Source organism: Rhipicephalus microplus, chromosome 1 (genome assembly GCF_043290135.1).
Source record: "Rhipicephalus microplus isolate Deutch F79 chromosome 1, USDA_Rmic, whole genome shotgun sequence".
Lineage (NCBI taxonomy): Eukaryota > Metazoa > Arthropoda > Arachnida > Ixodida > Ixodidae > Rhipicephalus > Rhipicephalus microplus.
The window spans coordinates 217277295-217349383 of NC_134700.1; positions in this window are offsets into that span (position 1 = coordinate 217277295).

The window sequence follows — 72089 nt, forward strand, 5'->3', positions numbered from 1 at the left end:
GAGAAACCAGACATAGAAAGAAAAGAAGACGCAAGCGAAAAATAAAAAAAAAAGTTACACAAAGAAAGGAAAGACAGAGAGAGAAAGGAAGAAATAGAAATAAAGAAAGTCAAGATGGACAAAAGTAACTGATAGAATAGAGAACAAAAAAGAGATAAAAAAAGCAACAAAGAAGTCCACTAACCACTTTTTTTCATGCTTGGCGCCACCAGTGTGAAGCTGTCAATCGACTCCGGCGTCTCTTTTGCATTGTGCCTCTATTGGAAATACGCAAACTTTTTTTCTATCCGTGTGTTTCTTTGGACTGATGAAAGAATACAAATTAAGCAAGACTTTTTTTAGGGGCGAAACTTTTTATAACGGCACCCGTTCGTCCATCGTAGTCGTCGTGTGTAGCAATTGTTACATTTTGACCTCCAAGGAGGTACCGGTGGGAAATTTCTTCTGTGCGTTGTTGAACAATAAAAAATAGTGCTCATTGTACATGCCAATGGCTGCTAATGGGGAATGAGAGACATGAGCATTCGGCTTTTACTTAACGCGGACGCCGCAATCACCATTAGCAGCCACTCGCATGTACAGTGAGCACTATCTAACAGGAAAAGGTTGCAACGTTATACTCGCTGGGCGTAACCTCCTTGGTTTTAGAAAGGTTTAGCGAGCATTGGGTCGCAGTGCCATGAATACAGTGAACTAGTATATACCATGAACTCGAGGTGGTTAAAGGTGGGAAGTAGACCCGAAGCGCGAGCCGTAAGAAAGTGTGCGTGTGCCACCTCTCGTTTAGTCCTTGGAATGTCCGCTCGATGGCGGTGTTTCTATATAGGGAATATATGATGAAAAGATGCGAGATGGTGGTACTTGGAGTGTTGAATAGATGGACGAACGGACACACAGGCAGATGCATGGATGGACGCGTGAACGGACGCAGGGGCGGATGCATGAAGGAACGTAGAAACGGACGCACGAACAGACGCAGGCACGGACGGGCGGATGCACGCATGGACGGTCACACAGACGGACGCATGGACGGACGGAAGCAAGAACGAATGGACTGACGAATGCTTCGCCCCACTCTCCATCATTCACTCCGTGGATATGCTGTCAATTTTTCTGTTATTTAGAGCCTAATTAAATGAGCAGACAATGACACCAACGTATTCACAGCGGCATTATTTGTAGTCTTTAACTGCAATTTCGTCTTTATGGTATACATGTAAACAAATGGAAGTGGGCAAAAAGGCACGCATCATTCAATAGTTATGATTTCAGTTCCTATCAGTGGCAAGCTGTCGCTCGGTCCACTTTTATTCGCTTAAAGGTATATCGTAATATGTGCCTCATATATAACGACTGCAAATAAGGTTCACAAACTTGTTTTTGCCGTCAGCGTTGATCAGGTTGTACAACAGCGTTCCTTCGGATAGCATTACACAAAGGCTCTTTCGCGACGCTGTACCTAACTTGAAGGAAGAGCTGAGAAAATGATCCTGAAATGTCAGCAGTAACCATTAAAACTTTCCTTATAAATTACTTCTAAATTCTACTACGTTTAGTACGGAACAAATTTCCCTTACCTTCTATATCTTGCGACACTGGATAAAAAGCTTAAAACATTGTAGTTTATTTCTAATACACTTGGTTTCGCTATTCTGGTGGGTTTCGATAATGACAAAACTGACGCAATGTTATATTTTTAATGTTAAGACACCTCACTAGAATCTTGCTAGGAGCGAAAGTGTCTTTCCGGATTGGGTATTTCAACATAAGTCAATAAAGAAAATGGCACCAACAAACAGCAAATGCTATCCTGTATTTTGGCTTTCTTTACTTTAACTCCTTCCTCCTTTACGACATAGAAAGTAAGAAAGAAAGAGAGAAATAAATAATAAGTAATTGATTAAATAAAGAAAAACGGAAGAAAGAAAGAAGTATTATTTTTAGTAACACATTGAATTGTAACGTGGTTCTTACTTGTTCTGCATAAGAACCAAATTTCAAAAAAAAAACAGGGGCAGTGAACAGAATTTTTATTAGAACGTCGTTGTTGTGAAAATGACTCGGGTAAGCGATATAATAACAAAGAAAGAAATTTACACGATTGAAAGCACGCGTACGTGGTAGCCAACGTCGTGTAATGCAGTGGCGTTTAAATAATGTAATTGAATAAAAAAATGTTTACCTTTAAACAAAAGTGATTGGAAGGCATTTAGATGGACCTTTAAACTCGGTATCCAGAGGCCTTAAAAGCTGAACACCTGCAGCCCTTTTAGTTACGCCTACGTCGTGGTTTAGTGGCTATGAGGAAGTAAAAATAAAAAAAGAGAAATAAGACTGTTTATACTGTAGCTGCTTTGACATGTAAAAGAAGCATCCGTTGTGCAACAGAGACGAGAGGCTCCCTTTATAATGTTTTGCTTTTCATAGCTTGATGACGCATTCACTGTTATTTTGCCAGCTTCATACTCGCGACAGCGTCAAAAAAATTCCGCCATATCCACGAAGTGAATGATGATGAGTGGGCGAAGCTCCGGAGGTAAACCTGGTAAACCATGAATCCTCTGTACATTTTGCCCACTCGATTTTATTACATCGCTCCCCCTAGCGTACGTCGCCGCACTAAATCGAACGATTGCCTTCAACCAATGACACGCGCCATATGTGACATCATTCCTATTTTATAGGATCTCGCGTCTTTCATCAACTACAAGTACCGCTTTCTAGTTTATAACATCTTGCATCTTTTCATCATCAGCTACAAGTACCACCATCTAGTAAACACTACAAGAACTAAACGAGAGGTGGCTATATACAGGAGACAGTACCGCCATCTAGGGAACACTGCAAGAACTAAACTAGAGGTGGCTAGATGGATGGATGGATGGATGCTATGAGCGTCCCCTTTATAACGGGGTGGTGACAAGTATGCCACCAGGCTCGACAAAAAAAAACCCTTTTTTTCTTTTTTGATGTTGGCCTAATGCCTCTACTTCGATAAATTCTATCTTAATGGAAAAAAAGGTAAATTTTCAGCTTAAGTTCTCTGCCATTTACGGCACACTGTCCATATTTTATTTTTCCAATATTTATTTTTGTCCTTTCTCTCTAATTTTCTGCCACCAATACTCTAACCGTCTCTTACTTATTTCAATCGCGGGTGTGTTCAGCTTTCCATTGTTGTCCCTAAAACCCAAGGCTTCCTGTAGGCTCGTGCCCAAACGTACACCTGGGTGGATATCTCCACATTCAATCAGAACATGCTACGCCGTTTCCTTATCTTTCCCGCAGCATGTGCATTGTTCTTCTTCTTTACTGAATCTTGCTTTATAACTACGCGTTCTAAGGCAACCCGATCTCGCTTCAAACAGCAAAGCGCTTCCCCTTGAATTATCGTAAAATGCCTCCCTCCTTATTTCATTTTTGCCCTTTCGGTAGTTACTCAAAGCCGGTTTTTTCTCCATAGCTGCCATCCAGTAAATCCTCTCCGCCTCCCTGACTTTTCCCATAACGCTCTTTGTTGACATATGGCTTACAATACCAGCCGTATATTTACTAGTGAGTCTTCTAGTTCTTTTTCTCCACTGTGTGTCCACGCTCTTCCTATACAAATAACGGAACACCTTCTCTGCCCATCTACTCTCCTTCATATTTCTTAGCCTTTCTTCGAACCTTATTTTGCTCTGCGCTTCCCTCGCCTCAAAACCTGCCCACCCCATATCGCCCTTTACAGCCTCGTTTGTCGTCTTCCCGTGAGCACCCAATGCGAGGCGTCCCACAGTCCTTTGATTTACATCCATTCCCGATTGCACCTCTGCCCTCATGCACACCACTGAGTTCCCAAAAGTAAGCCCTGGCACCATTACACCCTTCCACAGACCTCGAAGCACCTCATACCTATTGTATCCCCACAACGCTCTGTGCTTCATTATTGCCGCATTCCTCTTTCCCTTTGCTGCCGAGGCTTTTTCCTGTACCTCCATGTATCTATCACTCTCATTTACCCATACTCCAAGGTACTTGTATTCGCTTACCCTCGGTATTTCTTGGCCTTGTATTGCCTTGTATTGCTTACCCTCAGTATTTCTTGGTATTTCTTGGCCTTGGATACAGGGGGCGGTACCGCCATCTAGTGAACACTGCAAGAACTAAACTAGAGGTGGCTACATACAGGCTATAGGGGACGCACAGCCCACGCCCTTAGGAGCTTCGCCCCTAAAACTGTAGAAACACCTGCAAGAAAAATGTACCCATGGTTCGTCTTTATGAACATTGTGCGCTGCTCTCCTGAATTTATGAACGTATTCTGCCAGCGTCTCTTCCCGTACGTGGCCTTGTCCTGTGTGAGCGACGAAGTGCAACTCAAAGCATTGACACTCCGTATTAATCCGTCTTTATATCAACAACGCGTACGTCACGCGTGTTTTTGTCGTAATTTGTAAGCTGTACCTTCACTCTGTCCAAAAAATAACAAAACCAGAGTTGCCCCATTGGCTTCCTAAAGCATCCTGGTTGTATACTCCATGCTGCGCAGTAGTATTGAACCATAAATGTCTGTGATTATGAAGAAATGCGCTGCACAAGTTCTGCGTTCCATCTCTGACGTGGATGCGCCTCGACGGTGAAATTTACGGGCGAGATTTGCCAGCGTACATCGTACTCACACACTGGCGCGTTTTTCCGCGAAAGCTGCTTTTACAGACATAGGCCCAGACATTAGAACTTCCAGCAGAGTAGATTGTCGTAAATCTTATTCTGCAAGACACTTCGGTGCTAGTAGGTGTCTAGAGTCGCGACAGCCGTATAGTAACTCAAATTAAGCAGTTCGCCCAGTTTTGAAGCAAAACTGAGTCATCTCAGACGTCACCTTTCTTTGCAGGAGCTCATCATCGCGCGTGGCGCTTTATTTTACGTAATTATATACGCCTACAAACAAACGCGCGCTCATGCTTCTCCGTTAACAGACGCCAATTTCGGCCGCAGTGCTCAGATGCTCACGGAGAAGTTTATTCTCGGAGGTGATGCAAGAATATATGCTCGGGTAGCATTAGAAGCACTCTTAATCGTATGCATTACCGATCGTTCCATGCCTTTGGTGCCGACGAAATTCTCTCTTCAAACAAAGATTTGAACTGTTACTTTCCTGTTTATATTGCCACATTTTTTGTCCCAATTGTGGTCACTGTCGGTTGCCAGAAACACTCGAACATATATTTTGCAACTGTCCAGCATATGCAAGCGAACGTCAGCAACTGATATCTTTGATTGGCCGATATATTAGTCGACCATTACCGATGAGGTTGTGTTAGGTCCTTGGCCTGACGCCAGCAGCACACATGTGGTTATACGAGCCGTCATCGCTTTCTTAGAAGCCACTGGACTGGATGCACGTCTGTAGAGTTACCCAGCCTAATAGGAACATATCATCTTTCTACCTTACCATCGTCATTCATGACTCTTTTACTCCCCAGTCACCCTTCCCCAGTGTAGAGTAGCAGGCCAGAGCAAACTATAGCTCAGGCCAACCTCTCTACCTTTCTGTAAATAAAATCTCTCTCTCTCTCTCCCTTCTTCAAATTTCGTTGTCGCCCTGTTACAATGCAAGTAATTCCCATCGTAAACCACGTCTGGAGTGCTCCAGAAGCTTCAGAACTGTAGTAGATTGTTTTGTTAAGATTAAGCCCACTTTGATAACATTGCAGATTATTCCAGAATCTACGTTGCTGCTAGCTATAACGCTAGAATATTCGGCGGCACGTGTATAAATGCCGACGCGCTGCGACACTTGTCAGTTGATCGACGGCCGATGCTGTGTTCGCCGCTATCAGTGCTGTGTGTGACGCTGTATCCTGACCTTTTTATTGAGCAACCACAGGTTCGACCGAATAAAGAGTTTCATCTTCGATCTACAGTCTGTTCTCTTCGTCGACGTCACGACCCCGTGACAATATTTTTAGGCTTTTATACGAGCCAAACCAGAGCATTACTAGAGACGCACTGCGAATTAGCTTTACATCCCGTGGCCAGGATTGAAAACCACGCATTGTAAGTGTGCCACTCTTTATAACAAAAATTTGTCCGCAGGGATAATGCAGTGATTACGGCACTCAGCTGCTGACGCAAAGGATTGGATACCAGCTTTGACTTCCTCATTTCCAGCGATTCAAGATGACAAAAGCCCTTGCACAGTGCAATATCAGTGCGCGTTCAAGAGCCACCAATGGTCGAAATTGTCCGTAACCTTCCCTGTTGTGTGCCTCGTAATCATATCAATGTTGACGCTTAAAATTCCCACATATTATACTACCGCTAATGTTTTAACCTGGCAGCTCATTCTGAAGAGCGATCGTTGATGTAGGCGAAAATGCTGTATAGGCCCGTGTGCTCAGATTTGGGTGCGCATTAAAGAACCTCAGGTGGTCCAAATTTCCGTAGCCGTTCACTACGGCGTCTCTCGTAATCATATGGTGGTTTTGGGACGTTGAACTTCTTATATCAATCAAAGAATCAATTAAGAAGATTGGTAGTTCATGCAGAGCAAACAGAAAACTTTTTATTTATAAATAAATACGATGAAACGGCTCACGCTCTTTCTCTTCTCTTCTCTCTCTTTTTCATGTCCCGTTTCGCTCCCAGAACACGTGAGATGATCTGTCCGGCTTGGGTTTCACCGAATCTGATGGGTGAGAGAACGAGGGCGAAAACAGAGATCTATATAATGAAAAAAAAGAGAGACAAATAACATAGAACAATGAGACAGCATAGTAGAAAGAGAAGAAAACAGAGAAAAAGAGAGAATAAAATAACAGAGAAATAGCAATAAAGAAGAAATTAAAATAAAACAACGTAGGCCACCGTGCTCCGCAATTCTTGTTGACTTTCCACCAGTATAGACATCCTAATTGTTTGTTGTTGTTTTTTTTGTTATATGGACGCGTGATATTTATTCAGAAAAACGCAGCCTATTTCACGCACGTTCGGAACAGCGTGGCACGTTTCCTTTTCAGGAAAGACAAAATTGCTTTGCCCGCCGCACGCGCGTGGCATATCAAAGCATTCCGGAAACGTGTTCTTTCAAGCCCTCATAGTCTGCGTTTTGTAAGACGAGAAAATAAAAAAGGCTTAAAATGCTTTTCTTTCAGAGAGAAAAGAAATGACAGTTTTATGTTTCATTTTGTGAATCCTCAGCACGTACCTTTCAGCGTTTAGGTATAATGTTTTCCTGAAGAAGCGCGATGTAACGATGCTTTGATAAGGTACCTAATGGGGAACCTATGCGAAAGAGGTAGCTCGGAATGCATTTTCGTAATGCCACCACGCTGGCCATTTTGTGCTATTTTATAAATATTAATAGGTCACTGCTCCATTTCGCGTGCTGTGTCACCAATGCTCATTCAGGTACCAGTAGCAAGCAACGATGACCACGAAGTCACGCGCAGTTCTTTTTTTTTGTTCTTTAGTCAATGAATAAAAAAATTATTACCCGACAAAAGGAAAGTGATTAGCTTTTGTAGGGTCCCGATTCTGTTAAAAAATATAAAGCACTCAAAAGAAATTTTCATAGTGGGACATTGGCTCTGCTAAACTTTTAACTTCTACTAGCCACAGATCTTTCTTTGAGGATGCAGCTTACTCACTGCATACGTATACTTAACAGCAAAATTTTACAGAATAGAAAACTCTAAAAAGAAACCTGCATTCCCTCTTTTTGTGGTAACACAGCTTCCCATCAAATGTTCTATCCTGCAATTATAGCCTCCTAAATGCTCACCGACGAAATTTGAAGCGTCGTTCACTAAAGGGCAAACATTTCTGTTCGTAGCAGAGATCACGACACGTAAGTTTTCGCTGTCGAGTGTAAATGAGCTATTATATTGAACTGATGAAAAAGGTCAAGCTGTGAATAATGCTTAGTGATGCAGAAGGGTTCATGACAGACTATCGCCAGAGCATTGATAGCACAAGCCCACTGGTCACGATGACTGCTTCTGATTGGGTGGCGGCAAGATTCCCGCACCTAAGAATATTACACGGTGAGCAGAGCTTGTTATTCGCTATGCAGACATTATCATTCTTTGTGCGCTCGTATCCTTCACTTGTTTTTTTTTCTTTGAATTACGAACAAGAACTAAGTCCGAAGCTCGTTTTTCAGCAGATTTGGTTGCAATGTTTACTATTGCAACTGACCTCTCTCGGGTGCTTTTGTCCATAAAATGACAGTGCCGATTTGCGATTTCCCCTTCCCCTTTTCAGTGTGACGGGCAGTCATCAGGAGTTTTTCTTTAGTTACCCTTCCTGTGTTTCACTTATCTTCTTTTTTTCACTTTCAACACACACGAATGATCGAACACTCCCGCGTGCGAAATTTTGCACTACTTGACTTAGCCATTCTAGATTTGTCTTGATGTGAATCGTCACAACATTATTGTTACAAATTGGAAGCATTAAATCAAATAATTGGAATGTTCAAAGACACATGTCATTTATCAGCGCTGCTGAATTCGTTTTTTTCTGCCTCAGTCGCTTCGTTCGGCATGCTAAATGTTTCTGGCCATTGTCTTCAACAGCACTGCGATGAACTTAGTGTAGTCACACGGTTCTGCATTAGTTCGAGACAAGTATATATATATATATATATATATATATATATATATATATATATATATATATATATATATATATATATATATATATATATATATATATATATATATATATATATATATATATATATATATATATATATATATATATATATATATATAATAAGTGATCGCCATAAATTAACATTGTCTAATCTGTCTTAAACAGGTGTCGTCGTTATATATAGCTATAACAGTGGCGTAGCTTAGCTGAGAGAATGACTACACTCAACATGTTGACAATCTTCAGTCTTTCTCTTCGATGCCCGGTGGTTCTGACCGCTAGTGCAGAGCAGGAGTTTCTTCCTCGACCTACTTGCTCCCTCCATCTATTTTTTTGTGCGGAAACTATAGTTTTTGCATTAATGCCGAAAATGTACGCAGCTTTCTCTTTATAGTCAACTCCCCATTATACTGCGAGTGCCCCTATTCGGAAGGCGCGTTATGGCGTGCTTTGCTTTTTTTATTTCTCACGCTTTTTTCTCCACTTGAATGTTCCTGCCGTTCCCATTTCCGCAAATCGGATGCCCCTTTTGTTCAGCTTTCGTGCCGCCTGTCATCTAGGAACTTAGTGCGGCATACTGGGCGGTTCTCTTGACTTCGGTGGTCGTTGCCTTCGTGCACTCTGGCCGTGCATTCCGTGTTCCTCAAGCTTTTGTGGGCTTTTTTAAGGCTTTCGCGACTCAGTGTTATTTTACTTGCTGGCGTGACACACTTGCTACAGCAGCTAGCAGACATCAGTGAGTGTGGCGAGCATGGATTCTTTGCTGGCACTCTCGAACGAAGTGACCCGGAACAAGAAGGATAGAGTGAATAGGCGAGTGACACGGACACTCGAGAAGGATTCCGAATCAAGATGTAAAGAAAAAGAGGGGTGGGGGGCTTTTTTTTTTCGCCCTAGTCTTGTCAGTCCCCGAAGTCTTTTAACCGCCATCCATCTTTTTTGTTCCCCTCTTAGTACTTCTTCGCCGGTCCCCTAATTCAGACTGAAGCCCCGGCAAGCAGTCACGAACACTGCGCCTGAGAAGAGCGTGGATGGAGTCAGCTGTGTTCAACGACTCTGCAGAGAGGGAAGACGATGAATGAAGGCAGTTACATTAGTGGAATCCTTAGAGGGCTCAATTATCTGCACTCTTCAGTAATAGGGGAATAAAAGAAAAGGAACTGTCAGCAAGTGTGAACATACTTGTGGGGTGTCTTTGTCAAACCAACTATTAACAAAATCGTCTTTTTCTTCTTAATCACTGGATTAATTATGTCAGTTACAGCATGAAGGGTGCCCAGTGACATTCCATCCACAGAGTGAACTATATCTATGAAAGAAGAAAAAAAAGTTTGTAGAAATTGTACAATGCGATTGAAGCCCATTATGTGGTCAGAACATCAGAGCGCGTAGAAGGATTTAAAGTACTGCCTGTTAAGTTCTGATTTCAAGCTACTCCATCAGCCAGCCGAACTGCTTCGAAGAAGTTCGCATAGGTGAAAAAAATTTCTTGGTACCAAAACATCAAATGTTGACAAATCTTCGTTCTTGTGTTACCTTGGCGCAATAAGTAACGTGTTGGGCCGACACTGCTGACTTCACGGAGTATTCGCTTACGAAGACTGACAGCACGGTACAGCACCCTTTTAACCATTTCCGCTTCATCATTTCATCTAACCCCTGCAAACATTTCTCGCCCCCTGTTCATTCACATCGCTCTTGAAGTTGCATCTCATCACATACTCTGCAATGTTTCCCCTGGTATCTTGTTCTGCAAGCCAGTGTCGTCCCTAGTAAACACGCGCAATTGATGGCTGTAAAATACAAAAGCTGCAGTTGGTCATGGTGAATGTTTCTGAGTTGGCTCTTTCCATTCAGGTTGTACGTTCACTGAGCATAGGGTATTGGCGTGTAGCCATGAACATGTGCTCCACATATTCGCAAATACAGCAATGGCTCCTGAAGTTGCAATAAAACAAGTTATACATGAAGTTTAACGTTATTGTAAGTATTTCATGACCCCGTATTACAATGGGTACAAGTTTTAAATTTCTTCAAGATCAAACAATAGCAACACATCTAGAAAACAAAGGACGAATGGTTTTATAAAGGCAAAACCGCCACCGTTAAGAAGGTCCACAATGCACGCACGGAACTCCTGCATACCATAGCGCTATCTATCTTCTCTCTATTTAGTGGTGCTCGGCTTCTCATCCGAGATCCATCGGTTCAATACAAGCCTCGACGGTCTCATTTTGACGGAGGCGAAACTTCAGAGGCCAGTGTATTGTGCGATTTAAGGGTACCTTGGAGAACATCGAGTTTTCGTAATTTCCGGAGACCCTACACACTCGGCACCCGCCATAATCGTGTCATGCTTTTATTAAGTAAGACTCAATAAATTACTATGTCCTTCCTCTCTCCTTCGCAGTGGTATAGTCAGGGTGAGCAGTGGAAGTGCCTCGGACAGGCTGACCGACGTTTCGATAGGAGGAACTATCTTCGTCAAAGGCACCTTGTCATCCTTCGACACGCCAAGGATGACAAAGTGCCTTTGGCGGAGATAGGTTCTCCTATCGAAACGTCGGCCAGCCTGTCTGGGCACTTCAACTGGCAACCTTGACTATCCCGCTACGTGGTTCCATCTGTCGGCTCCCATCTAGATTTTGGCTCTCTCTTTCACGTATTGCGAGTGTAGCTCCGCAATACTGGTAAAACTATCGCAGGAGCGAAATTGCGAACGCAAACAAGGGATGGTGAAATTGCGGAAAATAAAGCCATGGTCTGCAAAGCTGGGAAATGCAATCTCATGCATAACCTTTTCTTTTGAATTATGCTCAGCGCGCCGAAACCAAACCGCACTTCTTCACGTTTTCACTCAGTCTCCTATTTTCCACTTTCGTTTAACGCTGCTTTGTTCATTCAGTGTTACCATTTCGGTTCGAGTATAAATGAAATCTCCCCGCCCGACCCGTTCTACCAGCCCCCAAATGGGCTGTACGCATTCCTAGCAAATCGTATGCAGTGGTACTCTCCCTGTACCAGGCGTTACCTGCATACTTTCTTTGTCCTCTGTATGCAGCCACGTACCTCTTTTGATTCATTCTGACAGGCTCTAAACCCGCGCTTCAATGGAGCAACGCAATCTCATTTCCCTGCATTTAGCATCATCGCGTTGTGTCATACGTTGTTAAAGAACAAAGAGGGTCTGCTTCCCGTTCCTGCATCGTGCATATTGTGAGTTGTGATTGTGTCATTGTTGTTTAGCATTGCCTTTTTTTCTCGGAAACGTTTCTTGTTGCTTATAAGTTAACAATGAAAACAATGAAAGTAGTAACCACTGCCTCACAATTCTTTTTTTAATATTAGCTATAGCCTGCTATTTTTATGGTGGTATATATATATATATATATATATATATATATATATATATATATATATATATATATATATATATATATATATAATATATATATATATATATATATTATTGCGTAAAACACAGAAAAACGAGCCTTTAACTATACACTTCTCTCCTTTATTCATTTACGAGGGTCTCGTACTGGCAGACTTGGTGCCTTTAGGTTGTATACAAGGGACTAATGGTCAGCAGCCGGCTCGTAACAAGTTCACGTGCTGCTACGTGATGCCAAACACGTTCATAAAGACTGTGCCACACTCCCCACCATGGCTACTGGTGGCGCTGACTGACACTCCCACTTTTCAATTCACGTATATACCCAAAAAGGGGCTGGGGGAATAGCCGCTGTGGTAGCTCAGTGGCTGAGCATTGAAAGCGTTATTCGAAGGTCGCAGGTTCGGTTCCTGCCCACGGAAAGTTATCTTTTCGCCCACTTTTCTTTTCTATTACATTTCTATTTAAATCTATTTACTTTTCTATTTACACTACATCTTGGTCTAATAACTTCTCCTATACATTCCTTGACAGTATTATCTGTTATATCTCGTTATTATCGTCAAAACACTGAAAACGAGCCCTTAAGTATATACTTCTGTCCTATATATATATATATATATATATATATATATATATATATATATATATATATATATAAAGTCCGCATATCTTGCGGCTGGATTTCATGCTTGTATATGCGTGTGAAAGCCGAGCACGAGCCCTGCGGTGAGGTATCTTGACCGGTTGAAATGAGATACCAGAAACAGAAAGCAAACGATTGCCAAGTGTTGTGCACAACTGATTAGTAGCCGTGAAACGAAATTTCTGAATTTAGTACATGTGAAACATCTACATGCATCACTCAGTCTAAAAAGACAGAGAAGTCACATTCTGTGTGGTAAAGACAGAATTTATTTGATGCGAACGCATTTACTACAGGTAGACTGCAGTCTCTCACATGATCTATTCAACATAGTACAGTCTTGCATGGCTTGTTGTAACATATGGTTGTGCTTCCAAGCACCCGGCCTTCTTTTCGACAGTCTATATAGGCCGTTTTGTTCTTACAGCTGGAACTTCGCGTTCCTCGGCGCAGTTGTTTTTGGCATCTTAAGCGGAATGTATCTCGTAGCCTACAATTGAGCGTCTGGCATGGTAATTTACCGCCCCCAGGATAACTTCCAAACAAAAGCGCAACAAACTTGATTAGGTTTTCAGCAGACACTTTTTCTTTCTCGCAAATTAAGACTGCACATAGTACCTCCCCCCCCCCCAAAAAAAAAAACAAATCATTACCTTTCAGGAGAACTGTGGGGTCATTTTGCCTCGATTTGGTGTTCCCTTACCGCGAATCGTCTCAGTATCCGTTGTTGACACGAGGGCTTTTCAGTGATTATTATTACCGTTCGAACCACTATCGAACTGGTCACCCCACTCTTGCATCAGCAATACCACGCTATAAACCAAAGACATACAATTCTCACGCAATCGATAAGGCATGCCCCATCATCGGATATGTAATGAGGCACTAGAAAACCACTGCATTTTCACTAATTGAACAGCCAATGTAGCCGGCGGACCATCTCGCCACGGTGCCTTATGCTTACAATTGCCCCAGTAGAAAGCACTCACTGCACTTTCGAGGCTTCTCTCACTCGCGTGCTAGCTTACATAATCGAACATGCAAATGTACCGAAGCATGTCTTCGATGAAGCAAACAATTCGCATAATAAACTAGGCATTTCAACTCCGCAGCTGTTTAAGCTTGGCGAACTCCCAATTCACTCAACATATGTCATCATCATGGGCGTGCGTGAGGCAATAACTCGGCCGAGGCACTCTGTTTGTCCTTATCTTCATCATCAGCTTCTCTCCTGGAACACGTCCGCCCCGTGTAGGCTCTCCCGCTGCCTTGAGTGTTGCCTTGTTTATTATATCCCACTGTCTCGGGCAGACTAGGCGCTGCATGAAAATTCGCGTGTGAGAACACTGCAATGCGCTGAAGTCAGCCCCGGGTTTAAATCTGTCCGCCCATTGCACAAAGTGTCGCTGCGTACCTGATATTTAGCGCACGTATATATTATGCAACCATCGTGATACAAAAACTACAGGGATCGCAGAAGCCTTTTTTATAAAGAAAAATTGGTCCTGTATCGGTATGTTTCACTACAAATGTCGTCGAAAGACGATAGACTTGCGTCTGGAGAGAGTGAACAAAACGTTTATTTGATGTTCTGCGCGAGAAAATCGATTAATTGTGTTCTGGAGACGCTGCGTTAGAGTGTCTCGATCCGTGCAACGAAAGCGAACGAGCGCATCGAGGCACGTTAGACGCGAGTGCTATCTGGCAGTTATCTTCGAAAACGACGGGAGGCGTACACGGCCGTCGGAGGCGATAAGGTGTAGAACGCAGACGACGAGCAGATGCCACCACTTTGTCGCCTTAGCAAAGCGTTGGAAACACTTGCTTTTTTTTGTGAATAGCGTTGCATTGTCAGTGCAGCGTGGTAAACGCTACAGTCCTTAGAATTACTTATGTATGCTTTCTCTAGTATAAAGCCACACATACAGAATATTAACGTGCTGTTATGGTGCCTCAGTTATGCGCTATAATTGCTTTTAAAGACGATAGTCTTTCTTGGGGACATTCGACGCAAAAATTTTGGTCTGTCTGTCTGTCTGTCTGTCTGTACTTTTGTCTGTCTGTACACCCTTAACGGGACCCTGAACGGCATTCAAGTGACCAAACGATACTCCAAACAGCCGACCTCCTCCGCAGCGCCCACCAATATTGCTAAAGGTTCAGCGTTCATACTTGTGTGATTGTCAATTAAAAAGCAATTATTGCGTATGACCGAAGCACCATAACAATACGTAAATATTATGTGTGTATTTTTTACTAGAAAAGGCATACACAAGTAATTTTAAGAATCGTAGCCTTTATAACGCTGCGCTGGCCATGCAACGCTTGCACGAAACGGCAAGTGTTTCCAACGCTTTGCTAAGACGACACGGTGGCGGCACCTACACTTCACCTTGCGTTCTACACCTTATCACCTCATAGACGAGCGCGCCCGGCGCGCGCCCCGTTTTCCAGGATAACTGCCAGATAGCGCTCTTGTCTCACGTGTAAAGTGACTTGATGCACTCGTTCGCCTCTCCTGCACGCTCGAGGCACTCAAACGCAGATTCTCCCGAATACCATTGACCGGTTTTCTTGCGCAGAACATCAAATAAACGTTCTGTTCACTCTCTCCAGATGCAAGACTGTCGTCTTTCGACGATATTTGCGGTGTAACATGCAGATACGGGGCCAATTTCAATTGCAAACGCAAAAGTATGAACGCTGAATCTTCAGCAATATTGGTGGGCACTGCGGATTAGGTTGCTCGTTTTGGGTATTGTTTGGGGCTGTTTAGAGTATTGTTACGGCAGACAGACAGACAGACAGACAGACACACAGACAGACACTCAGACAGACAGACAGACAGACAGACAAACAGACATTTTTGCGTCGAAGTACCCCAAGAAAGACTATCATCTTTAAAAAAGGAATATAGACAGTTGTATCAGCTCACTCTCCATATCACTCTTAGATTGTGAAATCTCGTTTCTGGACGACACTTGATCACGGTGGAACCTTCTTCCCTGTATTTCTCTTTCCCTTCTTGTCTCTGGTATACATTATCTTCGTCGAATAAATGAAGTTTCAGTCTGTGCTCGCTTGTCTCCTCCCTTGTGTCCCGTTAGTTGCCACTCCCAATGTTTCCTGATGAACATATGCCAACTGGCCCACCTATTCACCTCTTTACTCTCCCGCTGCACAGATATATATATATATATATATATATATATATATATATATATATATATATATATATATATATATATATATATATATATATATATATATATATATATATATATATATATATTCTGATGAGGGCCAGACTCTAGGCCGAAACGTCGAAATAAACCACGTTGTGACCGCTCACGGAGGATCTACTGGACTATATATATATATATATATATATATATATATATATATATATATATATTACGGAAAGGAAAATTACCGAACGAAGTGCCAGGGTTTCCTAGCAGCTTCATTTATTTTATGGTTTGTGTGACGTGTTGACACCATGGCTGCACACGGGCGACCATTTCGATTCTACTGCCGTGCGTAGAGACAGAGAGATGAGGTGTGGAAAGGTAGGGAGGTTAACCGAAAAACAAATGTCTGGTGCTTCTCTGCACTGGGGAAAGGGTAAAAGGAGACAGAAAAGTAAAGAGAGAAATCAGAGAAGGAGGGATGGAAGTACAAACACTAACACGAAATAGTGGGACAATCCTTCAACGAGGTGGGTCGCTCGCAGGAACTTCCACCGCGCCTTCGTCGCATTCAGCCGTAAGCCGTTCACGTGTGACGCCAGCACAAAAGCATTGTGCGAGTTATTGTTAGCTGCTTTTTGCTCTTTCGTGCATGCCGTATCGCTCACACCTCATGATCGATATTAGGGTATGCATTACGAGGAAACAGATGCGTGTTTTATAGGGTGTGACAACAGTACAGTTCCTGAGCCCGTCAATACTCCAGAGTTCTGCGGATTTTCAGCTGTATTTGTGCAACTGCATTTACATATACAGCCCCCTGTCGGTATTAGTGTTCCCGTCAACTATTCACCGGCGATAAAAAAATGAAAAAAAAACGGCAGAACCCACGTGCCTTCAAAACCACGTTATGCAAAGCCCGCGGAAGAAAGGTGACCGTGTTGCAATTTTCGATTGAGTAACACGTCGTGAAATGATGCTAAATTAATTATTGTTCAACAAAGTGGCACACACAGATGTATGTTGAAGAGTTGCAGATGCTTATATAACCAGTTCTTCGCACTTGCGCAACGGTGCAAACTAGAACATGCTTATTAGCAACACCAGAAGCTGATATGAAGCGTTGATGCTCACAAAGATGCTTGCCGTGGACACTGCTACAAAAATCAACTCCAGGGCATAGCATCTAACACATCTGACGTTAACCCGATGTGAAGGCTGTATGAACTAGTACATATGTAAGGTTTATAAAATTGGGGAGGTAGCACTGAAACCACTACTAACGTTTCACGAAGATTAGCGTCTATTTGAAAAGTAGTTCTGAGACCTGGCCTGGCTCTCTGGTAAAATGCTTCATTGGCACCCAGAATGCTTGAGTTCGATTCCAGCTTGAACTCATCGGGTTGACGCTACAGACATCGGGCATTTCTTAACACTCTCTCGTTAAAATTTCCCATGTGTGTATCTTCGTCTCTCATCTCATACCAAGTGACAATCACCTGTGGCACATACCTGCATATCAACAGCACATACCTACCCAGGCGTATGTGCCACTGTCTGGCAGGAAGTGTTTTTCTTTAATTTTATTTGTTGAATCATACAATACAAAGAATTATCAGACTGCTTGTACCCGTAGCCAATGGCTAGTGCTGGGTCCAAAAAGAAAATGTATGGAGTGATGCAGGCTTTCTGTTTCATAAAAAAGAAACTAACACTCCCAAACACAGGGTGTTGTATAGTACTAGTACACGCATTTTTTAACATGCGATTTTGTGCCCAATGACAATAAAATCTATAATCGCGATAGTGTCACAAGGTGCACCAATGCAGGCAGATCACTTATGTGTACATAATAACACAAACAAGACGACTCGGAGACATATTAAGTAGCCAACAATACCAGTATCCGTATTCCCAAATGCAATACAAATACAACATTCGTTGCTAGGCCACAACAAATTTCACAATCCAGAAAGGCGGCACGCATTTTGAAAAACGCACACACCAAATAACCATACAGCTCGTATGATACTTCTGTGGCTGCAACGCGACATGCCAGGAAACAAAAAAATCGCAAAGTTAGCTCGCATCTTTCAAGCTTACATAAAAAGTTTTTACAGAAGTGTTAAAATTTTTGGCTTTCTTTATTTCACGCGGCAAGCTCTTCCATATTTTTGCTCCTATAAACGACAATTGACGCTCTCCATACACGTTGTTTGTGGGGAGCAGATTGAAATTACCAGACGCAGCATTTCTAGGGGGTCGAGAAGTGGTGTAGAACAAGGATGCATCGAAAGGGTTGTTGTGCCGTATGAAGTTATTTACGCAGCAGGCTGTCTTTGCTTTACGCAATGCATCAAAAGGTAAAATTTGCATATCTTTAAACAGTGGTACACTCGGATAATCATGCTTAGAGTATGTTATTGTTTTTAGAGATCGTTTCTGTAATATTCGAATAGGTTCTAGGTAAGTCAAGTTCATCCCCAAGATTCAATGCAGTGTGTAATGTGAGAGTGAATGAATGTGAAGTATATTGCTCGTAAAATGTCTCTATCGAAGTAGTTACGGGCCTGCAGTAAAGCATAACATCCGACGCCAACCTAGTGCAAACTTCCGCTATGTGATTTTGCCAGTTTAAGTGGTTGTTGAAGTAAATGCCAAGGTACTTGTAAGAGGTTACATGAAGAAGAGAGTGGTTTCCGATAGCTATATTGATGGAGTTAACATTTGCGGCATTGTTACGAGAATAAAAATTGTATATTTAGTTTTTTTGGTATAAATTGTAAATTTGTTGGCACAAAACCAACCGTGTAACAACGTACGCGACAGGATTGTGACATTATTCATGTCTTGACAAGCGCGTCGTATTCGTCAAACCATCTTACCCTCTCAAGCTAATTTGGTTCACACCAAGTAAATGGGGTGGCCACGAGATCACCCAAACTTAAGCGGCTAGATAGATAGATAAATAGATAAATACGCTCAAAGTCACCGAAGCTCGTAAAAAAATGTGTCGCATTTAAAAGAAAGAAAAAACTAATTAATTCCGGCTCTTGTTACCTATATATTATTTCATAATACCTTAGAGCACTTTGTAGTTCGCACGTTTAATGCCTCATTTTTCTAGTTATAGATTTTATAACTACATTAACAACTTGATAAAATAAGCCAAATGAAGAGCCACATTAGGCTGCTGGTCACGGGAACTTACCTTTACAACCTCGTGCTTCTAGGTGGTTGCTAAATTGTTTGATGCACCGAAAATATGTCTGGCGAGTCCTATGAGAGCGTCCAAGGCTATCCATTGTAAAGCAAATATAACCGATCGCCTGCGCACCACCTATTTGAGACACAACTTGGAGGCATCGCTTTATCCAGGTGGCTAACATGTGAACTTGAAGTGTGCATGTCGCAAAGCTAGCGATATATCATGGTCCCATAGTCACCTGCTGATTTTGACAATAGGTCAATGCGAAGATTTAGTATATATGTATAATGTCACGCTCCTTTCTAAAGTTGTGTTATCGCGCCTTTACACGTGTAAGTGCTGCCTTGCGCAATCTCGCTGATTGACTCAAGAACATTCGAGATAATCGTAGAACTTTCCTATGCGATTACGCCCACAACGAGAACATTACAGGTTTGTTCGGAATTTACAAGTCCATTAGCGAAAGCGCAGGAATATTCGATGGCACATGTGTAAATGCCGACGCGCGTCATCACTTGTCAGTTGATTGACGGCCGACGCTCTGTTCGCTTCTATCATGCCCGTGTGTTGTCTATGAGCCGCCCTTCAGTTTTCTGGCGACAAGTTCGGCCAAATCAACAGTTTCCTCTTCAACATACAGTCTGCTACTTCCATGAACGTCACAACCACGTGACGTCTGATGGAGCTACTTCACGGCACATGTACCGAACTCCTCCCTCGAGCTGTTTGTTAGCCAATGCCACACCGTAAAGGGGTGTCTACGCCAACGCTGAGCAGCGAGACAGCCGCAGACAGCAAGGACCAGAGCCAGAGTACGGGCTGCATCCATAAAATACCAAGTACCGACATATACCGACATCTACTGGACAGGCAATGACCGAGATTGCGCAGCCAGCACCGCTTCTTCTCCAGCCGCCCAAAGAGCCTACCACTTTGCAAGGATCGTCATTTGAAGACCCAGAAAGATGTCTGGAGACGTCGACCGAGTCGCTACTTTTAAAAGCTGGGGCTCCAAAAATTTCACCTAAAATACGCCGCTTAGGCGTGGTTCGAGAATTGAAAAACCACGCTGCGAACCTGGATCTTTTTCGAACGACGTTCTTGGGCACCTACATGAGCGTCGTCCACAACGAATTGCCGCTAGTACCTTTGAGACACGTGTACAAGTTCCCAACGAAAACTTGAACAACCTGGCTGAAGATATTACCGGGCTGTTCCGTCACGCAGACTCCATCATGACCGAGGATATGAAAGTGAGCTTCCTTAAGAGGGTTATAAAGCAAGAACTCTTCTCCGGATTGATGAGGAACCCAGCGAAAACGGTCGCCGAATTCACTTCGCAAGCATGTACAATTCAGAAGACGCTCGAAATGTGGACACCGCAACACAACCGCAGCTTCTTGGCTACAAGCTAAGCTGACGTCCAAGCGCTAGGAACCATCGACCTGCGTGAGACCATCAGAGTGATCGCGCAATTGGAGCTACGAAAGTGGCTACCTTCAGCGCAGCCTCAAGTGGATTCCATCGCGGATGTCGTACGCTAAGAGATCCAGCAAACTCTAGGCGTTCCCCAGCTTCCAGAGCCGCAGTTGCAAGCCGTACGTTATGCTGCTGCCACGTGTTCGTGACATCACGAGCATACACACGAGCTCCACGCAATGCTACGACATCTTGAGGGAAATGTGCACACGCAGAAATCTGCAAAGAGTGCGCCTCCTGTGAAAAAAATTCTGAAGAGATTGGCTTTGCTAACTAATGCCCTGCTGAAGTGCGTGCACGACACATCGCTTTTTGGGGCATATATGGCATTGTACGTCTAAATTAAAACAAGCACTTGAGGAAGAAACATAGATAAAAAACTGAATCACCCGAGCAAGCCAGTTTTATTGGCTTTATATGTCTCGTATAACGTTTGGGTAACAAATAGTCGATAAGTGAAGCAATCGATTGTCTCTTATTCGATGTTTTTTTGCTCTCTATTCACTGCGAAATCAAAACATAAATGATAGAACAGCTTAACGTGGTCCTTCTTTTAGGAGAACGCAGTAACCATGTTTTTTGTCATTGTGGTGAGCGTGTCAACTGCCACAGTTCCAGTGTGTAAGAAGACAACAAAGACGCTGATTAATGTGCCAAAGAGGCACGAAGTGTAGAGTGCAAGAGAATAAGCAAAAAAAAACAGACGGTATTAGTCATTTGCCGCAGTCGGGTGGCTTGAACCAATGGTTGAGCCCCAGTGACGCAGTTTACGAGTTGAGACTACGGGCTTCTAGTGGCCGCTAGCTCCCTCCGCCTTGGAACACTTCACATCCTGAAGCTTCAAGCTCCGTCACTACTCTTCAAGAGCCAGTGCCTACCTCTTCAAAGTTTCCCTTTCATCTCGCCCTTCTCGTCACCATGTCTCAGCACTACGCCTCGCTGCACTTGATTGAAACTCTAGTGGGTGAACAGGTGTCAGCTCATGGAGAGCACATAACTTTTTGGGGTTGTAATTGTGGACACGCATGAGATAAATCTCGCTTTTGCTGTAATTTCTATAGTTTATCTTGTTGTGTGTGTTCTCTGTGTGTACAAAGTAAACTTTATGGACCTTCACATAGCCTTGTCTCTTTGGTGAAACCATCCACGTCCCAAAAACTTGATAGAAAAACGTCACTCTTTATATCAGAGTCACCACCTGTCACATCGGCCACGTGTTTTCATGACCGCTAGCTTATTGAGGGGCTCTGCTGGTCCCGTTTGAGGCATTTCGACGTGTCTCTAGCAGATAACCGAGGAACATCTGCACGTTTCTTTCATTCGCCACGTGGAGCGCAAATGGATGCCTCATCTACGACAAACGTGCAGAATTACCGCCATCGTTCTAATCGCTCACACATTGACAAGTGGAATGTTTGACACCCAGACTCCTAACATAATTTCTCCCATTGATCTAGGCAAACAGAACTAAGCTCTATTGAGAGCGCTAACGTCGATGCGATTAATGTACTTGATACTGCAGCTAGTGCGCCAGGTACGGCCTTTGAGCGGTGACCTTTCCAAGCCTTTTTTCGGCCTAGATTTGCATTTTCATTCAAATTTACAACAAAAGGTTGTTGTATAATGACATGCTGGACGGTGGCTTCATGCCTAGCATGTTATGGCTAGGTGGCTGCAACCAGCGACAGTCAAATTTTTCAAGATAAGTTTCAAGATAACTGGCCGTACGTGGCGCTTTTTATTGACATTGGTCATAAGAGCAATTGCGTTATTCATATCATTCAACAGCTTTCCATTCACTCAAATTCCAATCCTGTTACTTTAATTCATTTTCTACAAGAACGACAGAAAAATGGAAAAAAAAACTGGCAGATCCCACGTACAGTGGGAATCGACGATATGCAAAGCACGAATGAGAAAGGGTGATAGGGCACCTTGAAAGCAGCACAATGTTGAGAGGCGGAGGCAAACTATGCCATAGATGGCATACGTGTCATGATTATCATGTTTGGACGTTTCATTCACCTTCGTCTTCTATTAACGTCGCCTGATACCAACTTTGGTATACATGGAGCTAGCGAAACGGCCACGACCATGCTTTGAGTGTAGCATGTAGCCATGTATTACATGACACCCATATCAGATTATCCCATTTGGACGTGTAATTTACATTCATCGTCCATTCACGTCACGTAATACAAAATTTGGTATATGTGGAACTAGTGAAACGGCCAAAAGAACGCTATGAGCGTAGCACGTAGTCATGTTTTTGATAAAATGCATATTATGATAATGAAGTTTGCACGTGTCATTTACCTTCGTCGTCTATTAACTTCCCGTGATACCAAATTTGGTACATGTCAAGCTTGCGCGACGGCGGCGAGCACGTCATGAAAGGCCCAATATACTCCGACGCAACGTTGCCGCACGCGCAGGCTGGGCGCAGCGACGCCACGCTATAGCGAAACGCGAGCACTCTATAGTGTGACGCCAACCGCGATCGGTTCCACCAGCGTCCGTCGGCGCGGCCCGGTGCCAACCAGCGCGAAATGCGACATGCTGCATTTCGCGCCGACGACGTTACGTAGACAGCACCACGTCTGCCTCTCTTCGTGACGGAGGGACACCGTGTGCACTCGAATGCGCATGCGTCAAAGCAAGGCGGCGTCGCTCATGCCTGCGAGCATATGGCATGCAGAACCACAATGAAGGTCAGTGGGCAGACCCACGGGATCTCTACCGGGGGGATATCGACGCATAGCGTGGCATCGCCGGCGTGACGCAATATAACAAATGCCTGCGCGCATGCGCGCCGGCTCACGTTGAAGTGTTCTTACATGACACGCATCTCATGATTATCATGCTTGCACCAGTCACATACCTTCGTCATTCATTCACGTGACGCAATACGAAATTTTGGCATATTTGAAGGTAGCAAAACGGCCGCGAGCGCATCATGAGTGTGGGGCGTAGTCATGTTGTTACACAACACGTATGGCATGATCATCATGTTTGGACGTGTCATTTACCTACGTCGTCTGTTCGCGTCACGTAATACCGAAATTGGTACATGCGAAGCTAGCGAAACGGCCACGAGCGCATAATGAGCGTAGCATGAAATCAAGTTTCTACATGACTCGCATCTCATGATTATCACGTTTGCACCAGTCGCATCCCTTCGTCATCCATTCACGTCCCGTCATACCAAACTCGGTATATGCAAAGCTACGAAGCCTGCAGTGTACACGTCCATTCGCCGCAAAACTTTAGAGCTATTCTTGTTATCATTGCGGTGAATCAACGAAATTAGGATATGTGACCTTGACATTTCGGGACTCTGTAAAAAGTCAGGCTTTACCTTTTGGATCTATAGGCGGACGTTGAAGACAAGGACTACAAAGTGCTCACGAATCTCAAAGCAACACGAAAGCTCTTAGTGTAAACACTGGTACGTGCTATTTCTCAAGTTCACCACAATATGTCGTTCCGAATCGGGCCGTCAAAGTTAATTTGGGCCTTTGTGTAAACGATCAAATTCAAATTACGCCAATATGACACGAGCACGAGACAAGGGAGCGAAAGTTAAGTGCATTGCCTTGCCCTAAGCTGTCGCGTTTAAATTCGGGGGTATTGTACAGCGTAATGTGCCAACGCCTCGCACCCCTATTCACAACGTCTCTTAGGCCGCCGGAGTAACAATCTCGTCACGAGTAAGGTCCCTAGGGACCATAGTGATGACACTGATGAGTGATACAAGGTGCTGCTTAAGCGATAAAAGCATAACTAGAACAAAAATTTGCTCTACTATCTTCCGTCATGGGGCATCTAAAGGCTACTTTACCCCAATGAAGCAAACAGGCGCGAACGCTATGTAACGAGAAAGAATAGCAAAGGGTAATAGGAGAGGGTAGAGAGCAATTGAATAAGCCGCCATCTCAAAATATACCACTGTGCGAGAAATCACCTTATTTTGGTCGGATTATTGAAGCTATACTAAGGTTAAATAGCGAATCGGTAAACGAAAAAGGTTTCAAGCCCCTGAAAGGCTAGACAGACGACGCTGTCTCGTGGGCTAAGGAGGAATCATAGAATTACAAATATAACATTGTGGCGAAATTATGCATTTTATTTATTGTGTAAATGTCATGCAGTGGCATAATTATGAATGGGTTCCTTTTTAATGACTTTTGCCCTCAAAAGATAAGGCGTATCTGTGGCTTTAGTTGCGCGAAGCTTTACAAGATATGAAAAGCATTGTCAGATAGCCCGGTATTCCTTCACTCTTTTGCGTATAGCTTGTATTCACGTGACGCCAAATCGGCGGACGTGATAAAGGAAGGCGCGCCGGCTGCGCTGGCAACCACTTGGCTGCCATTTTTCAGGCCGTCAGTTCCAACCAGTGCAATGTTAGATTTGCATCATAGCCCTTTTGCAGCCAATAGAAGCTATAGCCATTGAAAATTCTCCTTGCATTAGTTTCTTTTGCCTCAAATGTATTATTTACAGTTTGTGAAGTGAAGGCAAGGGTAATTAGTTCTCGGCTCTCTTGAGCATGCACGCTGAGAAATTGTATGCTGATGCGAAAAAACGATACACGGACAAGGTTGCTCTCTGATGTGCCGTTAACTCACTCATTATGGCGAGAAAGCAAGCCGCATATGATATCGCACTCGCATACCGAAGGTGGAACTTTCAGACATGAAGAACTACTTGGTGCGCGCTACAAGCTTCGTGGCGCATGAACAGCTGTATGCCAAGAAATATTTAGAGCTTACAATAACTTGACGAGTGGGTTTGGCTAAGAACGCTTGCTCAAATCACATGGCCACCTCTCCGTTGTGCGCAAAAGGCAAAACAATGCTTAGCGCTGGACAAATTGTTCCATCGTCTGTCTAAGAGGTCTGGCCCAGACCGGTATCTAATCAAATCTCGCAATAAAGTCGTTTTATTGAACTTATATTTATCACTAAACGTTAGTTTACCAATTATTTGATGACAGTGCGATTCTCTATGAACCTGGTTAAAATATCGCTGGTAAAATCACCTGCGAACTAAATGCACATAAAAGCACAGTTACACGTACGAAGCACTTTCGATTGCAGTCGAGTGCAAACGAGACGTAAATTTTAAAGATTGACTCACCCGAAGCTTTGATCGATCGCGATGGCAAGTCACTTATAAGGCAATACATTCTTTCACAAGACGAAGATTACAATCCAACTGTGCCTTTGATGCACATCTACGCAATCTCGGAGTCAGAAGTTCACTATAAAGAGAGAGACAAAAAATATTGGCAGATCCCCCGTACAAAGGGGATCATTGATATGCGAAGCACGAACGAGAAATGTCAATATATCACTTCAATATAAGCACAACATTACGAGGCGGAGGTTAATTCTGCCGTACATGACTTCAATGTTATGTTTATCATGTTTGGACGTGTCATTTACCTTTGTCGTCTATTCACGTCACGTAACACCAAGTTTAGTATATGTTGAGCCAGCGAAACGGCCGCGAGCGCCCAATGAGCGTAGCAGCTAGTCATTTATTACATGACAGGGATATCATGTTTCGACCTATCATTTGCATTCGTCGTCAATTCGCGTCAAGTATATCAAATTTGGTACATGTGGAACCAGTGGAACGGCCGCGAGTACGCTATAAGGGTAGCAGCACATGACACGCATATCATGATTATTATGTTTGTACGTGTCATTTACCTTCGTCGTGTATGCACGTCATGTGATAGCGAATGTTGTATATGTGGAGCTAGCGAAACGGCCGCGAGCTCATCGTGAGTGTGGTATGTGCTCATGTTCTTACATGACACGTGTGTCATGATTATCATGTTTTCACCAGTCATATCTTTTGTCATCAATTGACGTCACGTAACACCAAATTTAGTATATGTGGAGCTAGCGAAATGGCCGCGAACGCATCATGAAGGGCTCGCATACTCCGACGTAACGTTGACGCGCGCGCACGCTGGGTGCCGCGACGCTAAGCTAGCAAAACGCAATGACAGGCGCAATCGGCGCGACCAACGTTCTTCGGTTAGGCCAGGCGGCAACCGGCGGGAAATGCGACATGCTGCATATCGCGCCAATCGCGTTGCCCAGACAGCACCTCGTCTGCCTCTCTTCCTGATGGAAGGACGCCGGGCACGCTCAAACGCGCATGCGTCAAAGCAACGCAGGTGCGGAAGCAGATCGCCAACTCGCGTGACATCGCCCACGTGACGTGACGAAATGAACGCCTGCGCGCACGCGCGCATGGTAACGTCGAAGTGAATTGGCACCTAGAGTGTTTCATGTCGTCGTGTCACATGACACGCATCTCATGATTATCATGTTTGCACTAGTCACATACCTTCGTCATCCAGTCACGTGACGTAATACCAAGTCCGGCATATGTGAAGCTAGCGAAACGGCCGTGAGCGCATCGTGAGTGTGGCATGTAGCCATGTTGTTACATGACACGCATCTCGTGATTATCATGTTTGTATGTGTCATTCACCTATGTCGTCCGTTCGCGTCACGTAATATCAAACTGGGTACATGTGAAGCTAGCGAAACGGCCGCGAGTGCATCATGAGCGTAGTATGTAGTCAGTTTGTTACATGACACCCATCTTATGTTTATCATGTTTGCACCAATATCATACCTTCGTCATCCATTCAAGTGCCGTAATTACATGTTTGGTATATGTGACGCTAGCGAAACGGCCACGAGCCCATCATGAGCGTGGCGTGTAGTTATGTTGTTTCATAAGACGCATGTCATGATTTTCATGTTAGGGTCTGTCGCTTGTGTGGGTCATGCAATCATGCCATACCATACCAGTTTTGACACATGCCATATGACTGAAACTACCGCAATAGTTGCAAGACCTTGAAAACCAACAGTTTCGAAAACGACCGAGCAAACTAAAGCTCAGCCCGTACAGTGATTGGGCAACGAAATAAGACACGGGGAGCGTTAGCTCGTGATAAGCGTCTTATTTAAGGGGTTAAAGATCAATAAGAGACAAGTCCGCATGACCGCAGTGCATTACCTGATGAGGCTACTGTAGTCAGTTGTGATCGAGACCTCACTTAGAGGACAGTAATCATTGTAGTTCTGTGTCATGGCTGTATAATTTATGCCAAACTGTTTGCTTTAGAAAGATCAGCCATTCTTTGATTATATCGTATGAATGAGAACCGTTGGCAAGACAGGCCGCGTAGGGGGTAGGTCTGTGCCACTGACAACCCAATTGGGTTTGCGCACGCACGCTCGCATCGATGTTAAGTTGCACAAGCCCCTTATGGGACGGTTTTCCACAAATCTTTGTGTAGCTGTGGCTTTCTGCTCTGCAGAATCGAGCGGTAAAGAATATAGATCCGAATTCGCTGCGGAAGCACGATATTAAAGGCGGCTGCCGGCCGCTTGTGGTATGGCTGCAAAATCATGTCGCCAATGAACACCATCAATTTGAAGAGTTTATATATGTCAAAAGGACGTCGTGACCATGAGGCTCGCTGTATTGGCATAATCCGAATTAACTTTCACCCTCTGATGTGCTTTCATGGACAGCTAAGCCTATCGGTACACTAATCTAACTGCGTTTCAACCATATTTAAATTCCATCACCGTGACAGGATGTAAAACTGATAACCTGGCGCTTAGCAGCGCAGCACGTTAGGCGTTCAGCCACCTCAGCGAGCAGCGTTGTGAAAATTCTTAACTGTTCCCGCAATTTACTCACTCGAGATTAGACTTATTGAGTGTTGACAAATTATCATCACCTTCAGCCTGCCTGTATTATTATAGGTTTCTTTGAACCTTTTGGAGAGAGCAGACACGTTAATAAGATGAAAGCACGTGTTAGAACAGTGAGAAACTGCGGCTTTCAGGGGTTTTCATCAGTGAAAAAAAAACGTGCTTGATCCCTCTTTTTAAAAATTGGTATAACATGAAAGTGAAACGTGCCCTCGCAGAAGTAGTTGAGCATTCATTGTGCATTGTTTCGCCACAATGGCGAATGAATGAATACTGCAGTAACATATTGCAACTCGCGCATAACATATATATTGCAACTTATGCGCGAGTTGCAACATAACATATTGCAACTCGCGCATAACATAACTGTATGTAGAACATATTTGACTGGTCATAACATGAAAATCATGACATGTGTGTCATGAATGTCATAATTTACATTTCATGGTCCTGCAGCTCTTGCGGTGGTTTCGTTCGCATGGCATGTTGCAAAACTGGTATGGTATGGCATGATTGCATGAAGAACACAAATGACAGACCCTTACATGAAAATCATGACATGCGTGTCATGTAACAACATGACTACATGCCACGCTCATGATGCACTCGTGGCCATTCTGCTTACGTCACATATACGAAATTCGGTATAACAGTACGTGAATCGGTGACGAAGGTATGTGACTGGTGCAAATATGATAATCATGAGATGCGTGTCATCATGAGATGCGTGACACTACTACATGCCACGCTCATGATACGCTGACGGCCGTTCGGCCAGCTTCCCTTGTACCAAATTTGGTATTATGGGACGTGAATGGATGAAGAAGGTATGATGCTGGTGCAAACATGATAAACATGAGATGCGTTTCATGTAACATGACTACATTCTATACTCATGATGCGCTCTCGGCCGTTTCACTATCATCATATATACCAAACTCGGTATTACGCGACGCGAACGAGCGACATAGGTAAATGGCACATCCAAACATGATAATCACGACATGCGTGTCATGTAACATCATGACTACATTCCACACTGATGACGCGCTCGCGGCAGTTTCGCTAGCTTCACACATGCCAAATTTAGTAATATGTGACGCGAATAGATGACGAAGTTATGTGACTAGTGCAAACATGATAATCGTGAGATGCGTCTCATGTAAAAACATGACTACATGTCACGTTTATGATGCGTTCACGGCCGTTTCGCTGGCTTCACATATACCAAAGTTGGTAATACTGGACGTGAATGAATGACGAAGAATAGTACGTTTGGACCAGTTAAAATTGTACGCTTATGCAACCCAATATTACACGTGGTAATGACGTTACCCGCACTAAATAACATTCATGAAGTGTTTGTTTCTTTGAAGAAATTTCAAACGCAGGCGTGGCTCTGTTGTAGAAGGAATGCTTGTCCGGCAGAAGGCCTAGGATAAATTTCAGATCTAATGAAAAATTTCTTATAATTAATATTTGCATATATTTCAAACTTTCGCTCTCCGATAATGCCTCATCTTTGCCAACAATCAGTGGAACGAGGACTACCATGCTATCGCGTTATTATCGCAGACCGCATTTTTTTCTAGCTATTTTCCTTTAAGGAGTGATACATCTTTGCCTGCAATATTTAATGGCGCTTGACCAATATGTCTTGCCGCCATTATCCAAATAGGAAAACGGTGTTTGTAGGGAACCATCGCACCAGAACACTACAACACAGTGCTGGCTAAGCGTGGTGGTGAAGCTTGTATTTCAGAAGCGAGGGTTCCTTTTGCCGATTCATTTTGTATTAAGGTAAGAGATCTAAATGTGTCGGTCACTCATCATTAAACGATCCTAGGGAAGTCTCCCAAAACGGGACTAAGGAAACAATGTACTGTATGAAGTTGGCCTGCGTTGGCACTAAGATAACGTGCGCATTTTCTGTGAGTATGTATACCCTGGTTGGGTGTGTAGGTTGTTTTACATAATTATGTCGAAAATCGATAGTGAGTGCTGTCGCTCCCCTTCTTGTTCATGTCTTAGTTTTTGCTTGAATGACCGGTTCGGCCTTTCTCTGCAGGACCGAGACAGCTTATAGCTCTCGTAGATTCAAATACACTATACTCTAAATTGTCGAACACTTTTTTCCAAGCGCAGTTTATAACGATGCTGTAGCGTCCGAGATTTCTTTCTATATTCAGCGCTTTCTATATTAAGCTAGATTTCGGACATGCAATCTGCCCAAACGAAGGACTGCACTCACATGCAGTTGTCTAAGACTACGTGGCTCTCTTACTTCCAGTGACCTATGCGAAATACATGCTGCAATAAGGACTTGTCCTGAAGCTTAATTATTAGGGGCATAATTGTTGCTATTGCAGTATTTGCGCAGACAAACTTACAACACGACACACACTTTCGTATCATTGAGCGTGAGTGAATTGTAATTTTCTGTGTTATGCTCGGTGATCCAATGGTCAGTTTGTTTCGACACTTGCCGCACAAATATCTGTATTGAAATTGCCATTTTTAAAGTTATGAAATGTTTGCAAATATGCTTAGGGTGACTGATATTCAGCACAAAATCCACCTGACCACAGGATAAATAATATCCTTACTTGTGGTCTTGGAACCTAACCCCCCACCCCATAATACTATTGTTATGTTTCTGAGAAAACGCTGTATTGTCCCATCAAGTTATGTGAAAAGAACATTGTTTTTCCATTACCGCTTTTTTTATTTCTAAACCTAAGCGCAATCCGGCTGCATCTGTAGGTGTAAGTTCCGCGGCGTTCGTGTCGAAGCTTGTGCCACCTGAAGAACTTCTTTAAAGCTTACTTGTTTCTAGAACACAGCAGTTCGTTGGATATTTAGAGAAAATAACACGTCACAAATTCACTCATCTTAAATCTCTTCACTCCAATTGTCCGCCCCAATATCAAGGTTCTTAATTCGGTTGTTATAACCAGTTAGTAAATGAAAAATGCCTCAAGAATCCTATCGCAAGCTACAATATTCTAAACATCTAAAAGATCCCTTAGTGCCTTTGCCCATCCAGGTGCCTACGTTGGTGAAGCCACATTCATAGCCGGGTGACTGCCGATGGGCCGTTGTTTCTCCGGCCTATATTAAAGTTCTTTCTTGTCATGCCTGTCAAAAATTATGTCACTCTGCATACCAACTTCAGTGTTGTGAAATTTTAGATACTGAGAATATCAATAAAGAAGCCATTGCCGCCACTCATTAGCCACGCTACTGACAACTTTAGCAATGGCGCTTGTTTACCGAAGATCAGAAGTTGACTATACCACCAGTAACTGGTTTCTACTGTGAGTGCTCCTTCAGTTCGATTGGTGCAAGCATGCAAAGCTTTGAGGCAGAAACGCGACGCTGTACGGCGCAAGTTGCAATCGATATGGAAACAGTGATCAGCATTCCTATCGGCGAAGGGTTCGTTCGTACGATCGTTAGTTTCTCGGCAAGTTTGCCGGTTGGATAAACAACAGCCTCTGTTAACGAAAAGGTTGTTGTGAATAGAGAAGCCTGTAAAGCTCTTCATGCGAGTTTGAAACAGCATGCCATGCACCGTTACCTGCCCTGATCACGAAGCGGGTGACGATCGTTAGCAGATTGCCACGTCAAGATACGCAAGCAGAGCGCCGCACTTCTAGCGTTGCTGTCGACATAGAAGTGAAGTCAAATTTAGAGGTTAGTTCTAAAATCAAGACGGATGCCATATATCTGTGTTTACTGAAGGAGCACAGTCATTGCTAGAAGAATAAATGGCCAATCGATGCATTGATTGCCAATTCTTGTTATAGTTTATGCTCTTCTTCCCACCCCTTCCTGACTTTCCCACACGCTACAAATTATCTGTACAACAAATTTCTGCTCTTTACAATTGATTTTCCCAAATTTTCTTTACAAAGTTCGCGCTATTATGTACCCCATCCACTACAAATCCTTACTATTCCCACAACTTAAGTCCTTTCCCAATTCTGTACATTTCAGCGCCTTCGGCCACATTCTCTTTTGCCGATTGTTTTCCCGCAGGGGCAGCCTGCCATAAAAACATCGGAGCAATGGGATGCCCTCCCTGCGTCGCAGAATCTGGACACACAACCTTACTGTGCAAACCTGGGTACCCGTGCCTTGGCTCTGCGTGGTCTGCACATATATGGACGAGATGCGATTGCCGTTATATTGGTGCATCAATAAGGCACATCAAAAAGAATTTGTAGTAAATATGGCAACATAACTGGCTTTTTCATTTAAGATTCTCTTCTTTATTTCCGAGCGTTTGAGTGGGATTAGGATTCACAGTGAGGTAATATAAACGATGTAAGAAGGTATAACATGGAGAGAATTCAACACGCTCTGAAGAACAGAAGAAGCGTCAAAGCAGTGAAGAGGAAACTTGGGATAGGCGAAAACTAGATGTATGCACTAAGGAACAAGGATGGCAAAGTAACTACCAATATGGATAGGACAGTAAAATTAGCGGAGGAGTTTCACAGAGATCTGTACAGTAGCCAGCACAGCTACGACCTTAATAGAAAAACTAGCAGTAACCCAGATGACACCCGATCAGTAATGATAGAAGGAAGGAAAATAGGAGGAAAAGAACAGCAGGGAGGTCAACCAGCTTATAGGCAGCCGGTTTGCTACCATGCGCATGGGAGGGGAATGGGGGAGATAGAGAGTATAGAGGGAAGAGAGATAAACACAGCACATTCGGCCGCACACGCGCGCACACTCAGGCAGTGTCCAGTCCTATCTTTCGTGGTGTGTGACATTGCTGTTACAGCCGCTTGTCCAAGTCCGTGTCGTGTAGGAATGTCAACAGAGCTCTTGTCACCTTCTGTTGCAATGTCTTCTCTTGGGCACTTAACAGAGTAGTGTCCACAACCATTTAGCTGTTGTCGATGCGCGCAAGAACGGATGCCAGTGACTGTCACTGGGGGTCATACAACGGACAGTCGCACAGGATGTGGTGTAGCGTCTCTTCGCAGTGACAGGCATCGCAAGGAGCGTTGTCCGCCCTTCCTATGACAGAGGAATAAGATTTCGAAAATGCCACTCCGAGCCATTAGCGATGAAGAAGGGTGGCTTCTCCTCAGTCGAGCCCAGTGGGCATGCGGAGAGCCATGAAAGAGGACAGGGGGTGTTGACGATTCGTCTTGTTGCTTAGTGGAAACCATAGTGAAAACGTGACTTCACGCGCAAGTCGACGAAGATTACTGGCTGCATCGGTCCGCGAAAGTGGTATGGCTTCTTCTCGTGTTCAAGAGCTGGCCACGCGGCAGTATCGGCCTGAGTGTTCCCTATGACGCCGCAGTGACTTAGCAGCTACTGAAACGTCACATGATGCCCTTTCTCCTGTGAAATGTGGAGAAGGCATCGAATTTCAAAAACAAGCTGTTCGTACGGCCCGCGACACAGTGCTGAGAGCACAGATTGTAGGGCAGCTGTTGAGTCGCTGAAAATCGACCATAGTTGCGGTGGCTCCCGATTGACCACACAAAGTGCAGCGCGCAAAGCAGCTAGTTCCGCTGCTGTAGAGGCCGTGGAGTGGTCAGTCCTAAAGCTGATAGTAACACCTCTTGCTGGGAAAACTACTGCGCCTGACGAACACTGGCGGTTCGTAGAGCCATCGGTATATATATGTACACTGTCGGAATATTTCTTGGGCAAAAGAAAAAGAGACTGTTTTCTCAGCACAGGCGATGAAAGCTCAGATTTCATTTGGATCCCTGATACACTAAGATGTACTGTGGGTCGAATAAGACACCAAGGAGGTATTGATGGTTTCGATGGAGAAGTGAAGCCTGAGGGAAATTTCTCGTTTTGCTTCACAATCATTTTAGCGAACGATGCTTGGCGCCTCTCTGAAGGCAACAGTACAAGGTGATGACAGGGAGCACGTGCGAAGATCTGGTGTGCGTTCTCAGGACTTCTACAACAATGTGAGTTTGTATAGAATAGTCGCCAGCAATCGCAATTGTTTCATCTGTTTACGTACAATTGGGCCGACCAAGGCACACTCTCACTGCTCGGGCTTGCACTGCCTAGAGAACACGAACATTGGTCTTGCAGGTATTGCTCAGCACGGGCAAGCTATATCTAAGAAACCGAGGAACAGGGCTCTGTAGAGTTCCATCATTGCGTCTACTGACATCCCCCACGTATTTCCTGCCAGGACCTTGAACGATTAGGAAATAGCCGTCAGGCGCTTCTTCATATCGGCCACATGCGGACTCCAACAGATGTCCCTATCAGTAATGATGCCCAGAAACCGGTCGGTCCTGGCGTAAAAAATGGGTCGCCCGCTGATTGAGATGACGTAAGGGGTCATTGCTTTGCGAGTGATGGCCCCCAGCATGCATTTTTCTGCTGATATGCTGAGAGCTTGTTTTAACAGGTACTTTGCAATCATAGTTGCTGCTCTTTGAAGCCGGGAACATATTTGAGAACGTGTGACTGCTGAAGTCCCGACACAGATGTCGTCTGCGTATATTGATAATTTATTAGTACTTGGCAAGTATTAAGCAAAGCCAATTAGTGTAAGATTGAATAGCGTCAGGCTATGAAATCCGCCTTGAGAAACACCCCTGGAAGTATAGCGTCGCGTAGTTGGGCCATATTCTGTAAACACAAAGAATGATCTTGCAGCCAGGTAACTCGAAATTCATCGAAAGACTCGACCACCAAGGCCAACCACCGCAAGAGCACCCAAAATTGCTTCATGTAGTACATTATCATACGCGCCTTTCACATCTAAAAACAAAGCTGTAGATAGTCATTTATGGGATCTTTCGTGCTGAACGTACGAAACTAGATCAACGACATCGTCAATGGAAGAGCGGTTGCGTCGGAAACCAGCCATGGAATTCGGATAAATCTTGCAGTATTCAAGATACCACTCCAGGTGGCCTAGTATTATCCGTTCTATTATCTTCCCTATGCAGCTGGCCACGGCTATAGGGTGGTATGAGGCGAATTCGAGTGGGGATTCGCCCTGCTTAAAGATGAGTAACAAGCGGCTTACTTTCCAGTCCTCAGGAACATTGCCATCCTGCCACGAGATGTTGTAAAGGCTCAGCAGTTCAATCCTTGCACCTTCCCCAAGGTTGCACAAGGCTCGGTACGGAATACCATCTGGGCCCAGAAAAGTTGAACGCCTGCTGAGAGCTAGTGCCGCCTCGAGCTCCTCCATTGTAAAAGGGAGGTCCATGTGATAGTCACGGGAGTGGGGGATGTCACCTTTCACTGGAGAATCTGGACGAGTGGCTTGGTTGGCAATCTGCGCACTGAAATCTTCTGCGGCATCGATGTCTTGCCTTCCTTGAAACAGCGCGAGCGCTTAGAATGGAAAACGCTGTTTCGTAGGGTGACGCAGACCTTTCACTGTTTTCCGAATGTGTGAGAGTGGCTTGTGAGAGTCTAGTGACTGTCAAAACGTTGTCCATCGTTCTGATGCTAATCTATCCATGCGACGCCGAATGTTCTTTGGCAACCTGCTGGCTTCCCTAAAATCGTGAATTGATTTTGTATGCCGATACCGACGCTCCGCCCGGCGTCGAAGTGCTCGGAGTCGCTCCAACTCTATGTCAAAGTAGTTTCGTGTGGAAGATATCGTCACCGTGTGAGTGGCGTTTTGCATTGTGCTTTTGTTTTCTCCAACCCAGATCGTAGGCCATCGCTGCAAGCATCTTTTATGTCAGATTTGAAGTTGGTCCACTGAACTGCTCGAATGGTCGTCCGTGGACCACAACCAGACAAGCCTTTCATGTAAAGGTGGACTGGAATGTGATCCCTTCCTCGTGTCTCAACTTCTGGAAACCACTTGACGTATCTCGCGAGGGAGCTGTAGACAAAAGCAAGGTCGAGACAGCTGCCGTATGCCACCCCTCGAAAAAAGTGGGGCTACCGTCGTTCAGGAGAGTAAGGCCATAGTTGTAGGAGACGTTTGCTAACCTGCGTCCTCTTGCATTTGTCCGCGTACTTTCTGATGCGTGATGGTGCGCATTGAAATAACCTATGATGACCCATGGTGCAGGACACACTCTCAAAATAGCCGCTAATCTCCTCGAATCCAGATTATTCGATGGCGATATATAAGCGCCTATGAGAGTAAACATGAGTTTGTTCTTTTTCACAGTGATGCAGACATACGGATTGTCATCGTGAGGTGCGATTGGTTGCACAACATAAGTTAGTTCACGACGAACAAAGACGATGATTTTGCTCCATGCACCGTTTGTTGGAAGAGGTGGGAGGAAGAGCTTCGTACCCCGATAGTCTTATTGGTTTCGACAAATTGGGTTCACAAATGAGGATAAGTGGAAACACGTTGGTAAACACAAACTGACGAAAATCTGAAGGCCGTGATTTTAGTCCTCTGGCGTTCCAGTGGATGACAGATGCAGCCTTGACTTCTTTACGAAATGATGACGCGTGAGTAGCCATCTTCCTAGTTGAGAGGTTCAAGCACTGGGCTTTAAGCATCCAATACTCCAAGTGCGGTTCGAGCAGATGCTGTATTCATGTCGACTAATATCACTCGGATGGCCTCTATGAGGGAACGCAGCACCGAGATCACTTGACGATCTGTTATAGGCAAATCTTCCATGGCTGTAGATGGCTCTGGTGTGGCCGCAACCTGCTGAGGTTCCTTGGCAAAAGAGCGGGTCGGGAGCGTGGGCGATTCCTCCGGAGACGGAGGCTTTTTCGTTTCTTTCTTAGAAGTGGTGGGTCCTTTCGCGGCGCTTCTGGGTGGGACCACTAAAGAGTGGGAACTAGCATTTCGAAAATGCGCCTTCTTTGAAGACTTTCGATGATGCCGACGTCGATGCAGACGCCGGACTACTTCGGCTGCCTCTCTGTGTGTCAAGTTGTCTCAGGCCATTTGTCTGAGAACCGCGTGCTCCTTTTGGATTCGAGGACAGTCTTTCAACGAGGCAGCGTGAAGACCGCTGCAGTTGGAGTACTTCAGAGTGGTCACCCGACAGGTGTCTTCGGCATGAGGTTCAGCGCAACGGGGACACAGTCGTGAACTGGGGCATACACCCTTGACGTGTGCTAGCCTGAAGCACTGATGACATTGAAGTGGCTTTTGGATGAATGACCGAACCAGATGTCGGGAATGTCCAACTTTAACGTGGGACGGTATGTAGTCTCCCTTGAAAAATACTTTTATGCCGCGCGTATTTCCAAGGCGGCGCACTTGCTGAATGACAGTTCCCTCATTTGCAGGCTTGAAGAGGGTAGGCAAGTCAACATTAGAAATGGCATTGTCGATGTCATAAATTACACCGGCAATTGATTTATCATCCATCGGGATAAAGGGGCGCATTTTAATGCCGCGTAACTCAGTCATCTGCTGCAGTTGTCCTAGCGCACTCTCATCATGTACGTCAATGGCGAGAATATTCTTCCTCGGGTTTGTTTTTACGTCCTTATTTTGATCTGGCACCGCACATTCCGAAGCATTGGCAAGATCTTGCCTGTTCAGAAGTTGTAAGTTGCGTGAGGGATCTTCGGGCATGAAGATGATAACATGCGGCCAGCGCGCAGGCCTTGACTGTACAGTCGCTGTACTTGCAGGCGCTGATGATGATGCTGATGTATTGGTGGTCCTTCTCCTCGCTCTCTTACTCGGCACAGGTATAAAGCCGTCATCGGAAGTGTCGTCTTCCGACATGGAATACAAATCAGTGTCTTTGGTGTCACTGGGGGAGCCATTTCGCTTCCTTGTGGTTGACGGGTGTGAGGACCTTTGATCAGGCGGGCCTCTGACATTTTTCGTGGCCATCACCGCAAGACGGGGAGGCGAGGCACGTAGAAAAACCGATTATTTCACTAAAAAAGTACAGAGCGCAGTAATATCTTTCTTCTAAAGACACACATCTTCTTCCTCCCAATGATAGAAGAAGTCAGAAAAGCCTTGGACAGCATGCAAAGAGGCAAAGCTGCTGATGAGGATCAGGTAACATCAGATCTGCTGAAAGATGGAGGACATATTGTGTTAGAAAACCTAGCGACCTTGTTTACGAAGTGTCTGCAGACGGGAAGAGTACCAGAACTTGAAGAATGCTAACATCATCCTAATACATAAGAAAGGAAATGACAAGGACTTGAAGAATTACAGGCGGATCAGCTTGCTCTTTAGTATACAAGCTATATACAAAGGTAATTGCTAACAGAATTAAGGCGACATTAGAATTCAATCAACCAAAGAAACAAACAGGATTTCGAACAGGCTACTTCAACAATCGGTCACATTCATACTATCAATCAGGTAATAAAGAAATGTTCAGATTGCAGCCAACTACTATACATAGCCTTCATATATTACGGGAAGGCCGTTGATTCCGTAGAAATATCAGCAGTCATGCAGACACTGGGGAATCAAGGCGTCGACGAAGCATATATGAACATCCTGGAAGAAATCTGCTAGGGAATCAACTGCTACCATAGTGCTTCATATAGACAGCAACAGAATACCAATCGAGAATGGTGTAAGGCAGGGGGATGCAATCTCTTCAATGCTATTTACCGCATGCTTACAGGAGGTTTTCATAGGCCTAGAATGAGAACAGTTTGATATAAGAGTTAATGGAGAGTACCTTAGTAACCTGCGCTTTGCCGATGACATTGCGCTGCTGTGTAACTCAGGGAGCAAATTGCAACTCATGATTACGGAGTTAGACAAGGAGAGCAGAAAGGTGGGCCTTAAAATAATCTGCAGAAAACAAAAGTAATGTACAACCACCTCGGAAGAGAGCAGCGCTTCCAGATAGGTAATAGTGCACTTGAAGCTGTAAAAGACTATGTCTACTTAGGGCAGGTAATAACCGCAGAGCCGAACAACAAGATTGAAGTAACTAGAAGAATAAGAATGGGGTGGAGCACATTCGGCAAGCACTCTCAAATTATGACAGGTAGATTGCCACTATCCCTCAAGAGGAAGGTATATAACAGCTGCATCTTGCCAGTACTTTGCTACGGAGCAGAAACCTGAAGACTTACAAAGAGGGTTCTGCTTAAATTGAGGACGACGCAGCGAGCAATGGACAAAAAATGGTAGGTGTAACCTTAAAAGACAAGAAGAGAGCAGAGTGGATTAGGGAACAAGCGGGGGTTAAGGATATCATAGTTGTAATCAAGAAGAGGAAAGGAACATGGGCCTTGCATGTAGTACGTAGACAGGATAACCGCTGGCCATTAAGGGTAACTGACTGGATTCTCAGAGAAGGCAAGTGGATTAGGGGGAGACAGAAGGTTAGGAGGGTAGATGAGATTAAGAAGTTTGCGGGTATAAATTGGCAGCAGCAAGCACAGGACCGAGTTGACTGGCGGAACATGGGAGAGGCCTTTTTCGTGCAGTAGATGTAGTCAGGCTGATGATGATGATGAATGTAATTGATCTCGTAAACAACAGAAGTGGTACTTGCACGTGCTGATAATGATGACGATATCAACCAAGTTCTATTCATCCATCGTATCGCCTACTTGCTTAGGAATATAAGTCAGAAGCAAACATAGAACGGAGATATTAAAGAATATACGACTCGGATTGCTGATTGCTGCATAGAAAAAGTGAACGCTAAATAATTCCAGTGTGCAGTGTATGCGTTACTGTGACATGTAGAAAGTGTGCGCAATATGTCTTCTTGAACATATCATCCCTTGATACGTTGCGTCGTCAGTGCAAACGATCCTTGAACCAAGGACCCACGCGAGAAAAAAAAAGTTACGTTTGTTTTTCACGTTTGATAGAAAGGAAGCCCTACTTTTGCTTAATAAAGTTATGTCAATTGAAAGAATTACTTCTGTTGGCGCAGCAGCTCTTGCAGTGGAATATGGGCAAGTGGCACAGCTATGTGTAGGGGCATACGTAGGGCCCTACAAAATGAAAAATATAGAGTGCTAGGCTTCAGTAGGGGAATGTTTCTTTCACTGAGCGGGTAACGAAGCCCTAAACAATATGCAGACAGATAGGCAGATAGAATAGTGATTGAGGGCTTCACAAAGGAGAAGTCAGAAGAAGGAGCAACAACAATATAGGCGCGGGACGAGCTATTTGCCTTTGCATCTACGGGGAAATGCTGACGTAGCGTCTGAGACGTTTTGCCTATGCTGCGCATGCAAGTACAACATTTTCCCATATGTTGCAACGTATTTCAGCGAACAGCTCCACAGGGACCTAGGAGACCATGGTTTGAATTTTCAAAAAACGTACCATGTTTATTCATACAGCGGCATACTGTTACATCCTCTGCTGTTCTACGAATATCGTGCAGCGCTGCTTTCGAGAAAAAAAATATATTTGGAATGCTGCATTGCGCCATCAATTTTTTATTGCCCCATCTCTGATTTCCCAACATAATGACGACAATTCACGTTCAACATGAATGCAACGTACGACGAGCACGTCGCTCGTCGTACGTTGCTCACCCGAACGAAAGATAAAACAGAAAGAAAACTATGGCAACGAAAAGCAAAGTAAAAGTAACCTGTTCATCAATATTGATCACTGGTATCTCGACAGACGGACATTAAAGGACAGATATTTATACATCTTAAAGCTTTGCCAAAGCTTATCACAGGCAATGGAGCTATAATATACAAGTACATAATTATTTTCTACGCACAGCGTTTGGTTGACACATCATGAACGTATTTACAGCGCAACACCAGCAAAAACACAGGACAGGGAAGGAACAAAAGAGAAAGAAAAGACGGCACTAGTTGACACGACTGGATAAGAGCATTCAACGAAGAAATCTTGTGTCAAGCGCGAACAATAGTTAGTACTGATAAACAAACAAAAAAGACGGAAACTGGTGACTTTTTTCAGGCACACCAGATATAAGCGATTACGCCCGCTCACATTCATATTTCATATCTTTTTTGCGGGAAATCATGTTTCATAAGAGAAGCTGACACCTACACGAAAGAGTAAAAGAGAGACAGGGGGAAACTGAAGGGGAAAATTGAAGACCAGAAAAGATTGTCTTTGTTTAACCCTGCTTTCTTGTCTACAGGGGCCCGAGTCAGGATGCAAACTAAAGGCCAAAAGCCAGTTGGGGTGAGAAATAGTTAAATAAGCACGTAAAGAGGATACAAAGCCACACAGAAAATTATACCAAAAGCGAAGTAAGTGTTTATCTATCTATCTATCTATCTATCTATCTATCTATCTATCTATCTATCTATCTATCTATCTATCTATCTATCTATCTATCTATCTATCTATCTATCTATCTATCTATCTATTTATCTATCTATCTATCTATCTATCTATCTATTTATCTATCTATCTATCTATCTATCTATCTTCAAGTGCATATGAGTATATCAATGCGATGACGGGTTATATGTGCGTAGGGCTACGTCGACACGTCGGGGAAAACAACGTAGTTTTCATTAAACAAAACAACCCGGGCGTGAGCCCTCTAGAACAAGGCCAAAATACTTTAGAGAACATCACTCCTCCCGTAAATGCGCCACGGAAGAAGGCTTTTAGCTAGAGGCAGGTCCGTGCTGCTTCGTTCTATTCTTTCTCCCCTTGCTCGTTGGCGTCACGAGAAGTGCCCTTTCACCTCTTGATGGATCAATGTATACGATCACTCGCAAAACATATACTCGCAAAACATCCAGCTTCTTTCGTTTCTTTTGTTTCTTTTATCGGCGTTAAAAGAATAAATATGCAAAAAAAAGAGCAAACAACCTGTCTTTTCTACGGGTGGTGCACTGTACCGTGGATGTCTGGACTAAGCGCCTGCGGGGGTGAACTGCGCCCTGTCGGGGACTGTGAGCGACGCCCTCTTGTTTATCTAACTCCTTAGCCTTGCCTGCCCTTTCACTGCGGTGTCGGTCATTCAGTGAGGAGGCCGTAAAAAAAAGCCCGAGGCGAAATGAAGAGTTTCTTGTATTGCTGTTTAGTTTCTTTTATTTCATCTCTTTTCCTGTTAACTTACTAAGCATAGTTCTTCGAAAGACAAACTCTCAATATGGCGTTTTTTTTAGCAACGGGTATGAGCTAGAGGGATTTCTTTTTTGTTGACTGTAACATGCAGCACCGTGAGCTTCTTGGTTTCATAGGTAACAAGTAAATTCCTTGCTTGGGGGTTTACTTGTTACCTAAGAATTTTTTCTTTAGGTAAATGTGTGGATGACTTTCTCTTGTATAACTTATCTTGTGGAGCTTAACCGAAACTTGTGTAGCTTCGACGCAAATGTCAATGAAGTGCTATTCCAGATGTATACTTATATCTGCCGTACATTTACGTGTATAGACGGTTCTTGTAATACAAAGTCTTCCTCATCATATATCGTCATTCAATACTTAGCAGTAGAGCAGACATTCAAGTTATGTCGAGTTACGTCTTCTACTGTTGCGAAACTGTGTGCGATTTTTTCTGCGTTGCGCATTATAACATAAATTAAAGAGGCGCTAAAATAGGTCGCTTTCAGCGAAAGCTGCTCCAGCGTCGCTGCAAAGTGATAAAGAATTTCTCTAAAGACTTCCTTATTGTATAAGGCCCTAAAACAGCACGTAAAATCAAATATAATGAACCACGTGATCACAATTTAATGAATACCAGGTTACTGCAGCATTAAAAGAAACACTGCAATGGACGCCACTGCAAATGGGGCACCTAGTAGTGAAGATATAGTTAGTGTTTGAATTCCATGTACTGAAATCCATCTACTCCCAAAACAGAAATCCTGTAGCCTCACCGATACAAATACAAATGACTTGATCAAAAGTCAAGAAGTTCGGACGTATATTTAATCGAGCATTGCATAAAGCTACGCATTCCATTGGATTTGGGGAAAAATGGGAGATTTGAAACATTAGTCGACCGCCTAAAGCTTGATACAGCTCTTCCGCGACCCTTGCTACACTGGTAAAACGTGCGTCTACTACAGAGTGTTCCTGTGGTCACTCGTGATGAAAATGTACATCACCTGCTTTTTGAGAGCCGTAAATATGGGTCAGAATTAAAAGTATTAAGAGGAAGTTCAATATTTCTGGATAGGACGCTTTTCACTGTTAAACAATTCTAGGTCTATGGCCAACTTCAGGTCCTCAGGAATTAGCGCTTATCGCTTTCAATACGTTTCTTGAAGAATCAAGTACATTGTGGAATATCAGCTTATACTGTGCACGATATCACCTTCGCCTACATATAGAGAAAATGTGTAATTCTGAGACTGTGCGTTTGATTGTATACGTAATCATTTGTCTCAGTGTAAACTGACATTTCCTGTTTGGAGCCCCACCGTAGTGGTCTAGTGGCTAAGGTACTCGGCTGCTGACCCGCAGGTCACGGGATCAAATCCCGGCTGCGATGGCTGCATTTCCGATGGAGACGGATGTGTTGTAGGCCCGTGTGCGCAGATTTGGATGCACGGTAAAGAACCCCAGGTGGTCGAAATTTCCGGAGCCCTCCACTATGGCGTTTCTCATAATCATATGGTGGTTGAGGACGTTAAATCCCACATATCAATCAATCAATCAATCAATCAATCAATAATTTTCTGCTTGAACGTGCGATACAACACTTGAGCAGATAGGAACTTATAGGGCGCATCTCAACTGTCATCTGATGTACGGCTGTGGTGCACTTTCGTATGTATTACTGTATGTATACATCGTATGTATTACTGTATTGCATTTTGTACCTTATTACATTTCTTACAACATATTTTGTCTGCTAATTGAGCAGTAGCCGGTGCCACCATAACGGCACCAATTTTTTCTATTTCACTATTCGAATAAAACAAAAAGACGTGTGGTCTAAATAACTTATTCTTTGTAAGTCAACCCAACTATTAGTCAAGTGATATAAGCTTCGGTGATTTCTCGTGTAACCCTTGATGCGGAACACAGCATTGCATGTTCAGTGCACTCTTTATAGGCGAATTACACTTTGAGATTCGGAGCAGCCACCAAAATGCTGCAGCGAGAACACGAATTGCACCATGAAAATTGTGCCAGTAAAACAGGTGAATGCTCCACGTGAGGTCACTCGGAAAATTGTTTATGCATATGCCCACGTATACCAGCTCCGGAACTTATTCGACGTAACCGATTTCCATTTTCCAGTGTGCGCACAGCCACCCAGAGAACATTTCTTTAAATATCATATCCACATTCGGTTTGTCGTCATCGCTGCTGCTACTGTCGGAACCTATGCTATCACTATCGCCCAGAGTTAGAAGCAACCCGTAACTCGTACAGCAAAGTCAAACTACGCTCTTTCAGGAGTGTAAACAAGTGGTCAGGGGGACCAGACACCGCCTGAAAAATGCTGAAAGCAACCGCGTTGCCTCACTGTGCCGAAAAGGACGGCACCACATTGCCTGAGTTCCGGTGAAATACACCTCTCACAGACGTAACTACGCTGAACGCACTCCGTCGTAGAGTGGGTTGCTCCGAATCTGCCAGCGGAAAACACGAACTTGCTCCGAGTCGACCAGTGAAACGCAGCTTCTCGGCCCGGCCACGCAGCAAATAATTTTGCTACAGATGGATCATTGGAATTCGTAGTAAGGAAACGACCTTGGTCAAGAGGAGAAAGAGCGTTATGCCACAAAATGTCGAAACTGGACGCTAAGCTTACTTCTCTGACTCACTAGTTACACGGACGCCTACAAGTGAATGAAGTGGTTGAAATTATTAATTTATTTGTCTAAATTAATTTAGTGCATGCTTAACAAAGCTTCAAGTACGGTGAGGTGTTGCATATCTAACGGGAATTTGGATTGCAAAAACCAAAACATTCACAAGGACAATCGACAGAACGTTCTCAAGAAGAGGAGACAGAAAAGTTTCTGTTAGTTAATTTTGTAAATCTCTTTTTTTTTGTTCCCGTTTGCGGTGAAAGTACACTCTTCTTCTTTCCCATTGTTCTTTTGCAAGTTCTGCGCAGTAGCAGCAAGATTTACGATGCTCCTGATAAACAAGGCCACTTCTTGCTGGTTTGGTATGGAACAAGGGGCGTTCGCGAGTATGGTGCACACTTTGTCGTAGTTGGTCTCGAGGTGATGACATAAAAGGAAGCACGCCAACACCTGATTAATGGAGCAATACTTGGATGGTTGTTTTCCGCGTGAAAGCCAGAATGAGGACCACTCGGTGGACGGGAACATATCTCCCATGGCGTGAGGTACGAACGCTTGGCCCTTCGTTTCACCATTGGCAGAGGCCACTTTTTTGTTTATTTATTCCTTACAACCAAAACGTCACCGAGGAAAGGGATTTTACGTGAGAGATGAATATATCTAGTAGAATTCGATGCTCGGTAGGACTGGTCCATGTCTAACTGGCTTCAATCTTTCCGGGCACAGTCGAAGCGCATGTGCCAAACATCTGTGCGCAAAACCATCTTCAGCGCACACATATGGTTTAAAAATGAACCATCCGTCCATCTTCCCCGCCGTCCGTCTGTTCGTTCATTCGTCGACCATCCATGTACCCATGTGTCCGTCCGACCATCCATTCGTTCATCTGTCCATCTTTTATACCAGTTGGTGACTTCAACGTAGACATTATCGGCCTTAGAACCTAGCAGGGCTCCATCATCAGCATTCACTTTATGGATATGCGTGAATTTTTCGCCGTCTAGATGAAGAGAAAGGACGCCATCTTTTTGTTGTTTGTCCAGATCGAGTGGCAATCTGCAGGTAGTCTGGACATCTAGACTCGAGGACCGTCGTAATGCAAGCTCTAATTTCAAAGGTTCTTGCAGCACTCCCTAAGCTCTCTCGGTATACTATTAGATTTAGTTCAGAGGCCTGAAGTTCAAGCGGAGTTCTTGTGCGAAATGCGACCGCCAGCTTGCTGTGTTGTTCAGGCTACATCGCAAAAGAGATAGCAAGCGTTTTTCGTTTGTTTATTTGCTGTTTCTAAAACAATTTTTTAAATTGCATGCTTCACGCAGTGTAATAGAATTTATTTCTCTCTCTGTAACTATTGTCTCGCATTCACAGTTCATTTTATCCCACGCTGGGGAAATCGGCACACATATTTTGGGAATGAAGCAGAACATAAAAAAAGGAGAACGAAATGAGTTCGTGCCGGTTCAGGAAGATCATTCATGTTCACACGTCGCTGAACAATGCTCGACTTAAACAGCTCCCCCTAAAATAAACAAACCAAGTTTGAAAATTTATAGTTCCTAGGCCAACTTATTCGACACTTGCAACGCTGACATGGCAGATATGTCATTTTTAAGTTAAGCCATGTGGAGGTTGTTCCCATGCACATATGAAATCATGAAGTATATAGTTGCCTTTTCTGCGGCAACTCATTGATGCACTCTTTGGGCACACCTGTCTTTCACGTTAGGAAGAGTTACCGCATAGTTTGACTTTGTCGAGGCACCTTGCTGAGCGAGTTAACCATCTTTAGGAGGGATGCTCTCACTGCAACTATCAAGCTGGAAAGCAATCCTGACATGGTCGAAATACCAACCGATGGTAAAGGCTAGAGTTGACGCTGCGAGCACATGCCCTTTAAATTGTTCATTAAAAGTACAAGGAAGCAGTACTCCGGTTTGCTAGTTTCGGCTGGAGGTCATAAGGTGAAATAGGTTGCTCAAAACTTGACGTGACTTCCAACATAATGAGCTCATAATGACTGAAATCCAAAACTGAATCGAAGAACCAGAGAAGGCTGTTGCTGGTATGTTTCATTCTAAATGGAAAGAAGAAAGGCACAGCTTATTTCCTGTATGACCTTATCGCCCACTGAGCTACTGCTTCCACTGGTTGGTACAATAAAAGAAAAGAGGAACATTCACATACTCTCTTTGAAAACAGGTTTTCGGCTGCATTTGGTGAAACTTCTGCTTGAGCTAGATGGTACAACATTATTTCTAGTTACCTTGAGTGGAAGACAGAATAAGTAATAAACACGACTCATACTTGAGCACATACTTGTCCTGTTTTTCATTGTTAGTTTTCACGTCTTCCTCTTAGCGAAACTAGTTAAGGAAGACAGTTTCCTGCCAGAGATGGCGTCATCTCATCTACGTCTTTCTTATAACAATATTTCAGTGCTCCTTTTCTTTCAGCTGGTTTGAGACACGTAAGGGAAAATGCAGGCGCCAGGTCACATTCCGCAACTTTTTGAAACTTGACTATATTCTGTAGTTGGTCAAAATGACAGCACATCCCACTTCTTGTTTGTCTTACAGATGGACGTGCAAGCGTGGCCGCTGTAGCCCCCACACAACCAACAAAGCACGTCTACTTCCATTCGACTGGAAAGACAACACCACACATGTATTTCTGCTTCGTTTTCAATGCAGGCCTGGGAGAGATGTCACACTGGACGCGATGGTACGGATTGAGTTATTTTTATCTGAGAGCATCCTTACAACCGTTGTACAGCGTATTTTTTTTTCGTTCACAACCTGATGGGACCTGCTGTTCTTGAAGTGCTTTTTTCATCATTGTACTGTTACCGCGAAGTACATGGCCAGCAAGGTGCATTACATAAGAAAGGCACTGAGAATTTAGACAACAGCGGGCGAGCAATGCTGAGAAGTGTGGGACACTGCGACTGTCTGTTGACATGGCACAGGAAGCTTGACTCGAAGCCTGCTCAAGAAGTTCTACTTAAACCTACATTCAGCTACCTGTGTGTTTATTCTTCTGGCTAAACACCCGGCCGATGCTCCTATCTCGTCCTCGTAAGATTGAATCCCGGCTCCGGTTGCCGCATTTAGGTGGAAGAGAAATGCTAGAGGCCCGTGTACTTCGATTTAGATTGAGGTGCACGTTAAAGACCACCACATGGTCAAAATTTCTAGCACTCATGGAACTGAAAAAAGGAAAGCATGGGAGATCCCTCCGCCGTAGGGATCTATGATATCCGTCGTAAGGATATGAAACTCAAAGTAGTTGCTAGAAGAGAAACACCGTTGGGAAATGTGGAAGCTGTCCTACTACGACAATGACTTGCTAGCACGAAGCGAAAGGCAAATAAGGTCACTGCGTCTAGGGCCATCGTTCCTCACTGGTATCGAGATGCTTTAACAATGACCCTCGAAATTGTTAAATACGCAAGCCGCACTTTAACTGCATCGTTGCCGAATCGGTCCCGATCCTGCACTCCACTGCTCACATACAGTGGCACCGCCCCGCTCCAACTACAGCTCCGCCAACACAGAAAGGCACGCAGGGATTATGTGTGAGACTGAAATATGTGGCGCCTTTGTACAAACTCGTGCTTGTGCTTTTGTCGTGGGCCAGAAAGTCATAGGATAGTTTCCCTGCCGCAGCATTTTTTCTGATACTCTTTTCTTTCTCGTCCATTGGCACTCATTTATCCAACGTCAAATCTGTGAAGGAAATACGTACGCAACTAAACTGTTAGTTTAACCGGCACAAAACATTTTCCTGTTAAAAAAAAGTCTATACACGATTCTGCTCTACCACTTTTTTTATTTCAACATCTGATTCGTTTTTGTGTTCATGAAGTGACAGCTGAAATTTCTCGAGAAGGGCTTCTTACGGTACGAGCAAAAGAACTACACTCGAACCGACAAGTGGCGCCCCAACTTTTTCACTTCATAAACGACAGATAAATCCTTTACTTCGTCACACCCATCTGCAAATCTGTTTTACTCGATTTCGCACAGACTCGTACTGAGCTTTTGTTTCATGGCGAGGCCGCTTCCGACAAGTAATCTCGTTAACTACGCTCCCACGCTCCGTCAGGTGTCAGCGCTGCAGCTCTTGTTAGAAAAGGCAGCCGGTGACGGACGAGCACACGTATAAGAGAGTTTGCCGCATAATTAGTTTTCGCTCCGCGGCACTTGACTTTGCAAGCTTTATGTATTATGCCACAATGTCTCAGGGAAGACACCCTGCGGGAAGACGTCGTTCTGTGATTTCACTCTGCCCCCGCCGCCTCGTGCGCAAGAGCTTTTTTCCACTGCCGAGTGTTCGCAAAAAAAATACAAAAAAGACAGGGCTGTCGTGTTTTGCCAGCAACGATTATCGGATTAGCGAAGCGAGCCGAGTAAGTTTCGACATCGGTGTGTCCGTGTGCCTGGTTCTGCCTGTTGTACAGTACAATTTTTCATTATAGTTCAAACACAATTCTTACGTTAGATATTGACATGACAAGTCACCATTCGCTTAAAAACTGCCAATTCTAAATGCGACAAAATTATATACACATAACGTTTCAAGCACCGAGCTGGTTTACCATAGTAGTGGTCCAGTGGTTATAGTTTTCCACTGCTGACCCGCTGGCCACAAAATTGAATCCTTGCCGCAGCGGCTGCCTTCTCGATGGAGGCGAAAATGCTTTAGGTCTGTGTGCTTGATATAGGAAACGTTTAAGAACCCAAGGGGGCCGAAATTTTAGGAGCCATTCCTAATAATCGTATGTTGCTTTTGGGACGTGAAATCTCAATTTTTAATACATTACTACCAAGCCAGTTTGTGTTCTGTGAGCGCACAACTACAAGGGTAGCTAGAATACGCGCAAGAGAGTTGCAAGGTTGCGAAGCATAGCTACGTGAATTACGTATAATGTTTTGCGCCTCACGCTTATGACATTTTGAGGACGTCAGAGTGTACCGCTAGCAGGTTATCTTTTTCGTTTGTCCGATTGCAGAGCTGCTTTATTATTTCAGAAAGAAGCAAATATTATAGCGTGTTTATGGTTTCATATGGCGAAGAAACATGCACCGTTGTTACTTATTGTAGTAAAATTAAATAGAAATGAAAGAGAAGTGTGAATCTCAGCATTTAGCGCCGGCAATATTAACATGTGACGCGAAAACGTTTTTCTCATATATACATGGCTAGCGAGCTCGCTCCATGCACTTGATGATTGCGCAAATGGTCCATGTTAAATAAATGTCAGAAAAAAAACACTGAAATATTGTTCTAAACTTTATTCATAGCTCGTTAGAGATTGGCGAGATTTGCTAATTCGAATGCATTGCCGACTGGAACGAGTTTTTTTTTATTTCATCATAAATGTAACTCACGCGTGTGTGGTACCACAACATAAACTGTAGAAATGAAAGCAAAATGATCCACGACGACAACACTTCGTCCACACTCCAACAACAACAAAAAGGATACTCGTTACTCTTTTCAGTGAGTACAGTCTTGCCGCGTATATGACTCTCTTTAAAGAATTAACGTTAACACTATTTTGGCTTCTACGACTCCCTGAAGAGAGTATGATAGTCTCCAAAGAGAGTTCACGAGTCTTTTTGGAAAAAAGACTCGGGTACGAGGCAATTCAAAACTTACAATGAAGAATCCAAGGACTTCTTTCTCTTTCAATTTTGCTAGATCGCAAGAATGACAGAATTTTATATTCCTAGATCAAACAAGCACATATACCACTATTTTCGAAAAGGCTCGAATTACTTTCATCAATATAGGTCTTCACATTCTCGGAAAAAAAAGTATGAATGTTTCCGTATACAACATGCCTTTCAGAGCGAACTCAAGAGCGAAATGCGCGTTGAGTGGGGCAACGTCGTGGTCGATGAGTTCGCGTGGTGCGGGCTTCGCTTCAAGAGCCAAGTCGTTTACTCGTCCAATCGAAAGCGATACCAGTGTAAAGTGCACGCACTGCCTAGGGAACTTTAGCGGAGAGAGGCTTGCGAGGTCGACACCCCGATCTTCTCGGATACGCTGCCAACTTCAGCACCAAGAACTCAATTCCTATTCGACTCCATTGCCCATAAGGATCTGAACGAGTAGTGAGTGATAAGGCATTCACAATGCACGCGAAAATACGCTTCCTCGAATTGTTTGCTCTTGATGTATTTTGTGAAGAGCGTTCAATTCGTCCGCATGCTCTGAAGAAATGTTGAAAGCAATTTTGTGAAATGAATGTGATGCTTTTACATACCCCCCTCACCTTCTCAAGTCTTCACGCAAGGGTAAATGTATAAATATATTGGAAAACCTTCGTCTTACCACCGAAAACTCTTACGCGTCTTCCAGTTCGGTTGCAAGTGGCTGTTGACTGTGGGGCTTCGAAGCTGAATAAGTTGGACACTGCGTTCAACATCAGTTCCTCATTTTCCGCGAAGCCTACTGAAAGAAGTATGTCATTTCGTTCTGTATGCAAACTAATTGTCCCGTTTTTACTAGCGTTTTACTGACAAATGAAGGTTCTGAGGTGACCCTTAACAACTTGGACAACAACAAAAAAGCGTCACCGAGTCTCTTAAGCCAGGTAGCTCTATGCATCGCAGACATGGCATACACCTTAAATCAATCATCGTCGATTGCACTCTCGCCTGCACTTGCGGTCACTGCCAATGCTACGTCGTCTTTCGCGATATGAGGATACAGTGGTATGCATATTCGTTTAAACGTGAATTTGCTTATATTGCCGAGCACAACTGCGGTGAATAGGAGACAATACTGAACGCTTGACCTCCATAGACTATTCATTAGCGAAACGGGAAAAAAAATTCGCTGTGAATATTATCCTCAGACCATTGCCTCACACACCTCCTGCACATACAATTTTCATCTTTCATTGGTCACCAAGGTTTCATCCTGACTCGCGCGAAATTGGCGTAGGACTCTGGGTGACTTCTATTGAAGTCTTCGGGAAGTAAATCTTTACATTCGCGTGGTCGTGACGTTGAAACAGGTGAATATCACTATTGAATACGGTTCATTCAGTTACCAAAACAGAAATAAAATGAAATTCACAAACGAGAAGAGCAAGACCTATTCATAAGGTAATAGATGCTGTCTTAGAGAATCTGCTATCGGATTTCGGTCAGCCGCGGTGAAGCAGTGCGCAATGGCGCTGGGCTGCTGATGCGAAGGTCACCTGTCCGATCCCGGCCGCGGTGGTCCTGTTTGCCACAGACCGATGTACTGTGTGACGTGAGTGCACGTCAATGAACACAGTCGAAATTTCTGGAGCGCCCCACGACCGCTTCTCGTATATATCGTTGTTTTGGGACGCAAAATCATGAACAACAACAACAACAACAACAACAACAACAACAACAACAACAACAACAACAACAACAACAACAACAATAATAATAATAATAATAATAATAATAATAATAATAATAATAATAATAATAATAATAATAATGATGTATTATTATTATTATTATTATTATTATTATTATTATTATTATTATTATTATTATTATTATTATTATTATTATTATTATTATTATTATTATTATTATTATTATTATTATTATTATTATTATTATTATCAGAGTAATAATATTGATAATGATAGTCAATCAATGAATCATTATATAGCGTGCCCTGAAACAACCAAGAGGTCTTGGTGCAGGCGAACGTGAAAATTAAACAATAGACATAAGCAATACAATGAAATATACAGAAAAGAATTAGGAATATCAAATAAAAAGAGCGAAAACGCACGGATGAAACGAAATCACCTCATAATGCGAAGAATAACAGACAAGACGAGGATCTTGAAATGACATTTCAAATTGAAAGGAAATATACACCACTATGTGGAAGGCTGCCGCAAAAAATGAAAAAAAGAGAGAATCTGTATATTATGAGAAACTATCTTAAGACAGTGAAGCTGATATAAGACCAATGGCAGTGGACTGTGAAAACATCATGAACGTTAAAATTATATAAACTTTGTATTCTGTGACTAGTAAGTTGTCGCGCTGCCAAACTGATGTTTCCAATTATCGCCCGATTTCTCTACTGTGTGCCACATTGAGATATTTGAGCGGGCTCTTCACAGCAAATAGTATGTTAGCGTGAAAAATTCATTGATTCCTAATCAACGCGGGATGCCCTGCCGCGGTGGTCTAGTGGCTAAGGTACTCGGCTGCTGACCCGCAGGGCGCGGGTTCGAATCACGGCTGCGGCGGCTGCATTTCCGATGGAGGCGGAAATGTTGTAGGCCCGTGTGCTCAGATTTGGGTGCACGTTGAAGAACCCCAGGTGGTCTAAATTTCCGGAGCCCTTCACTACGGCGTCTCTCATAATCATATGGTGGTTTTGGGACGTTAAACCCCACATATCAATCAATCAATCAACGCGGGTTTCTCCCTGGCCACTACTACGAACCTTGTTAGTTTCAGGACGCCAATCAGCTCCCCTATTTCTAAGTGATGGCAGTTGTACGTTGTCTACTCTGAACTGAGCAAGGCTTTTGAAGTAGTCAGTCACAGACTGTTTTCGGTAAAACTTGCAAACTTTGACGTTGACTCGTCTGTTGGGAATTTACTGCAGCGCTATTGGCTTAACAGATCATGCTATGTTGCTGTAAATGGTCAAACGTCTTCCTTGTAAAAACTGACTAGTGGAATTCCTAAAGGATCGGTATTAGGCCCACTCTTATTTTTAATTTACGTTAACTATGTTTCTTTTGCTATTCATTATTATTCTTCTGTATTCCGATAGCATCAAGATATTTAAAGAAATTCAACCAGTTAACGACTGTCGCCTGCTGCAGTTATAGTATTGTTCTTTCTCCGAAGAGTGTGACAGCAATGACCTTTCTATGAATACCATGAAAACCTCATTCATGGGTCCATCGTGTCATTTCCGTACTCTGTCACTACCTTGTCGTTATGTAAGGTTTATGAATCCGGTGATCTTGGTGTTGTTTTCGATAGCATGCTAAAGTTTTCTACCTGTAATGCGTGGCCTTCGTTTTCTCGGCTGTGTTTGTTGCATCTCTCGCAAATTCAGTTCTCCTACAGCCTTTTACAAATTGTACATTACAATATGTCTTCTTCTACTTGCATATGCATCTTTGACCTGAATGACATTTACTAAATCTTGTAGTGACGCCAACTAGCAAGCCCTGAAAATAACCACAACCATTTACTACTTTCGTTTCGCTAGAAATACCTATGTATCTTGTTCCAACACTGCGCTATTATTATCCTTGCCATCCCTTTACTGCTGACGAAATCGCACGGAATTCTGATTTACTTACGAGCTAGTTCACTGTATGATATCCTGCCTCTTACTTCTCAGTTGTGTAAATTTTCAGATTCTGCTTAAGTTAACCAGAGAGAGTGGACCATTTGTGCTATCTGCCAACTTCCTACGACACTCTATGTTTCACAGAATACAAATTCACCACACTGTTGACTTTCGCGTTAACTTTAGCGCGCATGCACTAAAAGCTCATGGTTGTTCCAGGGCGCGTTCAATAAATGGCTTATTCGTCCTTATTATATGCCGCGTCATTGCGCTCTGATTCATTGACAATCGAACACTGTGCATCTGCCACTACTGAGCTATCGCTTCATTCCTTTACACTGTGCTGGTTAAACACACTGTATATAATGGTAAATGTTTTTTATATAATATTGTAACTTTAAGTTTGATCTACGTGCTATACAAGCGTATAAAATACACAATCTTATCGCATGTATATTGTATACGAGCACTCGGTGAAATTGGCCGAAACTTCAGTCTTTCCTCGTTTTGTCGCTGCTGATCCTGCGAAATTTCAGTGTTCACGGATGTGTCTCTTTTAGGCAATAGTTTACACTTCAGTACAATTTCTTGAACATGTTGTGAGCAACAAGTTGACAATAAATTCCAATTAAAAATAAAACACTGCTTCTTTCTAGACCCAAACCATAGTGACCTGGTTTTGTTACGCCGTCAGCAAACAAAAATAATCTGATGTCAAATGCAATGCAATGCAAATGCCGCAGCTGGTGCAAGAAAAACATGATTTACGAGTCGATATAATGCTAAAAGAACACGTAAACCATTTGAGAACAGCTTTTGGGAAGAAAGGAAAATAAAAAAAACCTATGCTTTCACTAAAACAGTGACCACCATTTGGTTTACCAGAGTATACTTCTTACGATGCACATATACCAATGCCGGGTTGGCTGCGTGAGGTCTGTGTATACGGTACACCCCCATGGTGCGGTCACGGCCAGTGCTTGCTCGATGAAATATTTATTTCCGGGTCATGTATGAGCAACAAATTATATGGGCTTCCCGTTTTAAGCAGGAACACATAAGAGCATTTCTTTCCACAGAAAGGTAGGTCAAACCCCACAGGGTAAAGAACTTCTTGCTCTTAAGTGGAGCCGTAACAAGTAAGTAGGTTGTTGACAGATTAGCTGTTCACGAAAACCGCCAGAAGCTTCATTCCTTTTTTTTTCTTCTTTTGAAACTGGACATTCCTGAGACTACAGCCTGAACACATTAATTTTGTTTACCATTTTGAGTGTACGCTTATTTCGACCCTTTGAGCCAACATGTTTGCAGCTGTGCCCGATGCCTGTACTTTAACCGTTTCGACATTGAAGGCAGGCAGGACACTGGGCCCATTCTGTATTATCAAAAACGCATTTCGAGTACTTAAAAAATTTTCGTTATTAGACAGAGAGGGAGAATATAATAAAACAAGGCTCAGTCTAATTTGTCATCCTACACGTGGTGAGATAGGAATGAGAGAGGTAAAGAAAGAAAGAGAGAAAAGGAGATGAACATCGCACACCACACGCGCACAGCACACGCAATGCAGAAGTGTGTGGTACCACATTACTTCAAGTAAGTATGTCGTGCACAATGAAACTTTCTTTTTAACAAGCTCTTGCTCTTGGCCATTCTCTTTACTTCTAAGAATACTTTTGTACCGATGCCACATGTCAAACGTAAAGCAAGTTTAAATAGTGTAATCAAACACTACTAAATGTTTATACCCCGTTTCCCGCTTCCCTTCAGGCTCACTAGAGGGGAAGGAAACCACCATAATTAGTGCCACGCCTGTTCTGCCAAGGAATCGATTTTTGAGAAAAAGGTCAGGAAACCACATAACTGCACCGCGTGACACGCTACTAAATAAAAAAAAAGCTGCCTAAAAAGCTGAAGCACCAAAGGATTCATTTTTACTTCAAATGCGCCGCTTCATTATATTACAATACAGTTTATTATTCCACTACCAAAATCGTCCTGCTTCATCATTTCTCTTTCTCGTAATTAGATCTCTCGTAACCTTTTATCAAAAAAGTCTTTCATGAAAACCATCAGGTTCTTGGCGAATCCTCCAGCGTGGGTGTGCGCCCCATATATCTCCAGGAACTTGACTGGACATGACTTAAAATTAGGTCGGCCTAGAAAGTTTCTTAGCCTTCAAGAAGATGCGCTTGCTTCCGACGAGCGCAGAAACGTGGAAGGAAATGAGTGACGACTGGGGGCAGGACACAACTGGCGTGCGGGTTTCCTAAAGACGCGAGTTTCTAAAACTGAAGGTATACAGAAAATGTATAACAAAAAACCAGTGATAGGGAGGAAAAGATTGCATACTGGGGGTGATGCCTGCCAAAGGAAAGTTTAAATATTAAAAAAGAAAGAAATGAACACGTAGTTTTGTTCTTATGTATGGAAGCCCATGGAACTGGCCGTTCGTATTCGCCTATATACGTCTAGACATTTCGGGGAGGATCTACGACATTCTTTCTTTCACGGCCTACTCGGCTCATAACCAGGAGAAAACGCAATGTTCAGGGCGATTTGCACGAAGCTCAGCAGACTCAAAAAGAAGTCATAAAAATGAAAAAAAACGCATCTCCATGGAGTGGAATGAAAAATACTGGTTCTTCTTTTCATTTTCTTATTTTTTGTTATTTCCATCACGTGCAGCTCCAGAGCGCATTATGGAAAGCGGTGGGGGGTGGAGGGGGTGTTACATATGGATGTATAAATAGACAATTGAACAAACAAAGTTAACACGACAGAATAAGAGAAAAAAAGGGCACGCCATTTTGTGTGAGCCGCAGTAGAAGGCGAACAAGAACAACATACAACAGTAATGTTCTGAATGGTACGACAATACATGAGTTGCTGCGGTAGCTGACTCCACTGGGTTACCGTTTGTGGAAAAAAACGAGTCCCGAACAATGTTTGGGATACAAATAGCTAAGTCTTTCCATGATAAGTGCACCCGGTAAATTTTCGACCACTTCCAATCATGCTGCAATAAAAATTGGAGGTATAAGCCAATCTTAAAAGTAGATATTGAGGAGTTTTATCTCGCAAAAAGCATCTTGTGTTGCCTAGAAGGTGCTTAAATCTTTGGACACTCATAAAATACCTATAATATTACTGTTTTTATCAATTATACGGAACAATTTTTTCAATCATTTTGGGGCGCTACTTTTTGTGGCTATGTTAGTTAACTTATTTCTGGTTGAACAATCTTTCTTGTTTCTTTAGGCGGAAAGCTCCAATATGCGGCAAGTTTAGCGTTTTTAAAACAAGTACATATTTTTATCAGGTATATATGTACATTCTCTGCTTTATGCGTTCCTATATGAAATGATTAGGATACTTCGGGAGCGAATAAAGCCTAAATATTTCCGAAATATCGTGGCAAAGCTGGGAAAGTAGAATTTTTTAGTGACATTGCGGCTTAAATTTCGCAATGTAGTGGTCCATGTAAAAATGTCGCTTTTATAGAAAGATAGACACTAGTAGCAGTAGGATAGACACTATTACTACTACATACATTGGGGAAGCATGACCCACCGCTTCGGAAGCGTCGCCCCTAAAACCGACTGCTCGATCTGCACAACCGTTCACTAGCCACCCCGTATATGCAGGCACACGAGCGTACATCAGCGTCCCACCACTCGTTGAAGGCAACGCTTCTCCATCATTCAATAAGTAAGACTAATAAAGACTAAAGATCAAACCTAAGCAGTCCAAAATTATATTCAAGTATGCAACATTCACTAGATACACCCACCACTCTGCGACGCATTCACTCGAGTTCCCCACGTGGTAATATGCAGGTGGCATTTTCATAATGTATTGTATTTTCACCTTTCTCCGATTTTTCGTCACGCACAAGATGATTATGTTTCGCTCACAACCAATGACGACGGAATTTCTGTGAAACGAACTTTATAATGCATTTCCCTAAAGGCGCAGTGAGGTCACAGTGGAACTTGCCAGGTCGTTGACTTCGCAGTTTTCGTTCGTTTCTGTTGTTGATTGACTCCATAATGATTGAATAAGGTAACACCTAGAACAGTGATAGAAAGAGAGTGAAGAGTAAAGGCACAGAGACTAGCGAACCTGTGCACAATTCACTATAAACTCTACACTGTGGGAGCCCAACAAGTGGTATGAAAGGATAAGATAATGAGAGACGGCATTAGTGCACACACTTCACAGCACATATGCGCCGTGTACCATAATCTTTCTGGACGGCTTTTGCGCTTAGTTTCAATGCTTTCCTTATTTCTAATTTCCTTCTCTGCGTTTTGATTATTTTTAGCTCCATTGTATATTCTACATCCACTGCACTCTAGTCATACAATGATGGTAAAGCTCATTATGAAATCGGCAAGTGAAGTTGATTTCGCGAAGACTGCGCGTGGGTAAAGAAGGAGAACAGGTTAGATAGGCGACCCACGGGAAAGCGCAGACAGAAAAGGCAATCATGAACGTTTAATGTCACTGTAAATAAACGCTACGTTTCGTGCGCATTCACGCGTCAAAAAAAAGAAACACACGAGCTTCCTGACAACCAAGAAAAAAAAAGAAAAAGAAGTGGTGAGCCAAGAAGCCGTCGCATTCTTTCATTCTTTCCGGCGACACCTGCACAGCGTTCAGACAGCAAGAAAAGGTACATACACGGGTGTTCCAAGGAGTAATCTACGTAATAAGGATGAGCAAGAAATCGATCCGCATTACGCGCGTGCCGGATAGGCCGTGATGTCGGCGACGGCTGAGGAAGCGAGGCGGCTCGTCCTTATTCCGCGCGCTTGCATTTTTCCGCCCGCCTGTCGGCTCCTGCCGGAGACCTCGATTTACTGCGTTTGTTTCGGCGACGGTGCACACGGGCTCTTGTCATTTATCGCGTCGAGGGCATCCCTTTTGCGGAGCGAGGCTTAGGCGGTTCTTACGGAAGCCTGCAAGATTTCTACGTGTAATGCATTGCCTGCCAGGAGAAGGAGGAACGAAAGGGGAAGTGCAAGAACGTGCCGTCGCGAAGAACAGTCTTACTTGTTTTCACGTCGCCTGCGAAGGGGCACGTAATATATTCTTCCATTTTGCAGGCGCGTACGAAGGGCTGAAAAAGAAGCGAGGGACTGGCAACCAGTAATGGACTATGGTTGCTGCTGAAGGTTGCGAGATCTCGTAAAAAGTATAGTATATAAACTTGCCTTATGTGCGTCGGTGATGAAGTACATAGTCTTGAAAAATAAAAAAATACAAGAAATTCTATTTGAAAAAAATGCAAAACAAATTGCAAAGGATTCTTATATTCATTACAGGTGCTTTCTGTCATTCGATGTCGCAGTGATTAGAGTGCGTGCTAAATAAAAGGAATTTTTTATCAGTAGTTCAGCCTTTAACTCGTTGCAACACTGGAATAGTATAAAAATCGGTGTTTATGTACATGCCCTGAAATTTATTAAATATTATTTTTCTTGCATTCGAAGACAAAAACACTAAGATAAGAGCATAGCAAAGACTCGTTTAACCGAATAAAAAATACAGATAGCTGAAATTACTTCTATCTCTCTCTCTTTCTCTCTGTCTATCAGATTAATTTTTCTCTCTCTCTCTTTCTTTGAATATCTTCTTCCCTCTTGATTTTTTATGCGCTAATTTCTCTCTCCTTTATTTATCATTCTTTCCATGCTAAGCTTTACTTTCTCCCCTCCTTTCTGTCCTCCTCCCCATCACATCTCTCGCCCTCGAGATCACCTTTCTTTCCAATACACTTGCTACATCACACCATACAAGGCTATTCAATGCTCGCGTGCTAGCATGCCTAGATAGGCGATGGGTTTGGACGCTTGCCTGGGGACTGAGGGTCTGTTGGTTCGAATCCCGCCTCGTGAACAGTAAACAGAAGTCCGCTGACTTGCTGCCTTGAATAACGCAAGATACTTGCCAAATTATTTCCCATTTTTTAGTGGCACCGGCACTCTAACGCCTGAATCATAAAAAACAAACCTACAAAACAGCCATGGGTGTTCACGCTTGCGTTATCTCGTTTTTCTCTTTGATCTCGTATGTGCCGCCACAAACAGCTCAGGATCGCAAACTGGATACACTCTGAATGTAGCTCCTTTCTCTGCCAACTGCCGCCTACCCGATCACGACTTGCAGAAGAGTGCTTGTCAACAGTTACTGTTTATCGCACGGATAGTGTTATAAGTGCGTCAAAGTAAAGCCGATCCGGCAGTTTTTTCCTCCTCTCTCATGACAGTTATATTCGACACATTCGGCCGAAGAACGAGATGTGCACATGCCAAACGCTGCTCTTTGCTGAACTGACCCTGTGCCCTCTCGCCTCAAAAGCCTCTGGGCTTAAAAGATTAGCTCCATACGATACCATGGTGGACGGGATCGGCGCCCTGCTTCTATTGTTTCTTTTTACCTGGCTTTCATAGGATCACCTTTATAGACACGCGCATGCGTGTATCTTGAGAAAGGGAGCATCGAGGCAATAAATAGAGAGACCGCTTTCGTTCACCAAAGCTTATCTCCGACTCTTCGGTAGAACTCAGTTTACGACGACTGCCTTTAAGCTCATAGAGCTAGCCCACCCACATCGTGCCCTGCACTCCCTTTTTATCGCTGTACGTCCCCGCGATCCGTAAAGCCTGTCTCCGCCGGAAAGTGTCGAAACATTGCGTAGTTGACTGCCGTAAATGTACTGGGAGGGTCGCTGAGTTGTGGTGACTTTCCCAATCGAACTACAGGCGGAGAAGGTGATGCAGAAACGGCTGCTAAAGGGCCCCCACGAGCTTTGCAAATAGAGACGCTTGCGTAATGCACTTAGGAAGCGCTGAAACTTATGCTGTCAGAAACACAGTCAGCCGGTATTTTACGTTGCCGTTCTTGGTACATGTTGGAGACCCATAAGTACCATAGAAAAAAAACTGACTTTAGGAAAGCATGGTCTAATGGTCATGTCAGCGACACAGCTGCAGAGAGCTACGTAAATGCCGAGAGAAGGTGTGCTAACCGCGGCCTAATTTTCTGCATCATGAAATACGAAGTATTGGTCACGTCAAAGCAGATAATGTGGAACGCATATATTCTATCCAGCGACATTATGTTACCTTGGTGGTTGCGTATGACACACACACAATCACACACACACACACACACACACACGCACACACACGCGCGCGCGCACACACACTCACGCACACACGCACACACGCACGCACACACACGCACGCACGCGCACACACACACGCACACACACGCACACGCACGCACACACACACACGCACACACATGCACACACACGCAACACACACACAACAAACACAACACACACATGTAACGAATACATAAGTCAACAACAAATCTGTTTCGAGAGGGCTTTATCAGAAATTGTTTGCATGGGTATCTCCGCTGTTGCTTGCAAGAAGTTATATGGGGTGCGTAATATATATATATATATATATATATATATATATATATATATATATTGTTACAACGACGTTTTGACAGTTGTGGTTATATACATCTCCATTATTGTCTGTATCCCCATTATTATTTCTCGCATTCTTTAGCGATACTATGCCTGTTCTGTCGCTTTATTTTTCACTTCTCACAATATTAGCCATTTTTGAAATGGCTTCATGCTAATGCGTCGGGTACATCAGATCCAAAGAGAGAAGTACGAGTGGTTATTTTGTTCTCTACTGTCAGTAAGAGATTTACGTTTCTAAATCAGCTAGTTCACCACATAGCCTGTGTGATCTTCCCGTTTGAGTGATGCGAAGGCTCTTAGCATCATGTCACCTGCTATCAGTGGTGGCCGTGCCCACCACTGATAGCAGGTGACATTACTGTCGTGACGCACACGTCAGTAGCTTTCTTTAGTATTTTTGTTCAGATAGATCTTTCAGTTGAGCCATTGGATCCTCTGGTTCGTGGCTTCCCAGTCACGCCCAAGTGACAGATGTCGTTTGTGGTTTGCCTAATAGGGCGACCACCGTCGCTGCTACTTTCTTTAGTTCGAGAAGCACGAGGCTATTCAGCTAAAAGGCCTGTCATCGAAGCCCATCTCTGCCATCACTCGAATGACGATCATCTATGGGATCCCCACCTAATATTTTTTTTCTTCACCCTATTCACCTTGATGATTCTCGTGTTTTGGCTGAGTGATGCCCGGTTTTGGCATGCTTTAGTTCCTGGAACCCTTCCTGACAGCGCTAGTCCATTTATTCGTATGTCGCGTTCACTCTAGTGTAGGCGTATCGTGCTCAACGAACCACGTGCGTACAAAATTAGGCAGTGTACGAGAACAGAGCAGAAAACAAAATTGGAGCAACAAATGGTAATAACATGCAATGAAAAATAGGTTAGTCGGCACATGTTATGACTTATATATTTTGAATAGCATGCAGCTTAGAAATGTTTCAGTAACAACCGTATCTGTACGCCTATGTCTATGGATGTCATTTATCGCAATCTTGTTTGAGTGCGATAGATGACATCATCATGACTTCAATGGCATCATCGGCCGTGCCTAAAGGGGTGGTGTAATCAAATTTCAAGGCTATTGCAAGCCTTTTGTGGGTTTCCTCTGTCTGCAAGGGCTCTCCACACGAAGAGTCGGACAAAACAAACGCGTAGAATATATTTTAATTCACTTCTAAATGTGTAGCTGAATGCACACTCTTGCGATCTAGACCCATTGCTTGCGCAGCAACACTGACGTGTCAGAATAGGAGAAGCAACGTCAGTTGTCGTGACGTCACACCAGATGTGTAGTGACGAGTGTGTTGGCATCCCTTGCAGAGAAACTGTGCGTACGCCAGGGACGCTGGGTGCTTTTGAAGAAACACTCGATGCGTCCTTGTCCGTCAGAGTCGACGCGCGCGTACAACAGCAGGGCTGCGCCACGGTCTTTCAGCGTATCGTTGCCTATAAAAGGCCGGTGCGTCTAGCGTCAGGTGGCTTTCGCGTCCACGTCCTGTACATACGTTGTAAATATAAACGCTTTGTTTCCTTCTGGCTGCATTTTGCCTTGCAACTGCCTGGATGCTACTGCAGCTGGCCATGGCGACTGTCAGCGCGTTTGTTTTCCTGACGCTTGTGGGGCACGTGCGTGTGTTGTGCGTGTATCACGCTTCCAGGAGCTGGAGGAAACGCTTAAAGCCAAGAACACGCATTCCACAAATTCGGTGTCACCACCCCTTTAAACTGGTGCACAGATACCATCCGCGCTTCCAAATAGAACTTTATTGACAAGAAGCCTGCTAATACAACCGAGTGAACAGAAAAACAGTGAAAAAATGAGAAATTTAAACATACGAATTATAATCGAAATTCGCTGGGCCTGCTGCGCCGACCGTCGCACAGCTCTCTTTTTGACAGAGGAACTGATGGCATGGCACCTGCTGTATTTAGGACCGTGTCACCATTCATGCTCGAGATTGTCCGGCAGTTACGTCATCATTCGTCCTCGAGAATGTTCGGCAGTCATAAGAAGGTCCCGATTACGTGGAACAGCAGCACTGAGAGCACTCGCACACTATCCATCAGAACACTCCGCAAGCCGTGTGTCCCTCGCCGTGCAGCTAGAAGACTTGATAGTCACGTGGACACCACCTGCTGGTAAGAAAGCAACGTGCGTATTCAACTTTCGCGAACGTGAACCTCAGGCCCAGTAAACAAACCACTCCTCTTGCGAATGTGAAGCCCTAGTCTGGAAACATGCCAACGACCAATATTTTTCTCCAGTCCATTCTTTCTTCATCTTCGAGCGAAGCTTTTCGCGGCTCGCAATCTTGGTGAGGACGTCGTACAAATGATGTCACACTTGCCTAGAGTGATAGAGCGCGTGGCTATCAACGCTGTCGTTGTCCACAGCTGCTATCTCAAGTTAGCCAGAAGCTTCCATTCATGCTTGAATATTATCAGAAGAACCTAGTCTGAATTATGACTAAGTTAAGTATCATTACTGCGTCAGTTCGCTAACATTAGTCTATGGTATGGTATCGAGAAACTTTATATAGGTACGTCGGGGCGTGAACTAGCACTTAGCGGGCCACTTCCACGTCGGGACAGATAGGCCTCGTCTCTCCGCCACGTCGTGGGTCCGTTGGACTGCTCATAGTTGCGTTCTTAAATCCGAACTGCAACATCCCACTTGGACGAACGTCTTCAACCCGTAACGCAGGGCACCGCTAGAGCATGTGGTCTAAGCTGACAAAGTGTGCGCCGAAAACTTCAGTTGAAGCAGCCAGATGGGCAAATGTTTTCCCGTCTGTACTGCTACCCGAAACCGGAGCCGGTGAGCGTATTGAAACGCGACTCGACGAGATGTGATGGTTACATTGGCCCTCGTTTAATAACTGAAGCATTCTAGGTCATGCAAAAGTCGGTGATAAGTCGTTCGTAATAAGGCAATTCAATTTTTTATCGAGGCGACTTTTTTACCATTGCATGATGTCACATTTTATTTATGCTTACACATGTACGCATGACCATCGTTGTCACCCGCAGCAAACGAAGGTATGCACTCTCAAGCACGTGCATTAAGGTCCAATTGCCAGTACAGAGATAGGAAGCATTTTAGGGGGTCGAATCGCACAATGGCAAAAATGATAAATAAATAAACAAAGCAAGAAAAAAACAAAAAATCAAAGTGAATGCATACTTTAGGTTAGTGCAATAAATGACGCTCATCCTGTTGCCTACCTTATCCCTTCTTTGCTGCTGCTTCTTTGCCTTCGTGCTAAAACTAAGCTGATCTATAGCAGTTCGACACTGAATTCTTTTTGTTTGTTTGTTTAGGAAGTGCTTTGTTCTACGCATAACACGCAGAGGGATAGAAGAGTGGACGAGTGCACTGACAGACTTGCTGGGTGAGTCGCCTAAGAAAATGTATTTGAAAGCAGACGTTCGCCGTGCTTTGTGCGAACCAAACTAAACTTGCCACTACTCAGTGGTCGTGCAAGCAACAAGTCCCTCGGGATATAGCACTCCGGTGTGACTCGGAAATGGGGACGCGTTTCGGTGCCGGAAATCGAAAAGGTTGGTTGCCGTATAGCACCTCGTTCGGAAACACACCACGGCTTTCTTTACGACCTCCGTAAATCTTTTTCCTGCCGTCCATCTTTTCGCAATAAACAAATAAACAGCAACAACAAAAAACTGAGAGAAAGCTGACAAGAAAATAGCAGCCTTTCTTTCTGCAGACCTTTTTTTTAACTACAGATTTTTCGGGTTCTGGTGCATTTTTATCATTTCGTTCTCATAAAAAAAAAAGATGCGTAGTCCTGGTGATTGAAGTAAAGGGCACCTTTACTCAAGAGCAGGTAATTTGTATACGCGTGAAAAAAACAAAAAAAATAAAAATACAAACACACAAGAAAACAAATACAGGTGGGCGTATAATAAATGATAATCAAAAAGAACAACAATGCTGCAACAAACTTGATTCACCATATTCAGATTTGGCTCTCAGTTTTATTTTTATGGCCTCCTTTGCCTTTATATATTTGGTCTCTTTTACATTGTTGAGAAGACCTTCATGTAACATACATGTTACGTTGGTGGTACGTGCCATGATACCATGAATTAAGCGTTCTTTCCTTCTTAGTTTGTATGTCTTGTGTGAAGCGGGTAGAAAACTCCTCGTTTCCACACCTTGTGGACTAGGAGTCTCGAACTTGCATTAGCGAACGAGCCGCAGTAAAGATGTTTAGTTCCAGAAGGTTCGGTAGAATAAAGATGGTAGCACAAGGGGGTGAGGGGAGGATTTAGAAGGCCGAGTGAGCTTGAACAAGACGTCACCTAACGTTGCCATTTGAAAGAACGCCTTTCCAATATCTCAGATATGAGTCATTTCTTAAAGGATTTGACGTGAAGTTTTGATATACATATCCCCACTGATTTTCCCTATGACTACAATCCAGGCGCTGACTCTAAAGTATATTTGTCCTATAGTGATGACTCAATTCACCGTATGAGCTGCCTAAAATGCTTGAGACCAGTCCTGTCTATGCAGCTTTTCCGAAGAAAAAGCTATAAACTGCTGCAGACATACAATAATGCCGGTACTATTTGTCAAAGTCACAAAACATTATTTCGTGCAAAGTTGCGCGTAGAGTTTCCTAAAGTTAACTAGAGGAGACTGGGGCGCTGCGATCGTTCTGCCACCATGAAAATTGTGGGTAGTTTACTGATTTGCCTAGTTTCCGTTCTTGTGGGTTCGAACGCATTTTTGGCTTTGTTTTAAGCCACATTTTTGGGTTTTGTTTCAAATAAAAGAACGGATCATTCAGAGCTTCATGAGCCGATTTGAAATGATGAGCCTGAAAGATTAAAGTGAAGAGCAGCTGCTTAACAATTGTTGAATTTTTATCTGTGAAAAAGCAGCCCCGCGAAGACAAACGAGGCTGAAAGTATGAAAATTAGACAAATCTCTGTACTACCCATCATTTCCATGCTCGTTGACGCGCCTTGTGTTGCAGCTGCCATAGATACTAGCGCCAGAGTTTCATCTAGTGTACTTATAAAAAATCTCATGAAGACGCGGGCCACGTGTTGGTGGTCTTTGTGCGTGTAAAGTGGATAATAATAAACAAATACAAAAAGTGAGAGCCATAAAATAAAATAGCGGAGGTTCAATTATCTATGAGCAAAGCTTTTTTTCTACACTACATTGTCGGGCGTGAACTGTCACTTGATTTCTGATTCCTTTATTGTTATTGAGGATGGCTGCGTTAAGCTTCCTGAAACAGTGAATGCGGGATATCTACCAGCTCTGTCCGATGAGTGTGAAACGAGAAGCTTTGCATCACCCCTGACCGACCATATACTACTTAGTGTCTCAAAATAATAGTTTAAGCAAGAAAGCTAGAGTTATGAAAGTTTTAGCATTGCCCGTCAGCGCATGGTGAGCACTTACGAAACTCACGCTGTTCTCTTATAAACTAAGGTGATCCAAGCCAGCTTATATATTTCTTTATTACCACATTAACCAGTTACGTTAGGCACTTAATGGTTAAAGTGCTCGATACCATTGCGCCAAGTGCTCACCCTGTCCGAGCTCCGTCTTGCTCAATGTAAGCCACCGCATTGCTCGCATGGCTTCCCAATCAGGCGTTTCCTTAAGACGCCGTCTAGCCTGAGCACTGGCGGCAATGCTGTCAGGTGCTTCCCGGCAAATTCGATGCTATTGATATCTACCGCCCATATTTTTCACTCCCGGAGGTTACAAAAGAACTGAAAGCAGACTGTGTCGAAATCTGTCCAATGAAACATCTTTCGCAGGCCTATTTATCACGCTATGGGTATTCTTGGAGACAAGAGCCCCTAATGTGCTTCCAAAAAGCATGCCATAACTCGAACATAATGTACGCATCATTAGGCATGAAAGGAGACTATAAAGTCAGAGAGAGGTCATTGTCACAACACCACGGTTCACTCATTCTACAGGAAAGAAGACCATGCCCTTGCACCTGGGATTGTATGAGGAGGAGCCCCAACAGAGGTAGAAAGGTCGACCAGACGTGTATCCAGCTGGCTTCCTCTTGTCGATAAGGATTAAGAGACGAAAATAAATGAAGAATATGCAGGGAAGTTCCACCTGTATTGCGTAGTTCTATACTCTGCGTCTTTCTGTTTCTTCCTTGCCTTTATATTTCTTTATTTTCCGGATGCAATGCAAACCACAAAGCCGGCATTAACCATTCTGCATTTAACTTGTCTTTCTCACTCTTCCTTTCTTTTCTGAGTATCATAAAGACATAAAAAAGCTCTGAAATATTCTCTATCAATTATAGTCTACTCCTCACCAGCCCTCTTTTTATAAGCTTTGTCGATCAAGAGAGAGAAATAAATAAAACGAAGAGACAAGGAGGTTAACCTATAGAAGAATTTCTTTGCTACTCTGTACAGGGTGGGGAAATAAGGGTCGCAAAGAGGATAGGGACAGAGAGATATAAAATAAATTAGAAAAAATCATGCACACACATGCTGGGCGTTCCGATCACAGTCGTTTGGACAGGCTGGTTGAACGCAAGAAGCGCAGGAGCGCCTTCACAGCCTTCTTCTGCGACATAAAGTCCTGTCGGTAGCGCACGATTCTTTCTTCCGAAAGAGTCTGGTTGTCCACTTCTTCAAGTGCATTGCAGAGTGAGTGTCTCTGCGAGTAGTATTACGGGCATTCACACAGAATGTACCAAACTGTTTCGTCACTGCCGCAATAATCGCATGCAGCAGTGTCGGTCATTCCTATGCGGAACGCGTACGCATTGGTAAATGCGACACAAAACCATAATCTGCACAGCCTAGTAGCGTCTCGTCGGCGAAGTTCAAAAGTATCCATCTTGCTAACCTTGGCAAAGGCAATCATGTAAAGCACTATAAGTTAGCGTGTAATATTTTAACTTACGCAATGTACTACATTTATTCTCCATACGTTCATTTGACGTCAAACACACACACACACACACACACACACAACAGGGGACAAGGCTATTTGATTGAACGTTTTGATCAGGTGTAATAAATGAATGAATGAATAAACTTCATTGCAAGACAGTCACTTTCCTTCGGGTGAGGTGGGGGAAGAGAGGATGAAACCCTGCGTCTCTCTACCCTCCTTCGATGATGATGACGGTGCCTCACGTGACCGCTTGAAGTTCTTGGACCAGGGCAGCATCTTTGACAATAAATGTTTTTTTTCTTTCCCGTTAGCAGTAGTTCTTGTGAAGGTGCAATATTTCATTTTCTTTTTTTAATATATTAAGCAATAAAAGCGTTATAATAAAGATAACCTAAGCCGCATTTGTGTTTTTATAGTGACATTGTCCGCCTTGATAAAACAGCGGTTATTGTGCTCGGCTTTAGGCCCGATGGTCGTGGGTTTGATCCCGGATGCGGCGGTCGCATTTCCACAAATTCCAAATCGTAGAAGCCCGTGTACTCTCTGTTGTTAGTGCACGTTAACGAATACGAGATGGTTGAAATTTCCGTATCGTTCACTATCGAGTCTCACATAATCATATCGTGGCATTGGATAGTAAAACCCGAGATAATATTAATCTTTTTTGTTACATCGTCAAAGCTCAGTAAAAGCCGAAAATTATTTTTGTGGGCAAAAAAAAGAGCTGATCGCAACCCGTCTTCGTTCTATCACTTTGTGAACAAGCTGCACATATTTATAAGATGCTGGAGCTTTAGCGCTTTTCTATTTCTGAAACGAAAGGCTGCTTACGTAATTCCAGTTCATGTCCCACAGTTTTCAGCGCAAGAATGACTGATACTAAAACTACGAGTTTTACAAGTTCAGAAAGATATAAAAAAAATATTAGGGCACCCTAGAGTTTTGGCTTTCGGAGTTAAACGTGATGGCGATCTTTCGTTCATAGTGCGCACTTCTAACACGTAGTGCATGGTACCTTTTCGGACTTGCTATGCACCCACAACGTGGTCTTAAAAGAAAACACTGGCGCAGTAGCGTGTGTGCCTTTGTAGTGAGTTACTGACTTTAAAGCACGAAGGCGTTATCATAATTACATGTTGTGACGCCCCATTGTAACGGGAACTTGTACCGCGCATCATTACTACAATATTTCAAGTTGCATAGTGAAGCATGCGTAATGTGATGCTTTCACTGCATTTCCAAGCAGATGAAATTATTTTTATGGTATTTCCAAGCAGATGCATGACCGCGTGGTAGAACAGCTGCTTGCCACGTAAACGACCTAGGTTTGATACCCCAATCAAATCCACACGACCCGGGTTCAATGCCCACTCTGAGCCAGGATTTTTTATTATTTATTTTTTTTCATCGCTCTCAATTTTTCGGTCACATATAAGAGGATAATTTTTCACTCACAAACAACGACGCCAACGCCGGAATTTCTGCGAAACGAACTCTTTAACGCGTCATGTCATAAGAAGTCTTTACATAAGACAGCATGTTACGGAAAAGCTGGGACTCTGATGGACGTCACCAACAATGCACGGAAACAATGCCCCTTGTAAGCAGCCCGTACTTCTGTACTTTATTCTCCAAGCGAATCACAGGACTTGATAGCATATACCATTGAGTCCTATCGAGAACCAATGCTTCTAGTCAATTTCGAGTGGTCGCACCAGAAGTCACTTTCTTGATTAGGAATACAGCAAATACACTACGAAACCAACACCATCACTGCCCTAACACGTTGCGTCTTCATACACTTAGTGGACGGCGAAAAAATTCCACTCTGATAAATAAATATGTGGCATTTAACGTCCCAAAACCACCATATGATTATGAGAGACGCCGTAGTGAACGGCTCCGGAAATTTCGACGAACTGGGATTCTTTAATGTGCACCCAAATCTGAGCACACAAGCCTCAGCATTTTCGCCTTCATCAAAAATGCAGCCGCCGCAGCAAGGATTCGATCCCACGACCTGCGGTTAAGCAGCCGAGTACCTTAGCCACTGTACCACCTCAGCGGGGCAAAGTAATTCCACTCTGCTTTGCCCCTTTTGGCTTAAAGGAGCTTTCGCGACGTCACTTTCCTTTCGAGTTAAAATGGCTGACAACCCATTTCGCGACAACTGCGGCAGCGAGAAAACATTCCAGTACATCTTCTGTGACTGTCCTCGCTACGTTGGGCACAGAACATTTCTAACAGCCGCTCTAGCTCGGATAGATCAGAGACCAAAGGTGACAGAAATAATTGCGTAAAGTCGACCTCAGAGGTCACCGCTAGGGAAGGCGACGAAGGTGGTGCTCATTTTTTTCGGACGCAACCGATTTGCACCAGCATTTATAAGCTAAATGTGTTGAGATGACTGTGAGGTGTCTGTGCATGCGCTCCCCTCTCGCTGTTTTTCTTCATATTTAATACTCCCTTCCCCCTTTTCCCTGTGTAGGGTAGCATACCGGTCTTTTTAGTCTGGTTAACATCCTTTCCGTTCCTTTCCTTCATTCTTGGCAAGTTAATTATTAAAGTAACGAAAGCCCCATTGACTTTATTTGGGTAAGTCTCCACTGGGATTGTAAAAGATGTGCAGCGCATAAACTAGTTAAATGGCCTCTTTAATGAAAAGTACCAGCACCGATTACGTGTGAACGCATTAACAACTTGGTTATGTTTCAGTACTTAGCATTATTTTTTATTGGAATTGTCCAACGTTTACGCATTCCCAACAAAAACTTTTCATCCTGTTTTCTGGCTTCTTGGGTTCTGTTTTTGTGAATACCTTAATCGTACGTTAATTTTTCGTAGTTAAGGTTAAGTTAGTTAATTTAACAGCCCCATCGTAGTAAGTGGCCATTTTCGTGCTCACTTCCGAGTTTTTCCCTGAGCCAACATAGAAAAAGAGGGTGCTTGCCGCGTGCCTATGCACACGCTACACAAAATTTATTCCAAGCGTATATTGTTGCTTACTACGAGACATAGCCAGTTGCTCCTGAGAGAAACAAAATGTCGTTGAAATAATATACAGAACAGCGTTTGTCATAGCAATCGTCACAAAAAGTTTTTGTTCACAGTGCTTGCTCGCCAGGGATATCCTCTTATAAATTTTCGACAAGAATAGTTTCATCCACGACAAATTCCGTGAATAATGTACCACATTTTCCAGTGAGTCTGTGAAATGGAAATGTTTAAAACGCGCCAACAAGTTGGTACACGTGGCTAATAAAAAATTCAGGTTGTCAGGCGAGTGCAGAAACAGGAAGTGAGTCGCTGGATTCAAGTCTTTATGGGTTGTGCATGTAGCGTGCTTTATTATGAAGTCATTACATAAAAACGCTAACTCAGCTA